Raw genomic sequence first — 72,089 nt, forward strand, 5'->3', positions numbered from 1 at the left:
CAACTAACAACCTTGCTGCATATTGCTCCCCCCTCTCTCTATCTCACAGACTTTTGAAGGACAATGGTTTGACTGTAATGACATGTTTTACAACATCAATTCTTACTTTTCACAATAACAACATGTAGGCAGGCAATAGCTGTGCTTGAAGGTGTTTAATGTTATTCACAAGTGCAATGGGTGATGAGTGGGGTCATGGTGGGTGAATCATCAGAATTGTTCCAGCTGTAGGTTGTTTGGGTCCAGTATTCAAGGGGGCATGGGAAAATGACGATATGACAGTGGACAGTCAACAGGGTGTGTCAGTGGCAGACAAGGGAGAATGTTCAGGAGACAGTCACTTACTGGCAGTGGTCTTGGCATCAGGTCCTGCAGGATGTCTGGATCGATGTTCTCGCTTAGGCGGGGGTTACTCAGCTACAGGGAGAGGGGTGCTGGTCGCCTGTGGGTTCTCTGGCAGGATCTCCATTCCACTAGCTGCCACAGATGTGGAGGGCTTTGTTGGGATGTGGCGAGTGGGAGGGGCCTGCTGGTGGTTGGAGGACGCATGCAGGATGGTGGTCAGTTCCTTTAGTACCCCTGCAATGGAGGCCATGGTGGTATTGAAGATCTGCCACTGCTGCATGGCTTCCTGGTGGTATTCCCTCTGCAGCTTCTGGTTCTCCTGCACGTTTGTGAGGATCTTGTGGTATGCTCCCAGGACTTGGGAGATGGCCTCCTGGGCAGTCGTTTGGTGTGGGTGCTCCATCCTTTGGACCACAGGTGCCCTCCCATTGCCCCTGCCCCCTGTTCCTCGGGCTCAGTGTGCCCACTCCCAGTTGCACCAGGACCTTCCTCATCTTGGGTGTGTGGCCTTTACTCTGGTCCCTGTGCTGTGGGGCACACTGCTGATTGACCTGTCCTTGGGACACAGATTTGGGGATGAAGTGTTGGCTGTGCTGTAGTTGCCACATAGATGGGGGACTCCGATGTGTCCAGGGTGGGGCTGGTGGTGGTGCACTTACCAGTTGTCCCAAATGGCCCAAGCAAGTTGTCAATATCCAGACATCCACTGGGGCCTTCATAGTGGGGAGGTCTGTCTGTCCCTGGTAGTGTCTGCCGAGTGGCAGTGGCAGAGGTACCTATGGATGCAAAGGGAGAGAGTTACATTGAGGAGATGTACGTGTTTGTACCATCATCTGCTGATGCATGGAATAGCTTGACTTACTTCCTAGTGATGGCAATGACAGCTGCAGCACAGCAGACATTGCTTGCGGGTGACATATTGTGGCATTCTTTCCATTTTCCATTAAGGGTTGAGGATTGTGGATAGCATAGCTGTCATTGCCATGTGTTGGAAAGCAGTCAAAGCAGGTGTTCGTCTGTGGAGTGGTACTGTGAACTTTTGATGTGTAGGGAGTGATGCATTGTGGGAGTTGTGGTTCTTGGCATTGTGATTGGTATCTGTGCATTAGGGAGGGGCTGTGTGAGAATAGTGGCAGTGGGGTGGTGTGGCATGCAGGGGAAGGATGAGGGGTGGTTGGGGTGGTGCAGAAGTGTGAGATGGGGAGAATTAGGGAGTGATGGGTGGTGGGTGTGCATGCTCGACCTGAGTGGTTGGTACTTGGGCAGTGTTGTTGACTTACCAGAGTCGATTCCTCTGGTGATTCCAGTCAGGCCCTCAGGATGCATGATGTCCAAGACCTTCTTCTCCCACGATGTGAACTCAGGATGAGGAGGCGGGGGGCCGACCGCCAGTCTTGTTGATGGCAATCTGGTGTCTGGATGCCATGGAACGCATCTTCCTCCGTAGGTGATTCCACCTCTTCCTGATGTTCTCCCTTGATCATGGGTAGTTGCCCACTGAGGTGATACTGTCAACGATCCTCCGCCATAACTCAATTTTTCTTGCTATGGAGGTTTGCTGGATCTGAACTCCAAACAGTTGCAGCTCCACCCTGAGGATTTCATCTACCATGACCCTCAACTCACTCATCATCTGTGAAACATGGGTGCTTCTGATGAAGCATGGTGGTTGCGTTTTAGGTGGGGGGGTGTGTAGGGTGATGTGTAGGGTGCCTGGTGATGTGGGACTGTTTGGTTGTGTGTGCTGGTGGTATCTGGTCTATGTGTGCTGTGCAGATGTGTGTATTGTGTTGCTGGTGCAGTTGTGTGGTGTGTGATGCGTGGGAAGTGTGTTGGTGCCTATGGTATCGACGTGCAATGTTCTCCGCTGGTGTGCTCCTCGCTGTCTCTCTTAGTAGTTGTGGTTGCAAAGGGTTGTGGAGGTGTGTGAGGGTGTGTTATATAGTGCAGTGAGAAGGTGTGTGTTGTGTGTGTCAGGTGTGGGGTATTCAGGCAGTCCAATGTAGTGTCAGGTTCTGTTGGAGGTTGTTTTTAGACTGCGGCGATTCGCACTGCCAATGGTTTTCTGCTGTGCAATGACTGCTGTGCAGATTTGTGGGTCGTAATATGGAGGGCGGGGTGTTTTCGGTATGGCGGTGCTGGTGGTGGGACCGTATCTCTCCCGCCCTCAGACGGCCTGGCGGGTTAGGGTTTGTGGCTGTATTTGGGCGGTCTTCCAATTGTGACTCGTAATACGGCGGTCACTGTACCGCCATCTCTGGCGGTCTTTTGGCAGCAGCCAGTGCGGTGGTCTTGCCAGAAGACCGCCAAACTTGTAATGAGGATCTTAGTACTAACATAAATATGAGCTGACATTAGGAATGGAGGTATTTTCATACGGATTGTTTTTATCAACAAGTTGACTTAATGATCACCTTCAAATATGTTGACATTTTTTCATATATTTACATGTACTGTGTTTTTGTTTTTCATCATTAGTTTCATCTGCAGTAATACTCATTTATATAATCTGCACTAGAACCTGACTTTAATATTCAATAAAACGTTTCAGACTTACAAATGGCCTGATTCACACAGATAAATGTAAATGTTTAATGTACTCATATGTACATCTACTGCTGCACGAAATTTTAACTTCACACTTTTTTGCTGTTCACCATTTCCAAGAGTTCAGAAAATGTGCATGCCTTTTCACCAAAGTGGAGCCTTCTACACCTGTATTTACAAGTGTATGGCTGCTACCCATAACTTTTCACATGTAAGCGGAGTCCTCTGCCACCTTGTCAGAGTTCCCTCTATTGGAAAGCATAGGGAAAAATATTAAAGCTTATTATTCATTTTAAAAAGGATTCAGAATAAATAAATAAAATATTAATGTAAAATTATTTGATTTGTATGTGAAACTTATAATTAATACAAATTACATGGTACAGCACATTAACTTAAATGTACATTAAATATTTAGGGGGTCATTCTGACCCTGGCGGTCAGTGTTAAAGCGGCGGCCAACCCGCCAACAGGCTGGCGGCCAAAAAAATTGAATTCTGACCCTGGCGGGAACCGCCAACACAGGCCGCCGCATTAACACTCCGACCGCCACGGCGGTACAAACAAACAGCGCGGCGGTCACCGCCAACAGGCAGGCGGCAGACAATGTACCGCCCACCCTATCACGACTCACCAATCCGCCACCTTTTCCGGGGCGGGAGCCCCGCCGATAAAAACACGGCGGAAACAGACATCTCCAATGGAAAAAGCTTACCTCGACACACTCCACGCGGAATCGGAACAGCATGGAACCCGAACTCCACATCCTCCCGGCCATTGCCTTCCTGCTCTTCTTCCAGGATCACGAACCTCGCTGCAGACGACAACGGTGAGTACTGCACCTACGACACAGGGGAGGGTGGGAGGAGGAAAGGTTACGGGCACACACATACGCCACACACCCACCCCCACCCTCACCTCCACCGAAATACCTACACACCTATGCAGATAAAAAAGTCAGAGTGACACCCCCAAACCCCCCCCCAAAAAGCAAAGACAAAAGGCAATGAATGTAAAAGTAGAACTATATTATTGCAACAATAAAGTATAGCGACCTTAGCAATATATGAAGAATCAATACACATCTAGAACTATATCCATACAAGTAGCAAAAGTCCGGCCCAGTCATTCAAAGTTCAAATGTCCGTGGGCCAATGTGCAGCAACACATGGGCAAAGCCCACACACGAGATCGAGTCCATTGGAGAGAACACTGCTGGGGCATCACAAAAATAGAAAACAGGCACCTCAGGGGGAAGGGAAGGGGGGGCACCTCAGCCACATGAGTCCACGACGCCAGATCCACGAAGGCCCTCCATGCCCACTGTGCCATCCTGGGGAGTGCAAAGCCACAGTCTCACAAGTCTCTACAGTGGGTAGATTGCCCACTGTGCCATCCTGGGGAGTGCAAAGCCACAGTCTCACAAGTCTCTACAGTGGGTGGATTGCCCACTGTGCCATCCTGGGGAGTGCAAAGCCACAGTCTCACAAGTCTCTACAGTGGGTGGATTGCCCACTGTTACATCCTGGGGAGTGCAAAGCCACAGTCTCACAAGTCTCTACAGTGGGTGGATTGCCCACTGTTACATCCTGGGGAGTGCAAAGCCACAGTCCATCAGGTGGATTACAGAGACCACTGGTCATGGAGGAGGCACGGTGGGCAGAGTGCGTCGTGAAGGCCTGCCCGACACAGAACCGGGATTGCCAATGGGCCAGCGGTGCTTGACAGGAAGGGCCCAGCGGAGCAGTGCTTGACAGGAAGGGGCCAGCGGAGCGGTGCTTGACAGGAAGGGCCCAGCGGAGCGGTGCTCGACAGGAAGGGCCCAGCGGAGCGGTGCTTGACAGGAAGGGCCCAGCGGAGCGGTGCTTGAGACGGCGGTGCCCAGCGGAGCAGTGCTTGACAGGAAGGGCCCAGCGGAGCGGTGCTTGAGACGGCGGTGCCCAGCGGAGCGGTGCTTGACAGGAAGGGCCCAGCGGAGCGGTGCTTGACAGGAAGGGCCCACCGGAGCAGTGCTTGAGACGGCGGGGCCCTGGTCACCGGTGCCTGTCTTGTGTTTCCAGTGAACCACACCTGGCCAATACTTGCTGCTCAGTCTGCATCGGACCTTTCCGTTGCAGGGCCCTCCTGTGATGGAGTCCTGGGGCCCTGGGTCTCCTCCGATACCCCCGGAATGGGGCTGGTGGGGCCCTCATGGCCAGGTCGGCTGCTCCCTGCCTTTTGCTCCTTGCTGCCCTTGCCCTCCTTGGCAGACTGTCCGTGGCCCTTGGCTCCCTTACCCGATGTGGCAGGTGACGGTGCAAGACTCCCCTCCTTGGGGGCAGGCGTATCAGGCCTATCGCGCCTGCCCTCCAGTTTTTTGCTCCTCTTCCCAGGGGGGGGGGCTGGCTGTGCCTTTGCTGCTGGACGATGTCCCAGCCCAAGGAAAGGGCGGACTCCAAAAACCAGGCACCACGTTCTTGGGAGTTGCTGGGCTGGTGGTGGCTGAGGTGTTTGTGGAACTCTTACGGGATGGAGGGGGTGGGTCAGGTGAGGAAAAGAGGTCAATGTTTGAGAGGAAAAATTTATTTGGAGCTATGGGAAGGGTAGCTGGAGTGGGTATGGGAGTGGAGGAAGAGGATGTGGTTGTAGGAGAGTCAAGTGTGCTGTCTTTGGGTGCAGGTGCTTGGGCAGGAGGCTGACGTGAGGTGGATGGCTGTTGTTTAGGTTCCTGCCTGCGTTTGTGTGTTTGGGAAGCGGGGGTGACAGACACACTGGGAGAGGACACAGGGGACGTGTACATGGCAGTGGGGGTGGTGACTGCACGTGTGCGGACTGGTCTGGAGGGTGTGCTGGTGATGGGTGCAATGGCTGATGGTGGTGTGCTTGCAGGTGTGTGTGGAGACGTCACAGGGAGGGAGGAGGGAGCCGAGGAGGTGGGGGACACAGAGGAGGTAGTGACTGTTGGCATGTCTGCATCTGGATGTTGCTTGGGTGAATGCTTGTGTGTCCTGTGGTGCTTATGTCTGGATGAGCTGCCCTTGGGTGTTGAGGTGTGTGCAGGCTGGTCTGTAGGTGTGGATGGGATAGGCAGAGGAACAGGGGAGTGGGACTGGGTGGAGGGAGTCAGAAGAGGGAGGCTGGAGACAGGGACAATTGCTGCCGTCAGTGCTGAGGCCAGAGCGTTGAACGATCGTTGATGGGCAGCCTGACCCGAATGAAGGCCCTCCAGGTATGCATTGCTTTGATGCACCTCCCTCTCCACACCCTGGATGGCATTCAAAAGGGTAGACTGCCCAACAATGATGGTCCTCAGGAGGTCAATGACCTCCTCACTGAGGGCAGCAGGGGTGACTGGGGCAGGGCCTGAGGTGCCTGGGGCGAAGGAGATGGCCGGATTCCTGGCCTTGCGGGCACGGGCCGAAGGCCGAAGGGCTGCTGGGAGGGCGGAGCTGGTGCGCTGGGTGGCGGCTGTACCTGTAGGATCGGTGGGCACGGATGTTGCCGCCACCGCAAGGGAGCTCCCTTCCGAGGACGTGTCGGTGTCGCTAACGTCTCCACGGGTCCCCGTGGTGGAGCCCCCCTCGCCCTCCGTCTCACTGGTCATGTCGGAGTCCGTTGCATGGCCCTCCGGGGCCATGTGAGATGCAGCTCCCTCTTGCGCCGATGCCACTTCTCCTCCGCCTGATGATGCTAATGCACACATTCACAGAAAAACAAAGAAAAGGGGGGGGGTGGAAAACATAAAGACAAGTTGAGTGCATGCATTGGGGACACCGTTGGCAGAGAGGACAGACACAGAAGCCCCCTGCACTACGCTGCGCACTTGGGGTACACTAATCATTCACTGGGACATGCCCTACAAGCCTATGGGCGACAACTGCCCACACAGTATACACTGGTCCATGAATCGCGTTACTAGGCACCCTTCAGAGGTGGGGGGCGGGTGCACAGGACCATACCTCACGGACGGGCCTATCCTACAGAAATCGCCTTGGCCTAGGGATACCCACAGCCCTCCTCCCCCACCCAGGCACCTCCACTGTGCGCAAAATAGCAGAATGTGCTGGTACTCACCCCCTTGGGTCTGCTGTGATGTCCTCAAGTGCCCATCTAAATCGGGGTAGGCCACAGCCAGGATCCGGGACATCAGGGGGGTCAAGGTACGACTGGCACCGCTCCTAGGTTGGGAGGCCATCCCCAGCAGAGCCTCCGCGGTCTTCCTGCTCCCGAGGCGGATGTCCTCCCACCTCTTGCGGCAGTGGGTGCCCCTTCTGTTGTGGACCCCCAGGGCCCGGACGTCCTTGGCGATGGCACGCCAAATGTCAATCTTCTGATGGGCGCTGACCTATGTGACATGTACAGGGGGGGAAGAGAAACATCATCACTTTTCTGCATTCTCGATGTGAGTGGCCCCCCCTCCCCAACCTTGCCATGTGGCACATGCTCTCATCTGTCGTGCCATGCATTCGTTATTCGCTGCCCTCCCCTCCATCGTACATCCTCCCGACTCAACCCAGGCATTGGGCACTATGCATTGCCCACCGTGTACTCACCTGTTGGTCTGGAGGCCCGTAGAGTAGCGCATACTGGGGGAGGACCCCGTCCACGAGCTTCTCCAGCTCCTCGGAACTGAAGGCGGGGGCCCTTTCCCCAGTCGCAGCAGCCATTGTCACTTCCAGACCGAGGTCACAGCAGCACTTGCAGTATAGGTCCTCTCCTGTGGATGCTCAGGTCTCGTGCGATTAAGCAGATAGAAAATGGCGGTTACGGCCGCGGCGGTGCATACCGCGGCGGTGCGACCGCGACCGCCGGCGCTCACCGCCATTGGCTCCTGAAACCCATAGGGTTCAATGTTGTCCAATGCGCCTTTGCACCGCGGCCTGCGACCGCCTACCGCCACAGTGTGCCACGCTTGCGCAATGACCTCACTTCACATTGTCACACTTCACAGGTCAGGCAGCCGCCATTTCAAGGGCCCACATGGCTTAATTCCTACTGCGTCACACATGGCTAGGCCTTGCACCGACAATCATACTAGCCATTCAATCCCGAGAGATTCGTGTACTGTGCATGCTGTGGGCACTTACCTGTGGGTTGCTTGACTCTGTGCTCCATGTTGTCCTTCCTAGGCATCGTCCGCTGGGACTTGCGAGGAGACGGAGGAATCTTCCCGTGTACAGACCGCTGGTGGACCTGTCAACAATGGAAGAAAGACACGTCATACTCACCTACAGACTCAACCGTGCCACTATACAGGAACTGTGTGCCCAGCTGGAGCCAGACCTGATGTCACCCATCCGCCAACCCACAGGGATTCCGCCTCTAGTGCAGGTGCTGTCAGTACTGCATTTTTTTGCCAGTGGATCATTTCAAACTACCGTGGCCATTTCATCTGGGATGTCTCAGCCTATGTTTTCAAAGGGTTTGTCCAGAGTGTTGTCTGCCCTGATGAAATACATGCGGAGCTACATCATTTTCCCTGAGGTGGGTGACTTGCCTACAGTGAAGGGTGATTTCTATGCCCTTGGACACATTCCCAATATCATTGGTGCCATTAATGGTACCCATGTGGCTTTGGTTCCCCCAAAAGACGATGAGCAGGTGTACAGGAACCGAAAAAATTATCATTCGATGAATGTCCAGGTGGTCTGTTTGGCTGACCAGTACATCTCCCATTTAAATGCCAAGTTCCCAGGGTCAGTGCATGACGCGTACATCATGCGAAATAGCAGCATCCCTTATGTGATGGAACAGCTACAGAGACACCGTGTGTGGCTAATTGGTGACTCTGGTTTCCCAAACCTGCCTTGGCTATTGACCCCAGTGAGTAATCCCCGGACCAGGGCAGAGGAACGGTACAATGAGGCCCATGGGCGTACCAGGAGGGTGATTGAGCGGACCTTCGGCCTCCTGAAGGCCAAGTTTAGGTGCCTGAATATGACTGGTGGATCCCTAATGTACTCACCAAGGAAGGTGTGTCATATCATCGTGGGCTGCTGCATGCTTCACAACCTGGCTTTGCGACGCCAGGTGCCTTTCCTGCAGGAGGATGGTCCAGATGGTGGTGTTGTGGCCGCTGTGGAGCCTGCGGAGAGTGAAGAGGAGGAAGACGAAGAGGACGACACAGACAACAGGGACAGAGTGATACTGCAGTATTTCCAGTGACACACAGGTAATAATCTACTCCTGCATTGTATTATATCTGTAACTGTAGTGGCTCTCTACTGTCTGACCTTTCACCCCAATGTATGGTAACTTAGTTGTGTATATCACTTCCTATTACAGTGCTCTGATCCCCACGGAGTGCCCTCTGTTTTTTTTCCCCATGGACTACCGCTGTGTGACACTGGTATGTTGTCATCACAATGTAACTAGAAATGTTTTGTTGGTTATATCGAATACATTTGGTTTAAATAAATAGGTAGCAGAATCCAGTTGGTTTTTGTGCAATAATTGTGTTTATTGAAATTTTCAAATAGGTGTATAGTTCAAAAAGGGTGCTGGGTGATGGTGGAGGCATGTCCATGGCAGAGTCCAGACTCTCGTTCGCACAGGTGCATTGTCCATATGCCTGTGGAAGGTGGAGCAGGGGCAGTTCAAGGTTGGACAGGGTGAACAAGTGGGACAGTGGGATGGCATCCGTGGGTTTCCGTGCATGGCGGGGGTCTTGACATCCTACTCTGTCTTCTTCCTAGATCTCAGGCCTTTCTTGCGGGGTGGTTCTTGTTCTGCAGGGGGTGGGGTCCGGGTGGGCCGTTGCTGTTGTGTCGGGCCTCCTGACCACTAGCGCCGGCGGAGGTGGTGGGCTGTTCTTCCTCCATGCTAGTGGCAGGGGCCCTTTGGGGGGGCCACATGGTCCCGCAATGTGGTGACAATCTGGTTGAGTGCCACCACGATTGTACCCATTGTGGAACTGATGCTGCGCAGTTCTTCCCGGAACCCCATGTACTGGCCCTCCTGCATGGCCTGGATCTCCTGGAACCTGGCCAGGACCGTCGCCATTGTCTCTTGGGAGTGGTGGTACGCTCCCATGATGGTGGTGAGGGCCTCTTGGACAGTGGGTTCCCTAGGCCGGTCCTCCCTCTGTCGCACAGCAGCCCTCCCAGTTCCTCTTTGTTCCTGGGCCTCTGTCCCCTGGACGGTGTGCCCACTACCAGTGCCCCCAGGTCCCTGTTGTTGTTGGGGTTGTGGGTTACCCTGGGTGCCCTGTACTGGTAGACACACCGCTGCTTGACCTGTCCTGGAGACAGAAGCATGGGTCCGCTGGGTTGGTGCTGTGCTGTTGTTTCCAGAGGGGGGTAGGTCTGCTGTGGCCTGTGGCTGACTGAGGGTAACCGACTGTCCAGAGGTCCCCGATGGTCCGGGCTGGGCATCAGGTTCTAGGTCGACAGAGCTGCTGTCATCACTGGGGGCCTGTTCTGGGGGTGGGATGGACAAATCTGGACCCTCCTGGCCGGTGTGTTGGCGTTCGGGCCCTGCAGGGGTAAAATAGTATGGTTATTGATTTTGTGTGTGCCATGGCGTGCGATTTGTGGGTGCCCTTGTCGCCCAGTGCTGGCAGTCCCATGTGGGAGGAGTTGTGAGGGTGGTTTGTGGGGGGGATGGGTATGTGCAGTGGTGATGCTTAGGTGATGGGTGTCCATGGTTTGTGTTGGCATTCAGGGGATGGGGTTGGGTTGGGTGGGTTGTGCTGGTGAGACATTAACAGGGAGTATGTGTTCTGGGGGGTTAGAGGTGAGGGTGGGGGTGTGGGTGTGGGTTGGCATGCTGGTGGTTGGGGGGGTGAAGTAGTTGAGATTAGACTTACCAGAGTCCATTCCTCTGCCTACTCCAGCGAGGCCCTCAGGATGCAGGATGTTCAAGACCTCTTGCTCCCATGCTGTGAATTCTGGTGGAGTGGGTGGCGGTCCGCCGCCAGTCTTCTGCACAGCGATGTTGTGTCTTGACACCATCGACCGCACCTTCCCCCGTAGGTCGTTCCAGCGCTTTCGGATGTCTTCCCGATTTCTGGGATGCTGTCCCACAGCGTTGACCCTGTCGACGATCCTTTTCCATAGCTCCGCCTTCCTGGCTATTGTGGTGTGCTGCACCTGTGTGCCGAAGAGCTGGGGCTCTACCCTAATTATTTCCTCCACCATGACCCTGAGTTCTTGGTCCGAGAACCTGGGGTGTCTTTGGGGTGCCATGGGGTGGTGTGGATGAGGTGTGGGGTGGTGTTTGTGGTGATGTGTGTGGTGGTGTGTGGTGTTTTGTGCGTAGATGTGGTGTGGGTGATGATGTTGGGTTCCTGTGTGTGTTGTGGTTTGCGTTCCCTGTGCTCTCTCTCTGTGTATTGCGCCTTGTCTCTGATTTTCGATTTGTGGGGGTTTGTGGGTGATGTGGGTGTGTGTTTTATATGGTGATGGGTGTGTGGTTGTGTTGTTTGTATGTGTATCAGGTGTGTGTATTTCGAATTGTCCAATGTGGCTGTGTTTTGTAAAGGTGTGTGTATTTTGAGCGCGGCGGTGTGTACGGCCAATGGAATACCGCGGTTGAAAGACCGCCGCGTTGATTCGTGGGTCGTAATGGCATGGGCGTGTTTGTGTTGGCGTGACGGTGGAGGTTTCGTCATCTCCAGTTTATCGCTGACCGCTGATGAGGCGGCCTTCAGGGGATGTCGGGTTTTTGGCGGTTTGGCAGTTGTGGGTCAGAATGACCGTGGCGGTTTACCGCGGCCGCGGCGGTATGTTGGCGGTCTTCTGACCGGCGGTAAGAGCCTTTTACTGCCGAGGTCAGAATGACCCCCTTAGTGTTTATATATATATATGACTTGCCTATATCTTTGGCACCGTTTGATGAAATTTGATTAATTTTTTTTAAAAAGTGTCAAGTTGGGTCTTGTGCATGGAATGTATTAGAATGATCCATCAAGCGGGGCTGAGAAAAAGGGGGGCGGTTAAAATAAAAGTGAGTATCCCATGTTAATTCCCATAGTCTCTTTAGACCCGTCTGCGGCCCGACAGAATTACGCAAAATTTGGCAAAAAGGTGGATTTAAGTCCGCTGATCACCGTTTTTTTATTTGGTGTAAAAAAATATATATATCTATATATATATATATATATATATATATATATATAAATAAAGAAATGTGTACATCTAGGGCCGTGGATCAATCAAGATCTCCTGCTGAGATTTGACTGGCTGTCAGCACTTCGAACTAGAAGTGTTGGCAGCGATTATGGGATTCAGCTTCAGTCGAATCCCCCCCAGAAAAGAGAAAAAGGGTAGTGTATTGTGGCATCCTTGGCTCACAATAGAATGTAGAATGTTTAATACGGAGAGTTCTGTCTGTGTTTATGGTTGGTGTATGAATGTTGTGGTGACAGTGGGGAGCTGGGAACATTGAAGGAGGTGGATAGAAATGGTGGATAGAGCCTGTTTAAGAGAACAAACACCTCAATTTGCATCCTGCAGCCCTGTGTCTTCTGTGCTTTACCATATTTTGGCGTCTAGGGTGGGATGAAAGAAGAAAAGTGGAAGATGAAATTGTATCTTATTGAAATGTCAGAAAAGAATTGTCTAAGAGTGATGGAATCTTGTTTAGGGGTACCAGGTTGGTTCAGCCAGAATCTGTGAGGAGCAAGCTTATAAATGTAGCATATGAAGTTCATCAAGGAATTTTCAGAATAAAATAACTATTGAGAGCAGATTATTGGTGGCCATGAATGGATAAAGAGGTAGAGAGAGTAGTGAGAGAGTGTGTGGAGTGTTTTCTGAATTATAATATATGTAAAATATGGGAGCAACCGATAATTGTGAGGAGTTTGCCCAGAAGAGTCTGGGAAGAGATTACAGTAGACATTTTAGGTCCACTTGAGAGCAAAAGACAAAAGAAATACATTATTATTCTGGTAGACCTTTATTCAAGGTGCCCAGAATTAATAATAGTGAACAAAGTCATGTCACAGAAAGTGATCGCATTTTTGCACAAATAATTGCTAGGGAAGTATTGCCAGAATCATTGTTAATGGACCGTGGTGTAAAATTTGATTCAAGAGAAATTGAGAAATTATTGAGCAGAAGAGGGATCAAACACAAAAAATCTGCATTGTACCACCTAGAAACAAATAGAACAGGTGAAGGGATGATTCATACCATCAAAGAAGCAATACAGTTAGCAAACAGTTCTGGGAAGGAGTGGAAATCTATCAGTGGTTGGAAGCATACAGAACTATGCCACATAGCACTATTGGGAAAACTCCATTGGGAAAACTCCATTTAAAAGGAGAAAAGCAATTTTGGTGTTGTCCCCGGTCTGGATCAATCAGAATCGTAGAATTGTAGAAAGAAAAGAATATAGCACATGGAAGGAAAGAGTAATGGCAAAGGTGATGGAGAGAAAACTATACAATGATAAAATGAAAACTGCAAAAACTGTGAAAGTTGAAGAAGGAGATGTGGTTACGGTAAATGCATCTGTTACACATTAGCAGTTTTCTAAGTTTAGTCGTCCTATAAGAGTAATCAAACTGTTTAACAATGCAGTAAAACTTGAGGATAGACACATTTGGAATCTCAACAGAGTGGTAAAGGTTGCTGAAGACTATGTGGAAACGGTAAAGAAGAAGTCAAAAGGAAACAATGGATAAAGTGAATAAAAAGAAGAATATTGTGCAACGTGACAGTATTAGTCAATGGGAAGCAAATGACAAAGACAAAGAAAACAAGAATAGGGTGCAACATGACAGTGTTAGAGGTAGTAATTTACAACCTAAATAATTTGATGACTACAGGGAGTGCAGAATTATTAGGCAAATGAGTATTTTGACCACATCATCCTCTTTATGCATGTTGTCTTACTCCAAGCTGTATAGGCTCGAAAGCCTACTACCAATTAAGCATATTAGGTGATGTGCATCTCTGTAATGAGAAGGTGTGTGGTCTAATGACATCAACACCCTATATCAGGTGTGCATAATTATTAGGCAACTTCCTTTCCTTTGGCAAAATGGGTCAAAAGAAGGACTTGACAGGCTCAGAAAAGTCAAAAATAGTGAGATATCTTGCAGAGGGATGCAGCACTCTTAAAATTGCAAAGCTTCTGAAGCGTGATCATCGAACAATCAAGCGTTTCATTCAAAATAGTCAACAGGGTCGCAAGAAGCGTGTGGAAAAACCAAGGCGCAAAATAACTGCCCATGAACTGAGAAAAGTCAAGCGTGCAGCTGCCACGATGCCACTTGCCACCAGTTTGGCCATATTTCAGAGCTGCAACATCACTGGAGTGCCCAAAAGCACAAGGTGTGCAATACTCAGAGACATGGCCCAGGTAAGAAAGGCTGAAAGACGACCACCACTGAACAAGACACACAAGCTGAAACGTCAAGACTGGGCCAAGAAATATCTCAAGACTGATTTTTCTAAGGTTTTATGGACTGATGAAATGAGAGTGAGTCTTGATGGGCCAGATGGATGGGCCCGTGGCTGGATTGGTAAAGGGCAGAGAGCTCCAGTCCGACTCAGACGCCAGCAAGGTGGAGGTGGAGTACTGGTTTGGGCTGGTATCATCAAAGATGAGCTTGGGGGGCCTTTTCGGGTTGAGGATGGAGTCAAGCTCAACTCCCAGTCCTACTGCCAGTTCCTGGAAGACACCTTCTTCAAGCAGTGGTACAGGAAGAAGTCTGCATCCTTCAAGAAAAACATGATTTTCATGCAGGACAATGCTCCATCACACGCGTCCAAGTACTCCACAGCGTGGCTGGCAAGAAAGGGTATAAAAGAAGGAAATCTAATGACATGGCCTCCTTGTTCACCTGATCTGAACCCCATTGAGAACCTGTGGTCCATCATCAAATGTGAGATTTACAAGGAGGGAAAACAGTACACCTCTCTGAACAGTGTCTGGGAGGCTGTGGTTGCTGCTGCACGCAATGTTGATGGTGAACAGATCAAAACACTGACAGAATCCATGGATGGCAGGCTTTTGAGTGTCCTTGCAAAGAAAGGTGGCTATATTGGTCACTGATTTGTTTTTGTTTTGTTTTTGAATGTCAGAAATGTATATTTGTGAATGTTGAGATGTTATATTGGTTTCACTGGTAATAATAAATAATTGAAATGGGTATATATTTTTTGTTGTTAAGTTGCCTAATAATTATGCACAGTAATAGTCACCTGCACACACAGATATCCCCCTAACATAGCTAAAACTAAAAACAAACTAAAAACTACTTCCAAAAATATTCAGCTTTGATATTAATGAGTTTTTTTGGGTTCATTGAGAACATGGTTGTTGTTCAATAATAAAATTAATCCTCAAAAATACAACTTGCCTAATAATTCTGCACTCCCTGTACATTGTGGGAATTTGATAGAATGGTACATGTGTCATGCATTTATAGTTATAGACTTCTGTGTGCATTTATCCATCTGTTGTTTATGTGATGTACATCCCCTGTAATTTTAGTTTGATTTTGGTTTGTTATTAAGGAAAGGAGATATGTGCCATCTTGGGCTGAGAGTTTAATATAGAATGTTTAAAATGGAGAGTTCTGTATGAGTTTATGATTGGTGCATAGAATGTTGGGATTACAGTTGGAGCTGTGACATTGAAGGAGGTGGATCGAAATGGTGGATAGAGCCTTTTTAAGAGAATAAATGCCGCAATTTGCATCCTGCAGCTGTGTGTCGTCTGTGCCTAACCATAGGTAGGTATACCCTAAGCCTCTAGCACTGGTAGAGGGTGCCCCTCTGGGACCTTCCTATGTCTTAAAAAATTTTTACTTTGAAATCACGTTGAAATCTGCATCTGGATCTGTGGATCTCGCTGTGATTTAAAAAAAAAGTGGTTTAACTGGTTTTGCCCCTGGGTGGGCCAGGTCTTCAGGGCATTTTGGGCACAAATAGGAGGGGGGTACATATAGGACACCTCTTCTGGGGCTTTCAGAAGCCCCAGGAACAATCACCTAGCCGGGGCTATGCTTATCAAGTGTGTGTGGGGACTGCGAAGCCCCCACAGGCCCTGGCAACAGTCATCTCCAGGGGTAATACATATCAAGTGTGTGAGGGGGCCGCAATGCACCCCACACCCGAGGACCAATATGCCATCTCCCCGGGGCATTACATATCAAGAGTGCAGGGGGCACGCACCCCTCCCACCCTGGGGACCGCCACCACCCGAGGGCAATACATATCAAGTGTGTGGGGGTGGCACAACCCCCTTGCACCATGGAGACTGCCACATTCCTGGGCAATACATATCAAAGGTGCGAGGATGCCTGTGCACCCTACCCACACCCTGGGGACCGCCACCTCCCCAGGGCAATACACATGAAGTGTGCAAGGGGGCTGAGTGAATCCCCTGTGTCCCGGGGGACACCACCTCCCTGGGGCACTAGAACTTAAGGAGGGGGGGCAATGCAGCCCCCTTCCAGGAGCTATTTCAGGCCCTGGGGACTGCCACCCCAAGGCTAGCTGCTGCTACCTCCCGTGGTGCCTACCTTTGGGAGGTAGCTGTTTGCGTTTGCTTCAATATACGTCCGGGCCTCAGGGGATGGGGTCCCTCAGGCTGAAATTGGCCTAGGGTAGTGCATGTGTCCCCCTTCCCTTTTGAAAAGATATATTTGGCCCTGGTAGGGTGGTGGTGGTCCCCAGGGTCCAGGAGGTCCTTGTGGCCCCCCTATAAATAGTTTTTTAATAGCCCCATGGAGGTGGTGGTCTCCGGGGCCCAGTGGGGTTCATGCACTCCCCCACATTGTTTTAAAATTTAGCTCCATGGAGGCGGTGGTCCCTGGGGTCTTGGGGGTAAATGCACCTCCCTCATGTATTTTTAAATGTTGTCCCACGGAGGTGGTGGTCCCAGGATCCGGGGAGTCGGTGTGCCCCCCCCTACGTTTTTTAGAATGAAGTCCCAGGGAGGTGGTGTTCCTGGGGCCTGGGTGGTCCATGCGGCCACCCATATATTTTTTTAGTGTTGTAAATGGGAGGTGGGGGTCCCTGGGACTGGGGGAGGATCTTTGTGCCCACCTAAGATTTTTTATGATGTGGTCCCCGGGGAGTGGTGGTCCCAGGGGCTCAGGGTTCTGTGCACCCCCATATATTTTCTTTATGTTGTTCCATTTATTATTATGTACCCTGGGAGATGGGTGTCCCAGGGGCCTGGGGTGCCCATGCAGCAAACCTAAATATATATATTTAATGTTGCTCCCTTTAAACTACAAACCCCTTCGGTCATGCATGATGTGGGGTTTGAAGCTTAAAGAGGGTTAACTGTATGGCCTGGCTACAGGCCAAGACCTGAAGCCAACCCAGTATCACAGCCGTTTGAGGTGTGAGGTTGAGTAGTTATAAGGGCATAGGCCGCAGGATTTGGCCCCAGAGGTTGGCTACAGGCCGGACGATGGTGGTTGGATTAACGTATAGTAATTAATATTACTTTACATTAAAAAACATAGGAAATAACTGAAAATGCAAAGGTTACAGGGATGTTATAGTTAGGAAATAGAATTTAGAACAAATATAGAAGTTCACCTAAAAATCCAAAGGTCACAGGAACGTTTTAGTTAAGCTTACATTTTAATTGTACAAACCATCGAAATTCACCTGTTATAGTTAGAGTTATTTCAAGTAACTATAATTTGTGCCCTAAGGTAACTATAACTCGTGCCCTATAAGATGATGACACCCAAACTTTTTGACTGATTTTTCTTGTGTTTTGTGGTGACTCTGGAAGTGCACGGAGACCTGCCAACCAGGCCTCAGTGCCAGTGCTATGACCCCTAAAAGTGTATGTTTAATTGACTTACCCCTTAGTTGGCATGTTAGCTCAGTTATGTCCCTAATGTATGGTACCAGGGGTACGCAGGGCCTGTACATTAAATGTTTCTTGTGGACTGAAGCACTAATTGTGCCACCACAAGTCTCACAAAGCAATGCACGACTCCCAGTCTAACTTTGGATACTGGTGGAGCAGTTTTAAACTGCTACTTCAACTTTGCCATTCAAACCAATGACAAAGCCCAAACCTTTCTTTTTAATATTTGTAAGTCACCCTTAAGGCAAGCCTAATGAGCCCTCAAAGCAGGATGCTTTATATAAAGAAAAGGGCATGTGTATCACTTGTCCTGACAGTAAAAACCCTGCATTTTTGTTTTTACTGTGTAAAAGCTAGAAGCCCCATTGGTGAGTATGGAGGAACCCAACTAAGCAGTACTAACTTACAAATGGACTACTACAATTGATGCTTCAAGGTAGCAAACGTATTGTTGTATTAACCCTGACTTCTTGCTCAAGGCAAATGTAATGTTACTATTTTACAAATGGCAACTTTAAAAAGTTTTCACTTTTTTGCCCAAGGTTGTCCAGTAGCTGTTTTTGGTTGCACACAGCTGCGGTCCCAGAGAAAGCTTGCTGCCCACTGGGGGAGAGGTGAGAATGACTCTCAGGAAGAGAAACAAAGGACCTACCAAGAGAAGAGGTGTGGCATCCTCCTGGCAGGATTGCCAGAGTGAGTGTGAGTGCAAAAAGGTGAGCATCAAAGAAGAAGCCACCTTTGAAGAGCAAGTGGTAGTCACACATAAAAGTGGCAGTTTTTTGTTTTAGCAGACAGGCTGTCATCTCAGACAGAGGGAAAAACTGTAGCCAAACAGGTTTTTGAGTAGAGTGTAGCCCCCCAGGGAGCCACACCACTAGTTTTAGCTAGGGAGCTCCAAACACTGAGAGAAGGGTCTCGCCATGTTGGAAGTTGGCATAATAGTGTAGCCTGGCATAGCTAAATTCACTGGAATTCCTCATCATGCAGACAAGGTGCTGGTAGCCCATTGGCTGGCTAGATGCTACCACCCCCTTAGTTCGTAGTCGACATAAAAGTGGAAACCCTGGCAACCAGATCTCAAGTCACATCTGTGCTGGAGAGAAGAACAACAAAGGACTGCCCTGATGCTTCCTCGACCCAGCAAAGAGAGGCTTTTCTGGGTCCAGCGAAGAGAGGCATACCAAAGTCTGGACTGCATCAGCTGAACCTGAATTACACTACATCACTGCACTGTGGGCCTCATTTACAAGCCCCTTAGGCTGTAGCTGCATCTTTTTCTTTTGATGCAGTGGTGACGCAATCTGTGATCTACACTGGCCCATATTTACAAACTGACACATTGGGCCCAATGTGTCAGTTTGTTAAGCCCTGCATCACATTTTACCTGTGCCAGGTATAATGTATGCAGGTTAGGTGTTCCCATGTAAAAAGCCACGTGGAACTGAGGCAGTGGAAAGCGTAAAGTCAAATGGCATAGAGTGGAGAGTCATAAAGTGGGATAATGTAGAGTGTAGTAGCAAAGAGTGTAGTGGTGTAGAATGGAGTGATGTACAGTGTAATTGGTTATAGTAGTCTGTCGTATAGTAGAGTTGCATACAGGGGAGTGGTGTACAGTGTAGTGGCGTACAGTAGAATAGTTTACTGTAGAGTGGTGTTAAGTGGAATGTCGTGGAGTGGCATAGAGTCAAGAAGCGCAGAGTGTAGTATCAGAGAATGGAGTTCTGTACAGTGGAATAGCATATAGTGGAGTAGCGTAGAGTGAGTGGCTTACAGTGGAGTGTCATAGACTGGTGTGGCATATAATGGAGTGGCATAGAGTGTAATAGTGTACACTGGAGTAGTGTAGGGTGGAATGGTGTAGAGCTGAGTAGAGTGGAGTGACATATAGTGAATTAGTATAGAGTGTAGTGGTACAGAGTGGATTGGCATAGAATGGAGTGGCATAGAGTGGAGTGGTGTAGAGTGGAGCGTGTTAACTTAAAAAGATATAGAGTGAAAGTGTGTAAACTGATGTAGATGTGATGTGGTAGAAAAATACATTATGATGTGAAAATTGTGATTTTTGTTAATATGTGTGAATAGTGAAAGCAGTTTTAAAGTTATACATTTTATTTTGTTCTGCAGTAAATTTGCAGTATATTGCTGTTCAGAGTGGATGAGTAGGCATTATGTGATTGGGTAATGGCTGTGTTTACCAAACGTAAAAGGCAGCCATGAACTTTTTAGCATAGTTTGGCTGTGTTCTGCGTTTCACTGCTTTTTGGGTGAAGGTATTTAATATAGGTAAGTAGTAGGTTTTATTCTTGTTTCCTACCTATTACAACTTTATTAAAATGGTAATAGGTAGAGAAATGTATTTATAATATTCTATATACTGTATATATATATATATATTGTTAAAGCAGTTCAGGGAGAACTGGGCATTTTTAAAAACATTTTCTAAATAATGCAGTAATCTGTAGGTATTACTGTGGTACTCTGTAGACATTTTTATGCAGACGTAAATATGTCAAAAATAGAAAACACAGTGTAGTGCACCGTACTTGTAAAATATAGTGTAGTACAGTGTACTTTACATTTGTTAACTTTTTTTTCTTTAAATTTAAGTAAAGCAATACTTCAGAGGCAGTACTGCAGAACTCCATTTATTTATTTTTAAACATAAAGAAATTTATAAATATGTTCCCTACCTATTACCAGTATGGGAAAAATATCAAACCTCGGGGCATATTTAAGAAAAGTAGAGCTGCACACAGTGCAGCACCACTTTTCTTGCACCATTTAGCGCCCCCCACCATGTGTGCACCGCTTTTAAAATACAGCGCACCATGGCACAGGGTACGGGGCAATAGCATACATTTTTTTTACGCTATTGATGTACCCTGCAAGAGTAGCGCCAAACTTTCGCCACTACTCCTGCAGAGTAGGGGACCATTGTATTCAATGGTATGCCCCCTTTTAACGCCTGCTCTGAGCGGGCGTTAAAACTGCTGAAGAAAATGAAGCAAGGAAATCTGTTGGATTTCCTTGTACCATTTGTTCGGCCCTCCCTAACGGGGGAACTCCCCCTTTGCATACATTATGCCTGCCGCAGGTATAATGTAGTGCATTGGGTTACAAAGTGGCGCAATGCATGCATTGAACCATTTTGTGAATAAGGTGCAGCGTTTTTGGCCTTCTAACACCACATTAGCATCAATAAATGACACTAATGTGGCGCTAGGGACTCTTAAATATGCTCCCTAATTCTTACCTCTATCTAAAGGAGTAACGCAGAATACAGCCAAAATTTACCTAAAAGCAACATGGCTGCCTTCAACTTTGGTAAAGGCAGTCATTATCCAATCACATAATGCCTTGTCATTCCTATGTACCCCTGTGCTTCTGCGAAATACCATGAAATTTCATAAAAGTACTGCATTAACAGATATCACTAAGTTGAAGTACCTATAACTTAAAAAATAATTTATGTACCTATAGAACTAAAAACATCATCTATTCACCATAAAGTGTAATCCTTGCAAATTTGATGGAAATCTGTTCAGCTGTTTTTGCCCTACGCGCAATACAAAAGCATATGGATAATGCATTCATAGAAAAGTGCATTTTGAGACCCCCGTCTGTGACTTTTGCACCCCCTTGACCAATGACTTCTAAACGTTCCATCATCTTCCAATGTAGAAAACATTATAGGTCTGAAACGTTTCATGGATATTCGTCAAATGGGGGCAAAGTTATTAGCACTTAAAATTACAAGGCATTCCTACAGTTATGTATCCTATCTATAACTACAGAGTGGCTACCACCACTCTGTTTTTCTACATATAAAGTCACTTAAAAAAACAAAGGTTACTGGAATGTTATACTTATGTTCAGAATTTACTCTTACAAAACCTTAGAAACTCACCAGTTATAGTTATAGTTTTCAAGTAAATATAACTCATGCCTAAGGTAACTATGACTCGCTCCCAGTCATGCACAGTTTTTTTACGAATAATTTTTTAGCAAATGTCACAGTTATATTATCAATGACATTATAAAAATGTAATGAGTGCTGTAATATCCGGGGTGATTAGCAGTGCATAGCGAGGGTGTGGGTTATAGTTGCCTTAGGGCACGAGCTTTAAGTTACTTGAAATAACTATAACTGATGAATTTCGAAGGTATTGTACAAGTGAATTCACAACCTAACTATAATGTCCCTGTAACTTTTGTTTTTTTAAGTGAGTTTGATTTTTAAAATTATGTTTCCCAACTATAACGTACCTGCAACCTCTGTTTTTTTGCAGTAAATTTCTATGTTTTTTTCAATATAAGGTCATTTTCATTACTATCCATTAATCCAACCACAGTTGTGCACAGCCTTTGATTGTGTGTAGCTGCGTCCAGTCCCTGAGGCCAATCCCAAAAATCACCCAGCCCTGACAGAGTGAGAGAGAGAGAGAAAGTGAAATATTGAGAGAGAGAGAGAGAGCGAGAGAGAGAGAGAGAGAGAGAGAGAGAGAGAGAGAGAGATTTGGGCTTCGATGAATGATAGACTGAGATATCCCCAGACAAGTTGAAAAGAAAAAAATGTTGTCAATTAAAAAGAGTGAGATCACCTTTCAGTATGTAACTTAAATATTTATAGTTAAAAAAAATAAAACAGGAAATGACCACAGACTAGAATTCCCAAACTTTAGTGTGTATGTCAGCGACATTAACCACTAGGCCAGATGTGGCTCCTTGTTGTGCAGTGCCTAGACTTAGTTATGACATTCAACCCTCAGATATTAAGGGGATAAAACTTCTATGTTGCATCACTAGGAATGTTTACCAGTGAAAACACTAGAAACTAAACAGCCACACTGTCAAGTGATACTAGGATTATTTGAACCTTCAGCTTGCTGAGTGATAGCACAGGACCCTGACCATTAAGCCAGAAATTACTCTGCTCTGCACTGCATCCAAATGTAACTATAACTTTCGTACTAAACAGCTAGCTAGTCTGACTCTTTGAAGTCATTGTATGGAGAAACTGTTGCAATAACAATCTCTCTCTCTCTCTCTCTCTCTCTTCCTCTCTCTCTCTCTCTCTCTCTCTCTCTCTCTCTCTTCCTTCCCAATATGTGACGGAAGAGAGAAAGAGACTGAAAGTGAGAGATTGAGAGAGAGGGAGAGAATTTAAGCAAAAGAGATTGACAGAGAGAACTTGAGAGAGAGGTTTTTAGGCTTTGATGAAAGATATATGTTGAATGAGATATTTTAGGACAAATTAAAAAGAAAAGAGTATTTGTTATTCAAAATGACTGAGATCACCTTTCAGTATGAACTTTTAACTTTTGAAGTTAAAAATAATTTAAGAAGGGAAAAGACCACAGCCTTGCCTGAAGTAGAACCCTCAATCTTCAGTGTAAGAGATTGTGACATCAACCATTATACCACATGAGACTCATTACAAAGCTGTTTCCAGACATACCTAGGACCTTCAACCCACACATGGGTTAGGAAAGAAATGTGAATGTTCCATCACAAGGAAGGTTTAACAGTCAAAACACTAGTTATTAAACAAACACACTGCCAAGCAATACTAGGACTTGAACTTTCAGCCTATTGAGTGACAGCACAAGACCTTGGCCATTAGGCCAGATTTGACAGTGTACTGCTCAGCATCCAAACATAACTATGAAATTCTTACCAAACATCTTGCTAGCCTGTCTCTTTGAAGTCATTGTATGGAGAGACCATTGCAATGACAATCTTTCTCTCTCTTCCTATTATGGGATGGAAGAGAAAAAGAAAGTGACAGGACGACAGGGGGAGCCTCAAGGCCCCATCAGTCCTAGCCAGCTCCCCAACTCCTGCAGGAGCCGGCACTGCTCCCACAAGAAGGGAGCTGCTTTAAATAGTAGCTCCCTTCTTGCAGGAGAAATGTTTTCATCTGTTTCCAGATAAAAACTCCACTTTCAGCCGGGGGAAGTTGTTTGACAGCTCCCACTGTCAGAAAACAAGCAACTATGTCCGTGGGGTGGGCATCCCTGGACGTAGCAGGAGCCGGCCCAGGGGGAGTGGTACCCCCCAGGGCCATCATTGGCTCCTTGATGGGGCCTCCAATGTTGGATTTGCCTCTGGGAGGTGGTGGTTTCCTGGGCCGGGGGTCTGGAACAGACCCCTCTTTTTGTTCTAATTTAGCCTCGGGAGGTGGTGGTCCCTGAGGCTGGTGGGGGGGCAGCTCTGTGGACACCCTGCATTACATTTAATTTGAGACCCAGAGAGCTGTTGGTCCCCAGGGCTGCAGAGTGCCCGGGCGCCCCCCCATTACAGTTAGTTTGAGCCATAGGGAGGTGACGGTCCCTGGGGCTGCAGGGTGGCCAGGCGCCACCCCCATTATATTTTATGATGGCCTCGGGGAGGTGGCTGTCCCTGGGGCTGTGGGGGGCTGCACAGCCACCGGCTTACAATTAAATTATAGTCCCAGGGATGCAGCAGACCCGCAGCTGTGGGGGCCACGTGGCCCCCACATTAAATTGTATATTTGTCCTGGGGAGGTGGCTGCTCCTGGGGCTGCAAGTGGCTATGAGGCCCACTTCATTCATTTTAACTAAGCCCCTGGGAGATGGCGGCCCCTGGGAACTCAAACTGTCCTAGAAGGAGGGGTGCCGATGCACCCGCCCCTTTACTTAAAAATGTCCCCAGGGCCTGACCCACCCTGGGGCTTCTTAAGAACAAGCAGAGGAGACCGCACTTGTTTTTTAAAATGTTTGCTGCAAATTTGTAAATCCACTGTGAATTCATGGCAAAAACATGAAAGAAAAATGCTCTTTGGCACCGCTAAAGTGTCATAGGCCCTCATTCTGACCTCGGCGGTAAAAGGCGCCTACCGCCGGTCAGAAATCCTCCATAATCCCGCCGCGGTCGCGGAAACCCGCCACGGTCATTCTGACCCGCAGAAGGCAAACCTCCGAAAATCCGACCGCCACAACAGACCGCCAGACCAGCGGTCCCATCCCATTACGACCCACGAATCCACGCGGCGGTCATTCAAACGCGGTATTCCATTGGCGGGACACACCGCCGCGGTCAGAATACCCACAAACGAACAAAACTCAGCCACATTGGACGATTTGAATCCCACACACCTGATACACATACACACACCACTCCCACACACACAATACAATATAAAACACACACCCACATCACCCACAAACCCCTACGCTAAAAAATTCGTCAAGAAGGCAAGAGCGAGACACCAGCATCCAAAAAATAACAGCCACAGCCACTCAACACCATCACCCACACACTATCCACACACAAAACAACACACACCACCACACTCAACTCACTTAAATACACATACTCCACCCCACACATCATACACACCACCCCATGGCACCCCAAAGACAACCCCGCTTCACAGACGAAGAACTCAGGGTCATGGTGGAGGAAATCGTTCGGGTAGAGCCCCAGCTGTTCGGCACACAGATACAATACACCAGCATTGCCCGGAGGACGGAGCTATGGCAGAGGATTGTCGACAGGGTGAACGCAGTGGGACAGCACCCCAGAAATCGGGAAGACATCAGGAAGCGATGGAACGACCTACGGGGGAAGGTGCGTTCCATGGTATCCAGGCACAACATCGCCGTGCAGAAGACTGGCGGAGGACCCCCACCTCAACCCCCACAATTCACATCATGGGAGGAGGAAGTCTTGAACATCCTGCATCCTGACGGCCTCGCAGGAGTCGGCGGAGGAATGGATACTGGTAAGTTGAAGCTTCAATACTGCTTCCCCCCCACCTGCATGCCAAATCAGACCCCAAACCTCACCCCCATCCTCGAACCCCACCCTCACCCCCACCCCCATCCTCACCCCCACCCTCACCCCCACCACCATCCTCACCCCCACCACCATCCTCACCCCCACCCCCAGCACACCTATTCCCCGCCAATGTCTCACCATCACAACCCACACATCCCAAAACCTAGGCCTGCATGCGTCCACTAAGCATGGACACCCATCACCAAAGCATGCCCAATGCATATACACATCCCCCCCACAAGCCACCCTCACCAAAGCCCCCACACACGAATGCCAGCACTTGGGGACACGAGAACCCACAGATACACCCATATGCCACACATTGAAACTATAACCATACCTCTATACCCCTGCAGGACCCGACCGTCAACACACCGCGGCGGAGGGGCCAGAATTCTCCACACCCCCCACCCAAGAGGCCGTCAGCGATGACAGCAGCTCTGTCGACCTGGACACCGATGACCAGCCCGGACCATCGGGGACCTCTGGACAGTCGGTTCCCCTCACACAGGCCCAGGCCACTACAGACCCAAACCCCTCTGGGAACACCAGCACAGCTCCCACCCAGCGGGCCCATGCCTCTGTCTCCAGGGCGCGTCAATCTGCGGTGTGTCTACCACTACAGGGCACCCAGGATAACCCACCACCCCAACAACAACAGGGACCTGGGGGCAGTGGTAGTGGGCACACCGGCCAGGGGGCAGAGGCCCAGGGAAACAGGGGAACTCGGAGGGCAGCTGTGCGACGGGGGGGGAGGAGAGGCCCAGGGAACCCACTCTCCACGAGGTCCTCACCACCATCATGGGAGCATACAACCGCTCCCAGGAGACGATGGCGACGGTACTGGCCCGGTTCCAGGAGATCCAGGTGCTGCAGGAGGAACACTATCGGGGGTACAGGGAGGACATCAGAGCCATCAACACCACCCTGGTTACCATGGTAGGGCTGCTGCAGGACCTCGTCAACAACAGGGCGGACACTGAACAACACCCAAGGGCCCCTGCCACTAGCCTGGACCAAGAACAGCCAACCACCTCCACCGGCGCTAGTGGACAGGAGGCCCCCGCACAGCAGCAGCCCACCAGACCCCCACCTCCTGCAGGAGAAGAACCACCCCGCAAGAGGGCCCTGAGATCTCGCAAGAAGACAGAGTAGGATGTCAAGACCCCCGCCAGCAATGGATACCACCTGATGTCATCCCACTGTCCCACATAGTCACCCTGTCCATCCTTGAACTGCCCATGCTCCATCTCTCCACAGGCCTCTGGACAATGCACCTGTGTGACTGTTACTCTGGACTCTGCCATGGACATTCCTTCACCATAGCCCCCACCCACTTGAAACCACCCATCCCATTTTGAGCACTTAAATAAACACCGATTTTGCACCAAAATATCTGGAGTCTGGCTGTGATTTCAATAGATTGTAATTGACATGACAGTGCAAATATGTCCTTGTACATGGTGAAGTCAACAAACAGCTGCCACAAAGCTGTAGTCCATGGGGAAACGAAGCACAGGACTCGTAGTGGGGACCCCAGATCTGAAATAGGGAGGGAAAAGCCAAAACTCAGTCATCATACACTGGGGCAAATAGACAGGCAGCAGAGATGCTGGAGAGTAGTTAACTTTTACTAAATTATCTTTGAAATGTTACCTGTGTCCTATTGGAAGTACTGTTCAATGATTCTGTCCCTGTTGTCTGTTTCAGCCCCGTCGTCTTCCTCCTCGTCACTCTCCTCAGGTTCCACCGCTGCCACAACACCACCGTCTCGACCATCCTCCTGCAGGAAAGGCACCTGGCGGCGCAAAGCCATGTTGTGAAGCATGCAGCAGGCCACGATGATGATACACACCTTCTTAGGTGAGTACATTAGGGATCCACCTGTCATATGCAGGCACCGAAACCTGGCCTTTAGGAGGCCAAAGGTGCGTTCGATCACCCTCCTAGTACGCCCATGGGCCTCATTGTACCGTTCCTCTGCCCTGGTCCGGGGATTCCTTACTGGGGTCAGTAGCCACGACAGGTTGGGGTACCCAGAGTCCCCCACTAGCCATACACGGTGTCTCTGTAGCTGTTCCATCACGTAAGGGATGCTGCTATTCCTCAGGATGTAGGCGTCATGCACTGACCCTGGGAATTTGGCATTTACATGCGAGATGTACTGGTCAGCCAAACACACCACCTGGATGTTCATTGAATGGTAATTTTTTCTATTCCTGTACACCTGCTCCCTGTCTCTTGGGGGAACCAAAGCCACATGGGTCCCATCAATGGCACCAATTACGTTGGGAATATGTCCAAGGGCGTAGAAATCACCCTTCACTGTAGCCAATTCGCCCACCTCAGGGAAAATGATGTAGTTCCTCACGGATTTCATCAGGGCAGACAACACTCTGGATAACACCTTCGAAAACATGGGCTGAGACATCCCAGAAGCAATTCCCACAGTTGCCTGAAATGACCCACTTGCCAAGAAATGTAGTACTGACAGGACCTGCACCAGAGGGGGAATCCCTGTGGGTTGGCGGATGGGGGACATCAGGTCGGGCTCCAGCTGGGCACACAGTTCATGGATAGTGGCACGGTTAAGACGGTAGGTCAGGATAATGTGGCGTTCTTCCATTGTCGACAGGTCCACCAGCGGTAGGTACACGGGAGGATTCATCCGTCTCCTCGCGCAACCCAGCGGACGGTGCCTAGGAAGGACAACATGGAGCACACAGTCAAGCAACCCACAGGTACGTACTCACAGCTAGCACAGTATACGATTCTCTATGCAGTGAATGGCGTGTCTGAGTGGCTATGCAAGGCCTAGCCTGTGTGACGCAGTTGAAATTGAGCCATGTGGGCCCTGGAAATGGCGGCTGCCTGACCTGTGAAGTGTGACAATGGGATGTGAGGTCAATGCGCTGGCGTGGCACACCGCGGCGGGCGGCGGGCGAAGACCGCGGCGCGAAGCCGCATTGGTTAACATTGAAGCCTATGGGTTTCAGGAGCCAATGGCGAAGGGCGCCGGCGGTGGCGGGACGCACCGCCGCGGTACGCACCGCCGCGGACGTGACCGCCATTTTCTATCTACTTATCCACTTGCGACTTGAACTTTCACAGGAGAGGACCTATACTGCAAGTGTTGCTGTGACCTCGGTCTGGAAGGGACAATGGCTGCTGCGCCTGGGGAAAGGGCCCCTGCCTTCACTGGAGAGGAGTTGGAGAAACTTGTGGATGGGGTCCTCCCCCAGTATGCGCTACTCTACGGTCCTCCAGACCAACAAGTGAGTTTAATTCAATCTGGATTTGGGGCCACTGGCTGGCTTGGGGGCCTGGCGGGGGGCCTGGCGGGGATGGGGGGCATGTTGGGCCTGGCGGGGGGCATGGCGGGGGGCCTGGCGGGGGGCCTGGCGGGGATGGGGGGTATGTTGGGCCTGGCGGGGGGCATGGCGGGGGGCCTGGCGGGGATGGGGGGCATGTTGGGCCTGGCGGGGGGCATGGCGGGGGGCCTGGCGGGGATGGGGGGCATGCTGGGCCTGGCGGGGGGCATGGCGGGGGGCCTGGCGGGGATGGGGGGCATGTTGGGCCTGGCGGGGGGCATGGCGGGGGGCCTGGCGGGGATGGGGGGCATGTTGGGCCTGGCGGGGATGGGGGGCATGTTGGGCATGGCGGGGGGCATGGCGGGGGGCCTGGCGGGGATGGGGGGCGTTGGGCCACTGGAAAGGAAAATGCTGAGAAACTTGAACGTGGTATTTCTCCCTCCCTGTACGTGTCACATAGGTCCGCGCCCATGAGAAGATCGGGATTTGGCGTGCCATCGCCAAGGAAGTCCGGGCCCTGGGGGTCCACCATCGACGGGGCACCCACTGCCGCAAGAGGTGGGAGGACATCCGCCGCGGGACCAAGAAGACCGCCGAGTCTCTGCTGGGGATGGCCTCCCAACGTAGGCGGGGTGCCTGCCGTCAACTGAGCCCCCTGATGTTCCGGATCCTGGCGGTGGCCTACCCTGAATTGGATGGGCGCGTGAGGGCAGCACAGCAGACACAAGGGGGTGAGTACAAGCATTATCTACTCTGTTGTCGCGCAGTGGAGGTGTCTGGGTGGGGGAGGAGGGCTGTGGGTCCCCCTAGGCCAGGGCGATATCTGTAGGCTGGGCACCCCCGTAAGCCCCTGTGTCCCCAGCCACCACCCTCAGTAGTTTGTCAGTACAGCCATCCCTGGGCCGTGTCATCCATGGGTGCAGTTGTCAACTCTAGGCGTGTAGGGCATGTTCCACGGAATGCGTAGCGTACCCCAAGTGCGCAACTTAGTGCAGGGGGCATCTGTGTCTGTCATGTCCGCTAACTGTACCGGAGATCCATGTACTCAATATCCCTTTATTTCTCTCTCCCCCCCCCTTTTTGTTTGTCTTTCTGTGCTTGTGTGCATCAGCATCATCAGGCGGAGGAGAAGTGGCATCGGGGCAGGAGGGAGCTGCATCTCACATGGCCCAGGAGGGCCATGCCACAGAGTCAGACTGGACCAGTGAGACGGAGGGCGAGGGGAGCTCCACGACGGGGACGACTGGAGCCTGCAGCGACACGGACACGTCCTCGGAAGGGGGCTCCCTTGCGGGGGTGGCACCATCCGTGCCCCCCGCCATTACAGGTACAGCCGCCACCCAGCGCACCATCTCCGCCCTCCCAGCAGCCCCTCAGCGTTCGCCCCGTGCCCGCTCTGCCAGGAAGCCGGGCATCTCCTTCGCCCCAGGCACCTCAGGCCCTGCCCCTGTTACCCCCGCTGCCCTCAGTGAGGAGGTCATTGACCTCCTCCGAACGCTCATTGTTGGGCAGACTACCCTTTTGAATGCCATCCAGGGGGTGGAGAGGGAGGTTCATCGCAGCAATGCGTACCTGGAGGGCATTCATTCGGGTCAGGCTGCCCATCAGCGATCGTTCCAGGCTCTGGCCTCAGCACTGACGGCAGCCATTGTCCCTGTCTCCTGCCTGCCTCTACTAACTCCCTCCTCCCAGTCTCCTGTTCCTCTGCCTGTCCCACCCACACCATCAGACCAGCCTGCACACACCTCAACACCCAAGAGAAGCTCATCCAAACATAAGCACCACAGATCACGCAGACATTCACACACGCAACATTCCGATGCAGACATGCCAACAGTCACTACCACCTCTGTGACCCCCACCTCCTCGTCTCCCTCCTCCCTCCCTGTGACGTCTACACTCACACCTCCATTCACCTCACCATCAGCCAGTGTTTCCATCACCAGCACACCCTCCACTCCAGTCCGCACACGTGCAGTCACCACCCCCACTGCCATTTACACGTCCCCTGTGTCCTCTCCCACTGTGTCTGTCACCCCCTCTTCCACACCACACAAACGCAGCCACCCACCCACCCAACAGCCATCCACCTCACGACAGCCTATCCCTCCTGCACCTGCACCCAAAGACAGCAAACGTGACTCACCTACAACCACATCCTCTCCCTCCACTCCCATTCCCACTGTACCTACCACTCTCCATTGTCCCAAGAAGCTCTTCCTCGCCACTACTAACTTCTTTCCTGACCCTGAGCCCCCCCCTCCTTCTCGTCGGGGTAAGAAGAGCACCTCAGCCACCACCAGCCCTGCAGCCCCCTTGACAAGGGTGCAGGGGTATTGGAGCCCGCCAGCCCGCATGTCTGGATCTTCGCCCAGCAGCAAGGGGACAGGCAGCCCACCCCCTGGGAAGAGGAGCAGAAGGCGGAAGGGTCGCCGCAGGAGCCCGCCTTCTACATCCCCCCCGGACACCACCCAGAGACAGTCACCAGCCACAGCTCCAAAGGGAGGAAAGGGCCACAGGCCCACGACTAAGGAGGGCAAGGGCAGCAAGTCAGAGAGGTCAGGCAGCAGGCCTGCTGCCCAGGAGGAGCCCACAACCCCCATAGCCGCTGCCCCGGGAGGAACCGGCACAGCTGCCCCGGGAGAGCCCACCACCCCCATAGCCGCTACCCAGGGAGGACCCAGCCCAGCTGGCCAGGAGGGCCCCACCACCCACAGCCCAGGTGGGCAGTGAAGGAGCACCATCCCCGCTGCCCAGGAGGGCACCACCAGGCAATTAGCAGTTGGCCATAGACCGTCCGCCGTCTCAAGAACCGCTGAACTGGGCCCCGCCGTCTCAAGAACCGCTGAACTGGGCCCTTCAGGGCAAGAACCGCTGAACTGGGCCCCGCCGTCTCAAGAACCGCTGAACTGGCCCCTTCAGGGCAAGAACCGCTGAACTGGGCCCGCCGTCTCAAGCACCGCTCCGCTGGGCCCGGCCGTCTCACGCACCGCTCCGCTGGGCCCCGCCGTCTCAAGAACCGCTGAACTGGGCCCTTCAGGGCAAGAACCGCTGAACTGGGCCCCGCCGTCTCAAGAACCGCTGAACTGGGCCCTTCAGGGCAAGAACCGCTGAACTGGGCCGTTCAGGGCAAGAACCGCTGAACTGGGCCCCGCCGTCTCAAGAACCGCTGAACTGGGCCCTTCAGGGCAAGAACCGCTGAACTGGGCCCCGCCGTCTCAAGAACCGCTGAACTGGGCACTTCAGGGCAAGAACCGCTGAACTGGGCCCTTCAGGGCAAGAACCGCTGAACTGGGCCCCGCCGTCTCAAGAACCGCTGAACTGGGCCCTTCAGGGCAAGAACCGCTGAACTGGGCCCTTCAGGGCAAGAACCGCTGAACTGGGCCCCGCCGTCTCAAGAACTGCTGAACTGGGCCCTTCAGGGCAAGAACCGCAGAACTGGGCCCTTCAGGGCAAGAACCGCTGAACTGGGCCCCGCCGTCTCAAGAACCGCTGAACTGGGCCCTTCAGGGCAAGGACCGCTGAACTGGGCCCCGCCGTCTCAGGAACCGCTGAACTGGGCCCTTCAAGGCAAGAACCGCTGGCCCTTTGGCAGACGTGGCAGGGCAGGATCTATCTCGGGCAGGGCTGCAGGATGTCCTCTGGCCAACTTGCCTCCTCCAGTGGCAGTGGGGTCTGTTATGGACTGTATGGACTGTGGCTTTGCTCTCCCCAGGATGGCCCAGTGGGCAGGCCACCCACTGTATGGACTGTATGGACTGTATGGACTGTGGCTTTGCTCTCCCCAGGATGGCCCAGTGGGCAGGCCACCCACTGTATGGACTGTATGGACTGTGGCTTTGCTCTCCCCAGGATGGCCCAGTGGGCAGGCCACCCACTGTATGGACTGTTTGGACTGTGGCTTTGCTCTCCCCAGGATGGCCCAGTGGGCAGGCCACCCACTGTATGGACTGTTTGGACTGTGGCTTTGCTCTCCCCAGGATGGCCCAGTGGGCAGGCCACCCACTGTATGGACTGTATGGACTGTGGCTTTGCTCTCCCCAGGATGGCCCAGTGGGCAGGCCACCCACTGTATGGACTGTTTGGACTGTGGCTTTGCTCTCCCCAGGATGGCCCAGTGGGCAGGCCACCCACTGTATGGACTGTATGGACTGTGGCTTTGCTCTCCCCAGGATGGCCCAGTGGGCAGGCCACCCACTGTATGGACTGTATGGACTGTGGCTTTGCTCTCCCCAGGATGGCCCAGTGGGCAGGCCACCCACTGTATGGACTGTTTGGACTGTGGCTTTGCTCTCCCCAGGATGGCCCAGTGGGCAGGCCACCCACTGTATGGACTGTATGGACTGTGGCTTTGCTCTCCCCAGGATGGCCCAGTGGGCAGGCCACCCACTGTATGGACTGTATGGACTGTGGCTTTGCTCTCCCCAGGATGGCCCAGTGGGCAGGCCACCCACTGTATGGACTGTATGGACTGTGGCTTTGCTCTCCCCAGGATGGCCCAGTGGGCAAGCCACCCACTGTATGGACTGTTTGGACTGTGGGTTTGCTCTCCCCAGGATGGGCCAGTGGTCATGGAGTCCCCTCGTGGATCTGGCGTCGTGTACTGAAGTGGCTGAGGTGCCCCCCCTTCCCTTCCCCCTGAGGTGCCTGTCCTATTTTCTTTCTGATGCCCCTGCAGTGTTCTCTCCGTGGAGTTCTTGTCGTGGGACTGGGCCTTGCCCCTTTGCACAGGACCCCTGTGATCCACGGACAGTGGTTGGACTACATTTAGTAGCTGTATATATTTTGTACATAGTTTATTTATTAATTGGGATTACTGGTGTACATATTTCAATATATCTGCCCGTTTATGATCTCTTCTTTTGGTCTTTGCATTATTTCGGAGGGGGGTGGTTTGTGGGTTGTGACAGTGATCTGTGGGAATGCATTGATGTGTGTGTTGTAGTGGGTGTGGGTGGGTGGGTGTGTGCCGGTAATCTTTTCCCTCCCCTGTGTCGTAGGTGCAGTACTCACCGATGTCTTCCGCGCCGCCGGGCGTGCTCCTGGTATATGAGCAGGAATAGGAGTGCGGGGATGACCTGCAACTCTGGCTCCATACTGCCGGAATCTCGCGTGGAGTGCGTAGAGGTGAGCGTTTTCCCGTTCGTAGTCTGTTTCCGCCGTGTTCTTATCGGCGGTGCTCCCGCCCCGGAAAAGGTGGCAGATTGGTGGGTCGTAATAGGGTGGGCGGTACATTGTCTGCCGCCGGGCTGTTGGCGGGAACCGCCGCGCTGTTTGTTTGTACCGCTGTGGCGGTCGGAGTGTTAAGTTGGCGGGCTGTGTTGGCGGTTCCCGCCAGGGTCAGAATTGCATATTTTAGACCGCCGGCCTGTTGGCGGCTTGGCCGCCGCTTTATCACCGACCGCCAGGGTCAGAATGAGGGCCATAGTGTCCCTACCATGGTCCATTTTCTTTTTTTTCATTTTTTTTTGTGAGATTTGACAAGATGGCTCCCAACACTTCCTGGTTGAAGTGCTGGCGGCCAATCAGTGCTCTGCCTTTCCCTGCACAAGCTTGTTATTTTTCGGGAACTCTTTCTACCTCTAGTTTTTATATTTAGCTTTCTTTTAATATTTTTTATATTTGGTGTAATTTCATTCAGAGATTCAGGCGGTAGTCTTGTCTAAAATCTATATGGGAATTATAATGGGAAAAGCATGTTTTTTGACCACCCACTTTTTCTCAGCGCCTCCTTGATGGATCTCTTCTACAAAATTCCCATAACAACAAGAATCACTGGAACACTTTTTTTGGAAAGTTTCATGAAGATTCATCAAACTGCGCAAAAGATATAGGCAAGTCAAAAAAGCGCTTTTTCAATGGAAGCATGGTCCTAACTATAACTACCACAAGTAGTTGAAATATATATATGTATATATTCACTTAACAAAACAAAGGTTACAGGGATGGTATAGTTAGGCTCACATTTTAAATGTACAAAACAATAGAATTTCACCAGTTATAGTTGGAGTTACCTTAATTAACTATGGGTCAGATGTATCAAGCTCCCGGTTTCCATTTCTTAAATAGCGAATTTTAAGAAATCGCTATTTTAGAAATGCAAAATGGGATGTATCAAAATTGTGAGTCGGTATTTGCGATTTCTTAAAATTCGCTAATGCAATTTGTGATTAGCAAATACCAAATCGTAAATCATTTGCGATTCGGTATCTGAAACTCGCAAATTGCGAAAACGGCAACCCGGAACAGCCTGATGACATCACAACCAGGAAGTGAGTCAGTCCATGCTGATTCCAGGAGCTACACCCAGAGGAGCAGGCAGGGAGACACAGCCCAACACCAGGGAGCCAGCCTTGTGAACCAGCAAGGACCAAATTGCAACATGGCCACTGATGGGAAGGTGAAGGACAGGAAGACAGGAAGCGCAACCTCAAATTCAGTGAGCAGGAATTGGAGGTTCTCACTGAGGAGGTTGTCAGGAACCATGACAAACTCTTTGGGAAGAACTCATTACAGGTCCCTGAGAGTGAGAAAAGGAATCTCTGGTTGGAAATCCAGACAAAAATCTGTGCAGTGGGTGTTGCGCAGTGCTGTGTGGAGGAAATTCGTAAGAGATGGTATGACCTGCGCTCCTGTGCCAAAGAAAGGGTAGCCACCAGGCTAAAGGAGGCAATGGGCACTGGTGGAGGACCATCCATTCAGACACCATCCACACCAATGGAAGACATGGTAGAGTCCACACCGCTTCCGGAAGCCGTCAGTGGTGTCACTGACATTGACACCTCAGGGACACCCAGCACCAGCAAACCTAAGGGCAGCAATGATGCGTATCCCCATGTGTGCTTGTACAAAGGCCCCCTAGAAACAGCTATTAGCTTGATGCAGCGTGATAAGTAGTCCATGCCAGATCTTACATACAACACAACAATGCCTTGTGGGAGTGATAGGCCACAATACTAAGGTCAATAAACCACATTAAAAACAACTTGGTGTTAAGCCACATAGAGAAACAACACACAAAAGTCACAGTGATACGATGGCAGAGTAGAAAATGTACTATTGTGCTACTTATTGTGAGATGTAAAGAAATGACATGCTGCACATTGTCGTTGCAGATGTCCTGGCCCTGCTGCAGCAGAAAGTGGAAATGTGGGGGATGTTGAAACACAGCCACAGTCCGACTCCAACACAAGGTGGTCTCTCAGTATTGCACCAACCAGACACAGGGCAAGGGTGTTACCTGTCCCAAAGTACAACCTGGACTTAGATGAGATGCCGGATGAACTCCCCACACCACCCCCAGAGGATAGATCCACAGGAAGACAGCAGTCCCTGCCCCAGCATCAGTCAACTCCCCTCAGCAGGTGTCATGATGCAGGCAGACAGTGCACAGAGGAAAGAGAGGGCCCATCAATCTTTGGTGGACTTGAAGCTTCCATGCTGAAAGTGCAGCGCCTGCAATGCAAACACATGAGGTCAATGCACAGACAGTTGATGTCATTCAATCAGAACATGGGCGCAATTAACAAGCATTTGGAGTCACTGCTTGAGGGACAGCAAACAGCAGCCGAAAAAACTAAGGACTTGACAAATGCCATTAGGGACCTCTGCACTGAGATTCAGAAGCAGCGTGTCAGCCACCGTAGGAGCCATCACCAATTTATGAGAAGGTTTGATGGGTTCTGCACATCAGTCAATTGGCTTGCTAGCTCAACTGCCATGATTTCACGACGTGCTGTGGGCATACAGGTGGAGATGGCACACTGCAATCGGGACGTTGCACAGGGCAAGGCATGGGTGCAAATAACCAATGTCCTGGATGCAATGCAGACAGCACACAGTGCTACAAACAGTGAACTGGGTGGTGGAGATAGTGAGGAGTTCTCTAGCATCAGCAGTCTTACAGCCCCTGTGATGGATCCTAGGCGTTGAAGTACCAGACACAGTACTGCCAATTAACCCACTACAAGAGGTGCCAGTGAGGCCACTGAGTACTCAAGTGGAGTGCATGGACATAGGAAGTAATGTTAAAGCCTACAGGGGACTACCGTAACATGTAGCTGTACAGTTATACTATGATGCAAATAGTGTGACACTGTTATTTTCACATGGTAGCCTATGCTTCATGGCTATGTCCTATTGACACATACGTTACCTGAAGTCAAGGAAATAAAGTTGCTAACTACAGAAAGACATAAAATTGCAGTGGTGTTGTCATTACTTACATTAGAAATGGTTGCGCGTGATGTCAGCACTTCTTTGCCTGCCCTCTGCTGCACTGGTCCTGTCTTTTGGATGATGGGGAGGTAAGGGATCACCATCTTCTTCTGAGTCCTGCTCCATTGGTTCAACAGGTATGCCCCTTCTCGTTGCTACGTTGTGCAACATTGCACATGCGCCCACTGTTTTACATTTCATCTCTGGGCTGTACTGTAGTGCCCCTCCACTCTTATGGATGCTTCAGAAGACCAAAAGTCAGCTCCACCACACTGCGGGTTGCCCTGTGTGCAGCATTGTACCTCCTCTCTGCAGGCATTGCAGGGATCAGGTAGGGCATCAGAATGTAGGTGCTCACTGCGTAGGCACTGTCTCCTGGAATGAACAGAGGGTAAAATGAGTACTGTTGGAATCTGACATCACTATTACTTCAATGCAACATAGTCATCTGTTACTTTACCCAGTAGGTATCCTTCGCCAAACTCCTCAGCTAGCAGTCTTGTATGAATCCTGCTGTGGCAAAAGAAGTAGGAGTCATGTGTGCTACCTGGGTATCTGGCCACAAGATTGGTGATGATGTTAGAGGCATTGCTAATCACCTGTATGTGAATATGTGATGGAACAACTAGGTCCTAAACAACTATAGCCTAAACCACTACTGCTAAAGAAATAATAAATCTCTACAACGAAGTACTGAACAACTACTGTCTAACGATTTTGCCTGAATAACAATTGCCTAAACAAACAAATTTTAAGGTATGTTTTTCTTTTTTTTGATGGTTTATTGGTTGTCTAGAATTTATATTCATTATATATATATATATATATATGTATATATATATATATATATATATATAAGAGTAAATAGAAAAGACCGCAGCATCTTTGCCTCCGCGCGGCAGATGGAGACGGGGTCGCGACCCCCAATACTTCAAAAAACAGACATCCACAGCGCTCGGGGACTAGAAATAATCTGCGCCCCGAACCTAAATAGACTAGTCTCTGTCACTCCAGAGAGATGAAATGAAACCATTTATTGAGCGATGTCCCAACGCGTTTCAGAAAATAAGATTTCCTTGTTCACGGGTAGCTGACCCGTTCCTCTAATCAACTTAAATACATACATAAACAACTTATATACATTCTAAACAACCTATATATCTTTATATATATATCTATATCATGTATATATATATATATATATATATATATATATATGCATATATGTTCTAAACAACTAATAAACCAATAAAAAAAAAGAAACTCACCTTAAAATTCAGTGTTCAGGCAATCGTTATTCAGGCAAAATCGTTGTTTAGACATTAGTTGTTTAGTACTTTGTTGGAGAGACTTTTTAGTTGTTTAGCAGTAGTGGTTCAGGCACGTAATGGTTCAGACCTCGTTGTTCAGGATGTTTCCCCCTATATGTTCATGGCATGATGGTTTTTACGGTTCCGATAAACACACTCGGTGGCCGATGGTGGACAGATAGCTGCATGTGTCCCTATGACATGAGGGAATTGTGAAATCTGATAAAAATTGATTTTCATTTGTTGTATTTCTTGTGGAGTGTTGGGGAATCTTATGTGCTCTTGTATTTTGTGAAGCATGACATTTAGAAATGCTTTCAAGAATTGTGAGAGAGCACTCTGTGAGACCCCTCCTGCTGCTGCTATGACCCCTTGAAAGCTCCCTGAGGCTAATAGGTGCAGGGAGCATAATACCTGCACATGGGTGGGTATGCTATTGGTCCTGTGTGTGTTGCGCTGCAGTAGGGGTTGTAGATCTGCTACCAGGTCAAGTATCATGGCTGAGCTTAACCTGTATGTTTCATAGATGGCCTCCTCTGTCTGGTCAAAAAGGGTAATGCGCACTCTGAAAATGCGCTCCTGTCTCCCCCTACATCTCCTTAAACCTGCCAAGATCCTCATCCTCCTTACTATCACGTAGAGTGCAGCCATTGTGGGAGAGCAGCTGAGGCACTCTGGGCCTCTTTACATAGGTTGCACCTGGTTGCCACCTGATTTCAATTTGTGGTAAATTGCATGTGCAAAAGGCCATTCTGCAAATTTTCGCAATTTGCGAATTTTTGATGCATCTCTTTGTGACATGGTTTTGGGTGTCGCAATCAGCATATCGCAAATTGCGCCATAATTTTGCAGATCGCTATCTGCAATTCGCTAAACTGTGTCGCAGTTTTGCGTCTCACAAATAGCGATTCAGTATTTCATGTCGCTATTTGCATTACGCTGATTGCAACACGAAAAACCATGTCATATTCGTAAAAATTCGCAATTTTAGCGATTCCGTATTTTCACACTGTGAATGCCTTTCATACATGGCAGGGACCAATCTTGCATTCGCAAATGGGCAATTTTTGCAATTCGTAACATTTGCGAATGCAAAAAACCTTGATACATCTGATCCTATGACTCTTGTCTTATGGTAAATATAACTCGTACCCCTGCCATGCACAGTTTTTTCGGCCAATATTTTGTCTGCAAATATTACATTGATGTTATTAATGATGTTATCGAAGATGTCAAGAGTCCCGTAATTTGTGGGTTTATTAGCAGTGCATGGCGAGGGTGTGAGTTACAGTTACCTTAGGGCACAAGTTATAGTTACTTGAGGTGACTCTAACGATAACTGATTAATTGCTATGGTTTGTACGTTTAAAATGTGAGTTTAACTATAACGTCCCTGTAACCTTTGGTTTTTTTAAGTGAATTTCTATGTTTTCTTCAATTCTATTATCTAACTATTACGTCTCTGTAACCTTTTAAGTGAATTTCTATTTTTTTCTATGTATAGTAATTTTCATTACTGCACGTTAATTCAACCGCCACCATGGACAGTCTTCGGCCGTGGACCGCTGCAGTTCGCCACAGGTCCTGGCCAGGCCAACCCCCTATAGGCACCCAACCTTGCACCATGCTGCCCTTCATCCATGTTCAGCGGAGGTTGCCTGCAAGACCTGGCCTGCAGCTGGACCCTGAGGCCAAACCCACCTTTTCACCCAACCCCATGCTGTGCACAGCCCTTTGACCATGCACAGCAGGAGTTGGACGTGGCCTCTCTGGGTGTGAGGGGGTGTATCTGGGGGTGAGAGTGGCTGTGAGAGTGCCTGTCTGGGTGTGAGGGTGTGTACATCAGTGTTTTAGTGAGTGCATCAGTACGTGCGCAGGTCAGTGAATGGGTGCATGAGGTTGTCAGTGGGTGTGTGAGAGTCTGAGTGGGTCTGTAAGTGGGTGCGTAACTATCTGTGTGGGTCTGTGAGTGGGTGCATGAGGGTCGAAATGGGGGTATGGGTGGGTGCACAAGGGTTTTAGTGGGTGTGTGAATGGGTGCGTGAGTGTCTGATTGGGTGTGTGAGTGGAAGAAAGATTGAAAGAGAGAGAGCGAAAGAGACAGAGAGTGAGAGGGTGGGAGATAGAGTATTCTAGGATTTGATATATGATATACCTAGAATGAGATATTTCTGGACAAATTAAAAAGAAAAATGCATTTGTGATTTAAAAAGAGTAAGATCACCTTTCTGTATGAGCCATAAACATTTAGGGTCTCCATATCGCTGCCATAGCGTAATGTTTTTTACTCTAAGGTGGCACTAAAGTGGCTTTTTACACACACCATATTTACAAAGTGGTGCAATGCATGCATTGCGCTACTTTGTAAACCCATGCGCCACATTTTGCCTGGGGGACATTCCCCCATAGACCGGGGGCGATAAAATGGTGCAAGGAAATTGAAGAGATTTCCTTGTGCCGTTTTTTGTGAAACTTTTCACGCCTGCTCAGAGCAGGCATTAAAAGGGGGCATGCCATTGAATACAATGGGCTCCTATATACTCTACAGAAGAAGCACCAACATTTTGGTGCTAATCCTGCAGAGTACATCAATAGGGTCAAAAATGTTGACTCTATTGCCACCTACCCTGTGCCATGGAGCACTGTATCTTAGATACGGAACACACATGGTGGCAGTAGGGGGGCGCTAAGGGGTGCAAGGAAAGTGATGCTGCACTGGATGCTGCACTACTTTCCTTAAATCAGACCATTATAGTTTAAAAGGAAAGTGGCACTTCACACTGAGCTATTCTTTTTTTCCACTTCCTTTTTTTAGCCCTTTATGAGATAAAATTTAAAATTAAAATTTATTTTATATAATGCCCTTACGGGCTATCTGGGACCGAGGGAGTGGCCTCACCGCGGTCACATTGCTTGAGAAACCAAGGAGGAGATTTAAGCAGCAGCTCTGTGGTTGCTGAAGCAAACCTTTCATCCCTGTTCCCTGCATGCATACCTGCCTGCATGCAGGGAACTGAGATGAAAGCTCACGCTTTCTGACAGCGGGACCTGCATGACAGGCAGAGTGTTTGCTGTGGCTTGGCTGCAGCTTCAAAAAAAGCCACAACAAACAGCAATCTCCAAGGGGTGAGCACCCCGGGACATAGCAGGAGCCGGCCCTGGGAGTTGGCAGTGGCTCCTTGAGTGATGGTCCCCGGGAGGCGGGGGCTGCGTGGCCCTCCTGCACATATTTAATTGCCCCATGGAGGTGGTGATCCCCGGGGCATTGGGAGAGGCCATCGAGCCTCCCTGACATAATAAAAGCATTTTGCCTTGGGGTGATGGGCCCTGGGTCGCGATAGGGGGCAGCGCAGCCCCCTACACATATTTGATTAATTGCCCCGGGGAGGTGGTGGTCCAAGGGGCTGTAGAAAAGGCCAACTGGCCTCCCCACATAATTCAAATAAAGCCCCAGGGAGGTGGCGGTCCCCGGGGCTATGGGTGGGGGCTGGGCACCCCCTTTAGAAATGAACATCGCTCCCAGGACTTGGCCACCTGAGGCTTGAAAAAAAGCACATGAGCCAGTGCTTCATTTTTAAAAATTGTTTAGCCGGATTTGCAGATTCTCCACAAATCTCAGTGAAAAATGCTTTTTAGTGCTGGGATGGGGGGGATCCCTCTGGGACCCCACCACCAGAGCTAAGGAGCCTAGCCCCTTTTCTTTATTTTTAACTTATTTTCTGGGACTCGGCTGCAGCAGAGTCTCAACATGACTGACAACACTTCCTTGTCGAAGTGTTGTCAGCCAATCAGATCTCAGCACGGAATAAGGAGGGTTGCTAATCCTTTCCGTTCGTAGATATACAAATTTGAATTTTCCTTAATTTCTCTAAAACTGCTGAATGGATTTACACCAAATAACAGAAATGTTTTTTCTGGACCAAGAGCTACCTTTCTGCCAAATTTGGTGTAATCCAGTCCAGTAGTTTGGCATTGCTGTTCAATTTTTCCTATGGGAATTAACATTGGAAATGCTCTAAATTTCACCCGCCCTTTATCGCAGCCCCTGCTTCACAGATCACCCCAAAACTTTCCAGACAGCAGCTCATGTGACTGTTTTTTTTCTGGAAATTTTCTTGAAGGTTCGTCAAGCGGCACCAAAGATACAGGCAAGCAAAAAATCTCTTTATATGTATATATATATATATATATATATATATATATATATATATATATATATATATATATATATATATATATTACTTACTGGCTGTATGGTCGCCAGTAGGTAGTTATAGATAGGACCATGTTTCCATAGAAAAAGTGTTTTTTGACCTGTCTGTATCTTTGGCGCAGTTTGATGGATCTTCAAAAAAAATTTCCCAAAAAAGTGTGCGGGAGGTTCTTGTTGCACATGGGAAGTTTTGGGGTGATTTTAGGCAAGATTACAGCCCGAACTGCTTTACTCAATTAAACCAAGAAGGTAACTCTTTGTCCGGAAAAGAGTGTTTTTAATTATTCAGTGTAAGTTCGTACAGTAATTTTTGAAATGTTAAAGTAAAATTAAATATAGATATCTGGAAGCACGAACAATTTGTGAATCTACTTGCAGTATATTCACAAATCCTCGAGCCACAGAAACGCTCTCATTGGTTGGCTACAACCTGATCCAAAAGTTGTGGCCACCATTTTCTCTGGAACTGAAATGTGGTGGAAAAATAATTGAAAGGTGGCATTAGGGTCCAAGGTGAGGTACTCTGACCCCATCAATTATTTAGTTATAGTGACAGGTTATGAGTTTTTAAATCAAGAAGATGTTTTTATTTTCACAAAGTGGTTATCTGTGAACCCCTGTCTAGGGTTGCAACGAATTCACGAATCTCAGAAAAAAGCAAAAAAAAAATGGCACAGTCACTCACCCAGCAACACCATAAAATAAAATGAAATTATAACTCGTGCCCTAGATAACTATGAATCACACCCTCTTCATGCACTGCTACTTAACCAACATACCACATCAGTAATAACATCTTCCACAAGATCATTTATGATCTAACTGCAAAATTTGGAATGAAATTGTTGATGAGAAAACTGTGCAAGGCAGGGTGCGAATTACAGTTTTTGAGATAACTATAACTATTGATTTCTATGGTTTGTGCATGTGAAATCTGAATCTAATTAAAATGTCCCTCTAATCTTTGTGTTTTAGTGAATTTCTAAGGTTTTCTTAAATTCTATTTCCTAACTATATCTTCCCAGTAAACATTTGTTTTTTTCAGTGAATTTCTAGTTTTTTTATTGTTAAGTTGTGGAATATCTAGTTTTTTTTAACGTTAAGTTGTGGTCCTCGGGTCTAAAAATGGCCTAGGATGCAGGTCACGTGCCCCCCCATACAGTTAGTGACATCAGCCTGCCCCATGGATTTGGTGGTCCCCAGGGCCGAAAAGGACCCTTAAACAGGGTCCAGGCTGCCTCCTTCCCTTTCATTGATAGGCCTTGCCACAGGGAGGTGCCAGGCCCAGGGCCGTAAATGGCCTTAGGAGGGTGTCAGGAAGCCCACTTACACCTTAATGAAAATTGGCCAGCCTTGGGAGGTGGGACGCATGTGCCCCATCTCCATTATTATTATTTTAGTATACTCCTGGGACCTGGCCTACCCGGGGACCAAGGTTTAAACAAACACTGGAGACCGTGCATATTTTGTTTAAAAAAATGTCCTAGAATTCACAGATCCTCTGTGGTTTCCCAGGAAATGTATTAAAAAATGCATTTTGGTCCTGGTGGTATCCCTGGGGGACACCACCACCAGGCCTAGGGTGTCAGGGTATTTCTTTCCTGCCCCTTCTCTTTTTGTAACTTTTTTTTGGAACTCAGCTGAGTCTGAGTCCCAAAATGGATGCCAACACTTCCTGGTTGAAGTGTTGGTAACCAATCATATCTCAGCATGAGATCTTTTACATCCGCAGATGGTCTACATCCCTTTGGTTTTACAAATACTACTGAATGGGTTTACACCAAATCACAAAAGGGGCTTTTTCTGGACCAAGAGCTAGCTTTCTGAGAAATTTGGTGTAATTCCGTCCAGTGGTTTGGGCTGTAGTGGGAAAATTGCATGTTGAAAATGTTTTATGGGAATTAGGTCCTAACTATAAATACCTACTGGTGACTGCCAGCAGGCAATATATATATTTATTGGCAAGAAAAAAAGAAGGAAATTGGGTATCAGGACTGATGCCCGGCTTTACAATCTCAGGTCGCTGGTAACCCCCAATGTAATAATGTGCAAATATGAGTAAATGTCCACAATCTGAGGAATCCACTTCTCCAGATAGTCACTCCAAAAAGTCTTCAAACTGTTCAGAAGAAATCAACCACAGCCTCAGCCAACATGTGTTTTGTGACATCGTTGCATCTTCAGGGCATGTGATTCTAAGCCAACTAATGGTACCCAGCCATTCAATTTTAATTGTTTCTTATGATTTTTAAAAAAAACATATCTCTTCACCTAGTTTCTGAAGAAAAGATCTGCTCAGATGATTATTACCCATGATAAGGGAATCAGCAGTTCTGAAACAAATCACAGCCCACATCACTATTATTTCAAACAACTATAACAAGTGCCCTAAGGCAACTGTAACTCACACCTTTGCCATGCACAGTGAATTACCCAACATATTACATAACTCATTACATCTTCTTCGACATAATTAATATTATCTCTGTAACATATGCAGTAAAATTATTGCTGAGAAACCTGTGCATGACGAGGGCGCGAGTTATAGTAACCTTAGCACACGAATTATAGTTACTTGAATTAGCTCTAACAGCTGAATTTCAATGGTTTTGGGATTGATAAATCTAAACCTAGCTATAACGTCCTTGTAACCTTTGGTTTTTAGTGAATTTCTAAGGTTTTTAATTCTATTTCCCAGCTATAACATCTCTGTAACCTTAGTTTTTTTCAGTGAATATATATATATATATATATATATATATATATATATATATATATATATATATATATATATATATATATATATAAATATAAATACAAATTATTGCTTTTTAATGCTGTACTGAGCAGATCTCATCAGTGCCACTGTGTCATTAGTCTGGGAGGTGACTACATGAAGGAGCAGATTTAACGCGCGATTCCTCAATCGCACAATGGCTGGCACTGGGACCGGAGGACCGCGTCATAATGAGGAGCTGAGTGATGGAATACAACACTAAAGCCTTCTACCGTATTTGAGGACAAGTGCAGAACACTGAACGTTCATAGGGACTCTTTGTGGTAAGGGGGCTTACTAGTACCTAGCACGCATATCGGAGGGTGCATGGGGTGGTTCTCTGTACCTGCCTGCGAGCTGGTTTTGTCCTAGACAGCAAGTAAAAGTAGTAAACAAACAAATGCTGTAGTGCCATCCACCTGGTGTGGCGAGACCAGGTGTCGGAACCAGTGAATGTTGTTGTGGATAGAGAGGACGAGGCTGTCCATACCAGCATTGAACAATTTATAATACTTGAAAGAGGCAAGTGAATAACACAGAGTACAGAGCAATTATTGGTATCAACACATTGGGAGAAGTTAATGAGTGTGTGCACTTACAGGATTATTGAGAATTGTTTCATGGTAGAAACATACTGAAAATTGAAATTTGTGATTTGATTGGATCTACGCAGAGCACTTAAGTGCACTGCATGAGTTAAATATGGGAGATAGGCAAGTGAAATGGAAGTTGGCTGCAGGAGTCCACTAAGGTGGTGAGATACAGGATGCTAGGAATAAGACACCAAAGCACCTTGTTATGGATTTGGAGAGAGCAAGATACATGGAGTTAAAACAGTGGCGGCAGATGACATCCCTCACTAAATATCTGGAGTGCAAGAGAATACCCATGCACCTATGAATCATGCTTTTACCCACATATGAGGATATGGATGATCATTTAGTGAAAGAATGGTGTGAAAATATAGAAGAATGTTCTGTAAGGTTGAGGACACTGACTAAAACATGCAAAGAGGAAGATGGAGCAGCAGCCCGCAAGAATAGAATTGATTATGAAGGAATTGGAAATACATAAAGATGAAAAGAGAGTAAAGGAATTGCTGGTCAAAATGGAGAAGAATCTACAAGAATATGACAATGAGATAATGAAGAGAAAAGCAAGAAAATTTACTAAAGATCAGTTGGATTATCAGTTTGGTCGCATTTACCCTTTCGCTAACAGGTATGACAGTTTAAATGCTAAAGAAAAGATGGTAACAGGGTCAGCAACAGTGAGTTTAGCTCTGACCTGGAATCAAGTGCTAATGAGTCCTCCATGGAGAAAGGGGATTTTCGGAGAGAACTTCGCCTTCTGCGCATGACAATGTGCCAAAGAGGGGGAAGCAGAGCACAACAAACTCTAAAGAAATATGGTGCAGGACAAGGAGGCCTAAAAGGAAAAGGTCGAGGCAAGAACGGGGGCTGGAGATAAGAACTTTGTGCAATGATGAGCTCCCAGGGAAAAGGCCATTGGTGGTTTACATCTCATCAACTAACCTCACCTACAACCAAGAGAGAATACTTAATTTAGGTTAACACTCCACCCAATGTCTGGCCATAACATCACGGATATGAGGATTGAACTGTATAAATATGAGAGGAAACTAAAATTACATAAATATTACAAAATGAAACCTACGAAGGCATTTATCGGAATGAATGTTGAACCCAAATTCTCAAGGTTTATGATAACAGATGTACCGAGTTTAATAGAAATTTGTGATCTATATGATGAAATCTCACTGAACACAGATGATTGTATAACACCTGTATTGAATGAGGGATCCTGGCACGTGATATGAGTGTCCTGGAACTGGCAGAGGGTGGATGTGAGAAACAGCAACCACAAAATAAAACCCCAGACATGACTGCCTTTAAATGAGATGGGGTTCATAACAAATATCCCAGTAAAGAGTGGATGCAAACTGAAGACCAAATTTGTACACAATTACTGCTGGGTAACAGAATTGATCTGATCCATGAATTAGTAGTGGAAGATCTGAAAGAGTAGAGAAAGGGATGGCGAAATAATAGAAAGATGAGTAATCAAGGGACTGGAAGGATATTGGGGACCTCAGAAGAATTTCTTCTTTAATTATCAAACCCTCTGACAAGGAAGGAAACATTGTACTGATGGATAAGAGTACCTATCTAACAGAGGCAAAGAAACAATTTAATAATACAGCATATTACATGTGTCTCTCAGAAAAATCTCATGCAAGGGATTGATAGGAAATATCACTCTAGATTGAAATCCTGGTATGAATGTAATCTATTGGAACGGAATTAATACTAGTGCTTGAGAGTGAAACACTTGAATTTGGCAACAATGTATTTCCTCCCAAAAATTCACGAGAATGGAATGACACCAGCTGGTAGGTCCATAGTGAGCTCAATTGAGTCTCTCCTAAAAAATATCTCAAGATATCTAGACCTGTTCTTATAACAATATGTAACCAGTTTGCCGTAATATTTAAAGGACTCCACTGATTTCTTAAGAAAGCTGGATGGGATACATTGGAAGTAAGAATACATCATGGTTACACTTGATGTGGTGTCACTATACACCTCAATTGATCATGAGCATGGAATCTCAGCATGTGAGTACTTCCTGAGAGAGAGACCTATAGAGCATCTGGATCGTCCAAGAATGATGATTGAATTGCTAAAAAGTTGCCTTAACCATAACGTGTTTATCTTTAACAAGAAATACTACTTACAACAACAGGGCACATCAGTAGGTACCTTCTTCGTCCCGACCTATGTGAACTTGTTCATGGGTTGGAGGGAGGAGGAGGTAGCAGAGGTTGAAGACAATAATCAACTTGTGAGGAATGTGGTGTTATGAACACACTTCATTGATGATCTTTTTGTTCTGTTGGACGGCGGTGAAGCACAATTGTGGCATTTCTTTGATAAATTGAATTTGAATTATCTTAATATCTGCTTTACCAACATGTTCAGTAAATCACACTGTGACTTTTTGAATGTCAAGTTGGATATACTGGATAATAAATTGATTAAAAAAATACAGAGGAAATCATAGGCCACAAATTCAATTTTTCACGCCAGTAGAGGCCATCTTGCGATCTTAAAATGAAGTATCCCTTATAGCCAAATGTTAAGGGCCAGGAGGATATGTTCAACTGATGGAGAAACAAAGAAGTCATGAATATGGTGAGAAGATTCTCTGAACGTGGGTATCCCCTGAGCGTTTTGGAGGGCGCAAGAGAGTGAGCTAGTACAATCCAGAGGGATTAATGACTATACCAGCAGAATAATGAGGTGGCCCAAAATGATGGGGTTAAGAGGATTTTCCTGGAATATAACACAGCTCAATTGAGTGTAAAGTAAATTGTACAAAAAAACTGGCATGTCTTAAGTAAAGATGAACATTTAAGGGATATTGTCAGAAGAGGACTATGGGTTACATCTAAAAGGACTAAATCCTTGGGTGATATCTTGACGTGCTGCTACTTTGGCCCCGGTGGAGTGGAGAACTGGTTACAGAACTGTTCTAGAGAGTTTGTCAAATGCAATACATGTAAGGCCTGTCAATATGGTGTAAACCAGAAGGTGTACCAAACAATTGAAGGCCGCAGTATCACAATACATCCCATAGGGACCAGGGTCAAGACTGATTTGCATATGGCTGGGTTCAAACATGGGTGACTTGGCTAGCAAAATAAGGATGGATTAAACCCAGATCTGTGACTGGGGTGAGTGTTTCAAAAGTTTCAACACTCCGTCCATAATTTTATTTTGTTTCATGATGTTGTGTCACAATACAGGACAGAATAACTTGCAATATAGATTATGCAGTAACTGTTTTAAAGTGTGGATGCAACAAGCTATATCTAGGTAGTACCATCAATAAACTGAGATTAAGGATCCTACAGCACAGCCGGGCCATTAAGAATGGTGATAGGAGCTACCCTATGGCCTGTCACTATGAACAATCTCATGAACGGTCATTGGAAAGTTTTAAGTACTTCAGGATTAAGCATTGAAAAGCCCACCCATGAGGAGGAGACAAAGAGAGAGCTGAGGAGGAAAGAATCATGGTTGACCATGATATTGGGCACAGAGACCCCGTAGGGGGCACTATACTGATGCTGAGCTGCATGTTCATTTGTAGGTTGGGAAATGAATAATGAGATATTTGATTTCAAACTAATGGGTAGCTCCCGAAATGAATGACAATAATAGAGTATCAATGTTTTAAGCCTTCTCTCACAATGTTGTCAGGGTTTCAGTCATGACTGATCATGACTGGCTGTATTGTGAAGAATGTTATGTAAGCACCTGTCACTTTAGGGACCATGGGCCAGAAGTATCAAACGATTTTGCATTCGCAAATGGTGCAAATCGCAGAAATCGGCAAAAACGTGATCTGCGATGCCTGAAAGGCATTCGCAGGCCAAAAACATTTGCCATTTTTAGCGAAGCGACATGGTTTTGCGTGTCGCATTTTGCGTCTCGCAATTTGCGACATGAAAAACTGAATTGCTATTAGCATTTCGCAAATTGCGATTCGGAATAGCGACTCGCAAATACAGAATCGGTATTTCACGTCGGAAATTGCGAGATGCTAAATGCGACACGCAAAACCATGTCGCAATTAGATGCATCAAAAAATCGCAAATTGTGAATTTTCGCAGAATGGCCTTTTGCACATGCAATTTACCACGGATTGAAACCAGGTGGTAACCAGGTGCAACCTATATAAAGAGGCCCAGAATGCCTCAGACTCTTTTCCACAATGGCTGCACTCTACGTCATGGCGAGGAGAATGAGTATCTTGGCAGGTTTGAGGAGAGGGAGGAGGAGACAGGAGAGCATTTTCCGAGTGCGCATTACCCTTTTTGACCAGACCGAGGAGGAAATATTTGAGAAGTACAGGTTGAACTCAGCCATGATACTTGACCTGATAGCTGAGCTACAACCCATACTGCAGCACACAACACACAGGACCAATAGCATACCCACCTATGTGCAGGTATTATGCTCCCTGCACCTACTTGCCTCAGGGAGCTATCAAGGGGTCATAGCAGCAGCTGGAGGGGTATCACAGAGTGCCCTCTCTAGATTTTTCAATGCATTTCTGATCGCCATGCTGAGTAGGACATCCCAGTACATCAGATTCCCCCACACCCCACAGGAAATACAGCAGACAAAAATAGACTTCTACGAGATAGCACAGTTCCCCCACGTCCTAGGTGCCATAGATGGGACACATGTTGCAATCTGTCCACCATCGGCCACAGAGTATGTGTACTGCAACGGTAAATACCAACATTCCATGAATATACAGGTGATATGCAATGCCTCCTATATCATAACTGATCTCGTGGCCAGGTACCCAAGGAGCACACATGATTCGTACATCTTTCGCTACAGCGGGATTCACACAAGACTGCTAGCTGGGGAATTTGGTGAAGGATATCTACTAGGTATTTTCCCTCTTTACAATGGTGCATTTATGGCAGTGTGACATCAGATGGCTCAGCTACTCATTATACCCTCTGTTCCTTCCAGGAGACAGTGCCTACACAGTGCCCACCTACATGATGACGCCCTACCAAAATCCAGCAACACCAGCAGAGCGGAGATACAATTCAGCACACAGGGCAACCCGCAATGTGGTGGAGCGCACATTTGGCCTGCTGTAGAGTCGCTTCCGGTGCATCCACAAAAGTGGAGGGGCACTACAGTACAGCCCGGACACGATCTGTAGAATAGTGGCCACATGTGCAATCTTGCACAATATAGTTACCACCAGGGGCATACCTGTGGAAATATCAGAGCCAGACTCAGATGATGATGATGATCCCATACCACCCCTACAGCCAGCAGTCAGGACCAGTGCAGCAGCGGGCAGGCAAAGGCGTGCTGACATCACGCACAACCATTTCAGATGTAAGGCATGACAACACAACCTCACTGACATGTGTTCTGGTTGACTTCAGGTAACATACGTGTCACTAGGACAAAGCAATACACATGTGTCATAAATGAGTAATTTACAGTGTCACACTATTGTCTTCATAGTTAACTGTAATTCAACATGTGCAGTTAGTCCCCTGTGGCCATCAAAGTCACTTTTTGTGGCCACGCATTCCACTCGAGTGCGCAGTGGCCTGGCCGGCACCTCTTGTATCAGCCTCAGAGGCAGTGCTGTGCCTGGCACTGCGACGCCTAGGATCCATCATGGGCATTGCAAGGCTGCTGAGGCTAGATGACTCCTCAGTATCCCCAACTCCAAGTTCACTGGGTGTAGCACTGCGATTTGCCAGCATAGTATCCAGAACGTTGGTAATCTGGACCGGTCCCTGGGCAACATCCCGACTGCTATGTGCTACCTCCACCTGTGCGGCCACAGCATGCCGTGATATGAGGGCAGTAGATGTGGCTAGGCAATTGACTGATCTACAAAAGCCACTGAACATCCCCATGAATCGCCTTTCATGCCTGCGGTGGCTGACTCGCTCATGCCTGATCTCAGTACAGAGTTCCTTTACTGCATTGGTCAGTTCCCTGGTGTTCTCCGCAGCTGTAAGCTGTCCCTCATGCAGCTTGCAAATGTTTGTATTAAGACACCCCAACTGCTTCTGCAGCCCCCCCCCCATGTTGGCAGTGTGTGCCTGCATCTGCCTGTGCATTGCCCTCATGTTTTAGTTTTGCAGGCGCTGAACTTTAAGGATTGATGATTCCAGGCCACCGAAGAATGATGGGTCCTCACCTAGTTCCGTGTGCTGTGTGCCTGCATCGTGAGGCCTCCTGCGGGGAGTTGAGTGATGCTGGGGCAGGGACTGCTGCCTTACGGTGGATCTGGCTTCTGGGGATGGAGTGTGGCCTTCATCCCGCATGTCATCCGAGTCCAGGCTCAATTCGGGGAGAGGTACCACCCTTGCCCTGCGTCTGATTGGTGCAAAACTCAATGACTCGCTGGTGTTGGAGTCGGATGGAGGCTGAGTTTCTGCATCTCCCACAATGGCACAATCTGCTGCTGCTGGGCCTGGGCCATCTACAACGATAATGTGCAGCATGTCATTTATGTATTTATCACCAAATGTTGCACAATGGTAATAAATGTACACTCACATCGTATCACTATGTAGTGTATGTTGTGTTCTTCTGGGTGTCGCTCTACTTAATTGCATTTTATGTGCTAATTTCAGCTCTGGGTTGTGGACTACCACTCCCATAAGGCATTGTTGTGCCGCATCTAAGATGTGGAATGGAGTACTTATCACAATGGTTTGCACTACTTACTGTTTCCTAAGAGGCATTTGTACATACACATATGGGGTTACATTTCATTGTTGGACTTACCTTTACTGGTGCTGGGTGTGCCGGACGTGTCTATGTCAGTGACCCCACTGACAGCTTCTGGGAGCAGTGTCGACTCCACCAGGTCTTCCATGGGGGTAGAGGGTGTCTGGGTGGATGGTCCGCCTCCTGTGCTCCTTGCCTCCTGTAGCCTGCTGGCCACCCTCTCCTTGGCACGGGAATGCAGGTCGTACCACCTCTTTCTTATCTCCTCCACTGAGCGCTGTGCAACCCCCCTCTGTGCAGATTTTGGTCTGGATGTCAGCCCAGAGTTTGCGCTTCTCACTCTCTGGGACCTGGAGTGAGCTCTTCCCAAATAGCCGGTCATGGTTTCTCACCACCTCCTCAGTGAGCACCTCCATTTGTTGCTCACTGAACTTCAGTTTTCTCTTCCTCTCTCCCTTCTCCTTTCCATTAGGAGCATTGGCCATGTTGATGTAAAGTCCTGGCTTGCTCACAGACTTGCTCCCTGGGGCTGGGCTGTGTCTCTCTCACTGCTCCTTTGGGTGTGGCTCCTGGAAACAGCTTGGGCTGACTCACTTCTCTCTTGTCATCAGGCTGTGCCAAGTGTCAGTTTTCACAATTTGTGATTTTCAAATACCAAATCGCAAATATTTTTGCGATTCAGTATTTGGGCCTCGCAATTTGCATTAGGGATTTTTAAGAAATCGCTATTTCCCAATCACAATTTGGTCACATTGCATTTTGCGACTCAGAAATAGCGATTTCTTAAAAATCGCTATTTGCGATTTGATATGCTTTTTTTCATGCATCTGGCCTCATGTGTCTTTATGGCTGGCACTTTAAATATGCATACATCTCCATATGGAGAGATCCATGCATTATTGAAATATTTTTCTCACGTTATAAATCCAGGGAATATGCGCTAGACACTTTTTATCTTCAGTGGTCCTAAGATCTCCAAGCACTTTAAGCGTTATATACCCCTAAAGTAGATGACTGTTGCCCTATTGAAAGCACTTGCCTGTGGAATTTTATAGAAAGGCACTATCCACTCCCACATCTTTGGAGTACTCTAGTTTTTCTAGCATTCTAAGCTTTACATATCTTTGGAAAAAAAAGATCATTGTCCCATTGAAAGTATTTATCTGTGGAATCTTGGAGAAATGCATTAGTCACTTTAGCATCCCCAGATGACCTGAGTATCTTAAATATCTACTCTCATACACCCATAGGACATGAACTTGTGCTGCCCACCCCACTTGTATTTGATCCTCTTGGAAAATATAGAAGCCACTTTAATCACTTTATCAGGTTGAGCACTTTTAGCACTTTACATGTTTATGCCCTTAGCAGTATATGTACCTTTGAACCTTGGAATTTTATATTGCACTAGCCACTTTTAATACCTGTATGATTGGAAATCTATGAGTATGAATCGAGGATTGCAATATTTGATTGACAGATGGAATATGTGAGTGAGATACATGTATGTACTCCATGCTTCGCATCAGCAAGGATTACTCTTTCGTTTCCAACTATTATGAACCATTACAGTACATGTGCATGCTGTGAAGATCTTGGTTAAAAGCTGTGGAACTGAGGTCAAGTCATGGTAGAATGTGTACAGCATAAGTTGTCTCATATCATTCAGTATGATCTGAAATAGATGTTGTGATGGTCTGTGATTCATGTCATGAAATTGAGGATAATATAATTGGAATTGTGAAGTTAATAATGTAAGGTATATTATGCTGATGATTGTATACTGGAGTACTCATACCATGGAGCGGAATGCTCGTATTTCAAGTAACATCATTGGAACTGATGAACAAGGAATTAAAATGGGGAAAGAAATTTGAAGTAAATGAAAGTAGTTCGTTACTCTAGTGTGTGGGGGCTCTTGATGCGGTATAATTTGCATAGCACAAGTCACTTTAAATTCAGTAGCATGATCTAAAATAAATGTTGTGGGGCGGTGTTGAAATTGTTGATGGAGTACAGCTTATGATGTGAAATGGAGGTAGTACAAATATAATGGTGATAAAAATAATGTGGGTATACAGTGCATCATGCCGATGATCGCACAATGGGGAACTTACATTGTGGGGTAAAATGCTTGTGCTTCGAATAATAACATTGGAATTGATGGACAGTGCAAGAAAATGGAGAATGAAATGTGTCATAGATGTATTGTGTTCACTACTCTAGTGTGTGGGGGACACTGATATGATAGAAGGACTACGATATGTGTTATAATGGTGTCTGCCATGTTGAGAGAAAAGGCACAGTGGAAGGCGTTCACACACACACACACACGCACACACATATGAGCATAACTGTTAGAAATGGGGTCTTTGGTTGGCAGTCAGGTTACCCACTGTCCAAGCAAGGACCCTCACTCTAGTCAGGGTAAGTCACACACAATCCAAATTATCCTGTGCCCACCCTCTGGTAGCTTGGCACGGAGCAGTCAGGCTTAACTTAGAAGGCAATGTGTAAAGTATTTGTGCAATGAATCATGCAATACCACAATATAGCACCACAAAAATACACCACACAGTGTATACAATATTTATCTGGATATTTGCAGGTCAAAAGGATCAAAGATGCAATAAGTAAATGTAGAGATATCACTGAAAAGTGATATAAAGTGTCTTAAGTCTTTTTAAAGCAAACAAAGTCTCTTTTAAGCACAAAGTACCTGGTTCGGTTGAAAAAACTCCGCAATGGGTAGCAGAGGAGGAGAAGCGTGGAAACAAAGGGGGTGTGCGTCGATCTCACGGGCCGCACACAGTGATGCGTCGTTTGGTTTCCACACAGGGACGCCTGTGCGTCGATTTACGGCGCTCGGTCGTGTATCCTCTTCGGGTAGCGGGGTTTTCAGATGCCAGAGGGTCTGTGTGTGGAATCCTGGGCTTGTAGAGCGAAGGCACAAGCGCTGTGTCATTCCGGTGGGTGTAGTGGGGAAGTCAGGCTGCGTATTCCCAGGTCGGCTGTGCGTCGATCCGGTGGGCCATGTGTCGAAGTGTCAGTTGCTACGCAGGCGTTGCGTCAATCTTCTCCTTGTGAAGTCGCGCTGCGTCGTTCCAGTTCGGCGTGCAGTGAATTTCTCACTGCGGGGCAGGCTGTGCGTCGGTTTTAGCAAGCTGTGCATTGAATTTTCGACGAACAAGGAGTCCAGTTGCAAGAGAGAAGTATTTTTGGTCGTGAGACTTCAGGGAACAGGAGGCAAGCTCTATCCAAGCCCTTGGAGAGCACTTCTTCACCACAGTCAGGGAGCAGCAAGGCAGCAGGGCAACAGCAAGGCAGCAGTCCTTCACAGAAAGCAGTCAGGTGAGTCCTTTGGGCAGCCAGGCAGTTCTTCATGGCAGGATGCAGGTTCTGGTTACAAGTTTCTTCTCCAGGAAGTGTCTGAGTTGGAAGGGGCAGAGGCCCTGTTTATATACCCAAATGTGCCTTTGAAGAGGGGGAGACTTCAAAGAGTGGCTTAGAAGTGCACCAGGTCCCCTTTCATTTCAATCCCGTCTGCCAGTGTCCCAGTAGGGGGTGTGGCAGTCCTTTGTGTGAGAGCAGGCCATCCACCCTCCCAGTCCAGGAAGTCCCATTCAAAATGCAGATGTATGCAAGTGAGGCTGAGTGCCCTGTGTTTGGGGTGTGTCTGAGTGAATGCACAAGGAGCTGGCAACCAAGCCCAGCCAGACGTGGATTGGAAGGCACAGAAAGATTTAAGTGCAAAGAAATGCTCACTTTCTAAAAGTGGCATTTCTAAAATAGTAATATCAAATCCAACTTTACCAGTCAGCAGGATTTTATATCACCATTCTGGCCATACTAAATATGACCTTCCTACTACTTCCTACTTCAGATCTGCAGCTACCACTCAAACAATGCATGAGGGCAGCCCGTATGTTAGCCTATGAAGGGAGCAGGCCTCACAACAGTGTAAAAACGAATTTGGGAGTTTTACATTGCCAGGACATGTAAACTACATGGTACATGTCCTGCCTTTTGCCTACACAGCACCCTGCCCTATGGGTTACATAGAGGTAACTAAGGAGGGGGAGCCCTGTAACTCCACTGTATTTTGGCTAGAGATACTGGAATAAACTAGAGTATACAGGTGAGATAGATCTATGAAATGATATCGATCCAAAGCGAGGAAATAAATTACTCACTTGAAGACATTTGTTGTCTCTTTTATTTTTGATGCTTTTAGTCTGTTCTTTGAAGGCTTTTCCCCATCAACAATCTCACCATTTCTAGTGAATTCTGGCAAGAAATTGTAGGAAAGACTTTTTTTAAAAATAGTGGTCCATGTTGGTGTCATGGAACCGTTCTACACAGATTATCACAAAGTGTTTTACAAGAATATGAACAAATAAATAAATTGTAGATGGGTATTTTGTCACAAGTTGCTATATGAGATAGATTCTCCTCCTGGTTCTGAATTCCCCTTGTTCTACATATTGGCCTCTGCCTTGTGTTTAGTATTGTGGTCTCCCTCTCGTACCCCCTCCTCTGCGGCCACCTCTGTTGAAAAAAGGTTGGGCCGTTTGGTACTGTGGTGTAGGATAGGCTTCAGCGCTTTGTTCATGTTCTGAGTCTGAGGATGTGTCTGAAAAGGTGATGAATCTTTTAAATGACCTTGTTTGAAACTGTAGGTTGAGGTTGCTTGGATTATTAAATTTGTAGAATTCTTCCTTTAAAAAGTAAAGTGTGCAGAGTCTAAAAACCAGCAAAACAGTGTCCAAAAAGTGGAGGGAGGGAGGCAGGCAAAAAGTTAGGTGTGTCCACCCTAAGGCTGTCTGGTCTACCTGTCTGGTCTACCAATAACTGTACATCTCACCTATGTATGGACACTAGCAAATGAATAATGGAAGGATGGATCATGCATTGTAGTGCATTGGATAGCATAATTTGTATAGCATAATTGTGTAGGGCTTACTACCACTTACATGTGCAGCTGAAGTGATTACACACATAAACAGCATGTTACACTGTGTGTACATGTTTGGATGTCCATTGTTTTTACCTTTAGCCTATGTGTTTTCATGTCATGATGGATGACCATGATAATTGTGTTCTGTGACACAGCGCTTGTCAGTGTGATGGATGAGGAAGTGTGAGAGATAGAAATGTATTTTCATAGTTTGTAATATGCTATCAGCTCTCATGTCACATTATTATGTTGGCAATATTTATTTTATGTTTTCAATCTGATTGCGAATGCTGACCGTGTCAGGAGGTCAACAACTCTGAGTCTTATGGATCTGGAAGAAGTAACATGTAGAGAAAGTTTGAGGGGAATCAGAAATCTGCCCTGATAGACTGTGTTACAGCCCCCCCTACATAACTGCTATTATGAGACAGCAAGAAAAGAGATTTGCAAGAAGCACTTCATCATAATCCTCCTTTGCATTATTAACATTAAAGGATATGGGTGCCCAGAGTATCTAACAATTTTGGTACTGTAGTAGAACTAAGGCCCAGATCTACAAGAATTTCTTGCGCCCGCCCCACCGCCAACCAACGTCACCTTGGGTGCACTGTATTTACAATACAGTGCATCAAGGCGCATGTTTGGCCAATAGTGTCAACATTGTTGATGCTTTTGTGGCTCTTTGCTGCACTAGCAAAAATGTTGCTAATAGTGAAGCAAAGTGCAAGTAGGCTCATTGATTTCAATGTGTGCGCCCTTTTAACGCCTGTTTTGTACAGATGTTAAATCTGACACCAAAAATGGGACAATGAAATCTTGTGGATTTCATTGCGCCATTTTTGCGGGCCTCCTAATGCCAGAACACCCCCCTTGCATACATTATGCCTGATGCAGGCATTATGTGGCGCAAGGGGTTGAAAAGTGACCCAACATTGCGCCACTTTCTAAATATGGTGCAGCGATTTTTACCTTGTTGAGCCACATTAGCCTACAAAAATTACGCTAATGTGGCGCACGGAGGTGCTAGGGCCTTGTAAATCTGGCCCTAAGTTAGAGTGCTCCAAATTGAGTGTTTAGTTAAGTAGTCCTGTGTAGCCTGTGTTTTGGCCCTCCAGTCAACAGCACAGTTCCACAGGTCATTTCACAAATTATTTGCCTGTCCTGTCGATGATGAGAGATCCAGAAGTGATTGGTATATAATGTCATATAAAGACATGGATTGCATCAGATTGAGTCAGAAAAAACTAGTTACTGTCAAATTTAGGAGGAAGGGAAGAAATTAATGACAATTATTTACTGCTATTATTTACAAATGTGAGTGTTTGAGGAATCTATAGGTAAAGTCCCCATCTCTTCAATTAGGTGAGTCATCATGGTCTGAAATGCATCAGGTACTTCTAATACTGAGAAGTCAGCCGTATCTAATGGTTGGGATGGTGTAGTTATAACATCCCTTCTGCATATCAAGGTCATTGCGAGGCTATGTTTGACGAAGGTCCTACACAAAAGGAAGGTACCTGTATCTGTCTACTTGAACTGGTGCACTGGTTAGAACTGCTGCATAGATCTGGACCATAGTTATACTATTAAGAGGTCTTGTCATTCAACTCTCTTTTGAAGTTTAAATGGTTAATGAATTCACTTATTGTAAGACTGTGTGTGGGGCTAACCTGGAGTACACTGTGCTATTTTGTATGTATTGCTTAAATTTACTTTTTAGGTACAGTGCTCTTTTTTCTTGAGAGGTTATGTGGATGATGCAAAGTGCCTTGAATATTCATTGTATAGCTGCATGGTAGCCAGTGGCGTTTTTGCAAGACTGGCATCATGCATTCTATAGGGTAAAGGTGAAGGATTTGTCTTTTTTTGCAAATGATGAAATAAGAGGCTTCAGGGTATAAGCTATTGGCATAGCAAGTGTGAAGATGGCTTGTAGTATTTTTGATATCTAAAGTGCAAGAACGTGTGTTACAGTGTTTTCACTGTGTTCAAGGTGAACCTTCTGATGTTATAGGTATATGACATCAGGGATAGAGTCCAAGATTACCCATAGGTTTCACACATCTCTTGACTTAGCTGGTTGGACATCAAGTTTGTTGGGCCATATGATTGTGTTCTGGTGTTTGTGCCATTACCCACAGGCCATGATCTCTACCTTTGTGGTTTTGAGCTTTAGTGATTACTCATTCATGCATCTATGCTGCAGAGGCAACAGTCAACTGCCAATCTTTGAGTGGTAATCCATGAATACAATAATTTATGTGTAATCTAGATAGTTGTAACACGTAATATTAAACAATCATATTAGGTCTAATAAGAGGATAAGGTAGGTCAAACAGGAGAAGAGAGATGATAGTACCCTTAGGAGGGAGGGCAGAAATGAAAGGGTGCAAGAATAGTAAGCTCTGTCAGTCTTTAGGCAGAAAGCAGTCAATTTTAGCATTTTTACATGTATAGTCCATCCACCAAAATCTAAATCCTATTATTTTCTATGGGATAGATTTTGCGGACAGTATATCCGTCACCATTCTGACAGAGTAACCTCTCCGCCAATATCTAAATCAGGCCCTTAATTTCTTTTCATGTCTTTCTATGATCAAGGGTCTTGAAGTGTATTAGGCAATTATCATCTCTGGCTAGTTTGTGAAGCATGTTAGCAGTGATTAATACCTTTACAAAAGTATTGTCTCTCACTGACTTAATTATCATATGCTGTGTGTTAGTAGTGACTGATACCTTCGCATTAGTATTGATTCTCACTGGCTCAATCATCTTTCAAAGCACTTCTTAGTAAGGGAGTCTTTGTTGTGCCATGAACCACCTTGCCACAGCTGGATTGTTCGCTCGCACAACATGCAACCTTCTGTGCTGAAAAATGCACTCATACAAGCCACTGAGCTTTCCTGATGGTAGTGACAGGAATTTGGAACTTCACACCACACGCTGTCTTCATTGTTCACACACACACACATGAAAGGCACTTAGCCTTTACAGTGGTGATGCCAGGATGTGGGACAGAGGTTGCCTCACATGTCGAGACCAACAGATGGTGTTGGCACCTGGATGCTTCTTCCCAGCTGAGAAGAACAGGAGCGGAGGACCGTCTGCTATGGAACAAAATTTGCCAACCAAGGGTGTGGCAGGAGGGCATGCCTTTTATGTGCTTTGCTTTAAAGATGGCAGCCGGCTCCCGAACATTCAAGAACTCGCTGGGCCTTCTGTAGGAAAGTACCCTCTTTTTGGCATGTTACCAACAATTTCTGCCTGACGTCAGTGTGTTGGACTGTGTCACTGGACTCCTGCAAATAAGGACCCAAGTGCGTATGCTCTCTCTGCTCTACATTTTGTTACTGCATACTGGTAACCCAGTATTTCATCCCAAATTGGCAGACTGGTCACCCTTTATAAGTTCCTAGTATATGGTACTTAGGTACCAAGGGCATTTAGGTTCCAGGGAGTCCCTATGGGCTGCAGCATTACTTTTGACACCCAAGGCAAAGGCTTCAACAGGACTGCAATTGCAGCCTGTGTAAAATGGTGCATGCACCCTTTCACTGCCATTTACACTGGCCCAGGCCACTTATAAGTCACCTCTATGTCAGGCCTTCCAACCCTGAAGGCTATGTGCAAAGTACCTGTGTGTGAAGGCACCCCTGCACTAGCAGAGGTGCTCCCACGTTGTCCAGGACCATTTTCCGGGACTTCATGAGTGCAGGGATGCCATTTTACAGGTGCACTGGACATTGGTCAATACCTATGTCCAGCTTCACAATGGTAACTCCGAATATGTCCATGTAAGGTGTGTAACACCTCTGAATATACCCCAATGCTGATTCCAGCATTGGTTGTATAATTCCATGCACTCTGTGGGCTCAACAGTGGACCCCCAGTTCTGACATACCAGCCTTCTGAGGTTTTCCAGGCAGCCCCAGCTGGTGCCACCTCACAGACAGGTTTCTGCCCTCCTGTTGCTCAAGCAGCTCGAGCCCAGGAAGGCATGACAAAGCATTTCCTCTGGGAGAGGGGTGTTACACCCTCTCCCTTTGGAAATAGGTGTTACAGGCATGGTAGGGGTAGCCTCCCAGAGCCTTTGGAAAGGCTTTGAAGGGCACAGATTCCTGCATAATCCAGTCTACACCAGTTCAGGGACCCCAGTCCCTGCTCTGGTGCAAAACTGGACAAAGGAAAGGGGGGTGACCACTCTCTTGTCCATCACCACCCCAGGGGTGGTGCCCAGAGGTCCTCCACAGTGTCCCTGGATTTTGTCATCTTTGTTTCCAAGGTGGTGGGGCACTCTGGGAGCATCTGAGTGGCCAGTGCCAGCAGGTGAGGTCAGAGCCCTTCCCTGAAATGTTCTTACCTGTGTAAATGACCAATCCCCCTTTCAGTGCTATTTAGGGTCTCTACTCTGGGTGTTTCATCAAATTCAGTTTGCACGACTCCAGCAAGAATCCTCTGCAACCCTAACTGAACCTTTTACCAACGAAACTGCATCTGGACCCTCCAAAAACTCTAAAAACTGCAATAAAGAAGCAAAGGTGACTTCTGCAACATTGTATCTTCAGCTCCTGCCAGCAACTGCAACTGTTTCCAGGTAGCGAATCCTCTGAGGACTGCCTGTCTTCAGCCTGCACCAGAAGAACAAAGGAATCTCCCTTGAAGTGAAGGAGTCACCTCCCTACTTCAGCAGGCACCCCTCTGGAGCAATGACCAGTGGCTTGGGTCCCCTCTCCTGAAGACGTTCGTGGATCCAGCATCACGTTTGGTGGACTGAAGTGGTCCTGACGGTCCTGACGTCCTACTGTCCAACTTTGAGAGAGGTAAGAGCTTGCCTACCCATGCAAGACAGTACCCCCATGCAGCGCGTGTTTTGCAGTTGCCCAAGGCCCTTTGTGTACTGCTGCTTGGTCCTACTTTTGCACCTTCATTGTCCCCATGCTGTGGGACCCCCGTGCATGCTGCCTGGTCCTCTGAGGGCTCTCTGAGTTGCTAAGAGCCCCCTGTGTCTTCCTTCTTGGGTAGAGGTCACCAGGTCCCTCCTGGTCCCGGGCAGCGATATTTTCCGCTAACCGTGAGCTTTGCATGTGCCAAGGCTTGTTGGGGGAATCCAGCGACACAAACCAGGCTGCAATTATCCATTCGGCGTGGGGCATCATCTGCACCAACCAGCAACCCGCATCCATCTTCTTGGGTGCAGTATTGACTGTTGTTCTTCACCAGTGGTTCCTCTTTTGCACCTTCATCCGAGTTAGCATGGGATCCTGTTCTCCCTGAACTCTTCAGTGCTTCTGGGACTTGGTCCCCTTCTTCCACAGGTCTTCATTTCCAGGAATCCATTGGTGGTGTCATGCAGTATCTGCTGGTTCTTGCAAAATCTTCTATCACCTGTTCTTGTGTGTTCTAGGAAAGTTACTGTGATTTACTCCTGCTTTCCTGGACTCTGGGGTAGGGTCTATTACTTACCTTTGGTGTTTGCTTATACTGCAAGCGCTCCTCTACACACTACACTTGCCTAGGTGGGAAACCAACTTACGTATTCCACTATTTTAGTATATGGTTTGACTACAGTGGTATTGCATGAGCTTTGCATGTCTCCTATTTAGGACTTGGTTGCTCATCCACACTACCCCTGGAGAGCCTGGCTTCTAGACAATGATTGCATTTCACTAATAAGGGATAACTGGACCTGATATAAGGTGTAAGTACCTTTGGTACCCACTACAAACCAGGCCAGCCTCCTACACCTTATGGGACTTGTCAGCAGCATAATTATCAACTGAGCCTGGCCACAGAGACCAGGAGGTGCCCATAACAAACAAGCATACCTCACTCATACACTTAGGAGGGTTTAACATTGCTGAGTGTCACTAGTGTCAGTATGAGGTAACAGGTGGCACCCAGTGAATGAGTGCGCTTCTTGGTGTGTTCCTAACCTTGTTAGGCAGTGTCTTTGGGGACAACCACGACAATGATATACCTAGCAAAGAGAAGAATCCCCAAGCGGGAGTGGGTCAGGCAAAGAGCTGGAGTGACCTGAGCATTGGCCGATTGAAACACATACATTCTATAAGGGTAAGGTAATGTATTAGGTGCCACTACACAGATTAGACCTTAGCTTCTGTCCTGTTGAGGTTGCGCAAGAGTTGTTTCATTGCCGTTACCTGCCATAGGTGAGCAAACCACTGAGCTGCAGAAGGAGGAGTTGACTTCTTCCATGCCAGGGCGACTAGTTGTTTGGCGGCCTGAAGCATCTAGCTAATAAATGTCCATTCAGCAAGGCTAGTGGTCAAATTCCAAGGATAACTGTGATGCAGGAAGTGGGAAAGCGATACCCCACAGTGACACTGAAATGGCTTGAAACCTCTTTCCGAAAGGTGGTGATTAGGCCGCAGGACCACCAGACATGACAAAAATTACCTCTTTCCAGTTTGCATTGCCAGTAGAGACAGGACATTCCAGGGTAGATAGTGGAGAGGTGGGCCGGGATGTGGTACCACTGGAAAATAAGCTTATATCCTGTTTTTGTGAGGGAGATACTGCAATCTGTTTTGTATATGTCTCATCACAGTGTTTCCTATTGTTTAGGTGATACACCTTCCATGGTATTAGATTGCCATGTCGTCTGTGCGAAGGAGTGTAGAGTGCTGAAATGTGCACTGTGTGTTAGAGATGATCCCTGTGAGCAATCGTAAGCTCTTACTACCTTCTCAAAGGAAGTGTATGGTTGAACAACCTCTGGATAGACTGAGGGATGAAGCACCCAGTGATGCAGCTGAAAATATTGTAGCCTAGCTGTCTCAGGAAGATTATAGTCTTTACACTGCTCTAAAGGTTTTATGGAGCTCCCTGTGAAGAGATCACGTAATGTCCTGAAGTTGCCATCAGTCCAGCCCTGAAAGGAGTGAGGGGCTAGTGCCGGTATAAAGTCAGGATTGTGTGCATTAGGTGTATTGGCGGAGGGAAAGGTAGTCAGTCCTTTCCTGGTGTCCAGTTTGTCCCATATATCCAACACCATTTTGGTAGGGGTGGCAATATATGCACTGCGTGGTCTATTGCACTTAGGCAGCCAGGCCAGATCCGACATATCCGAGTGGTTGACAGACTACTGCCCTGTTTATATGGAGCCAGTGCTTCTCACTTTCTCTCACTACCCACTTGGAGATATAGCACAGATGAGCGGCCTAGTAGTATTCAAGAAATTTGGGGCATGCAAAGACTCCTTTGACCTTGGGTTGCATCATGAGGGCACAATAGATCCTAGGCCAATTCCCGTTCAAATAAATGCACAGCTCTCAGGTTGCAAGGGCATAGTGTCATCCTGTGAAATTGGAGTTGGTAGGGCCTAGACATTGACCCGCCCCAATTATGTCAAGGGGTTTTCATCTCCAAAGGATCCCCAGGGTGGAGCAGCAGAGGGACGGCCAGTTCGTACATGTTGAGGTAGTGAGTGTGATTGTCAGATTAAGGCCAGGTATTTAATGTATCTGAGGACCATTGGAATGGCATCATACTCTGGAGATCTGAAGAGATCATGGGCCAGATGTAGGAAACACTTTGCGAGTCGCAAACGGCAAAATCTGCCGTTTGCGACTCGCAAATGCGTGTTTCCTATGCAGAAATGCATTTTGCGAGTCGTTACCGACTCGCAAAATGCATTTCCGAATCGCAAATAGGAAGGGGTGTTCCCTTCCTATTTGCGAGTCGCAGTGGTATGCAACTCCATTTGCGACCGCGTACGCGGTCGCAAATGGAGTCGCAGTTACCATCCACTTCAAGTGGATGGTAACCCACTCGCAAATTGGAAGGGGTCCCCATGGGACCCCTTCCAGTTTGAGACTGGACCCCAAAATAGTTTTTCAGGGCAGGGAGTGGTCCAAGGGACCACTCCCTGCCCTGAAAAAAACGAAACAAAAGGTTTCGGATTTTTTTGAAATGCAGCTCGTTTTCCCTTAGGGAAAACGGGCTACATTTAAAAAAAAAAAAAACTGCTTTATTTAAAAGCAGGTCGCTAACATGGAGGCCTGCTGACTACAGCAGGCCTCCATGTTAGCGAGTGCCTATACTCGCAATGGGGCCGCAATTTGCGACCCACCTCATGAATATTCATGAGGTGGGTCATTGCGACCCCATTGCGAGTCGCAGTCGGTGTCTGAGACACCGTACTGCATAGCAATTTGCGAGTTGCAAATTGCGAGTCGGAAGGACTCGCAATTTGCAACTCGCAAATTGCTTGCTTCCTACATCTGGCCCCATGTTTGGGGACAGTGAGGTTAAGGTCTCTGCATTTTAACTAGAGGTGAGCATAACTCATCTAATTCTTAGTAGCAGAATCAAGCTGAACCCAACAAATCTGAGAAATTAAATGACAAGAAGAATAATTCTGCATTTAGTGCTATTTTCTTAGCTCAGAAATGTCCCCTCATGTCCTAAATGGATGAGAGGTTGCATTTTGCGCTACGAAATAGGGCTACATGAAAAAGAACATAATAGTGCATTTGAGCAGTTTCTCACGTTCGATAAATATGCAGGATATTCCTTCAGCTTACTTCCTGCATTTACTGCTAGTTTCTTAGTGCAAAATGCATTCCAGTGTCCAAAGTGTGCCAAGTGCGCACTGCAGCCAGTTATGGGACACACAGCGCAAGCACAGATAGTCTGCCAGACGTTGGTCAGCGGCGTGGAGCTGCTGCAAGTTGCGGGGCTGCACCAGCTCTGGATCCAGGCCTCCCTCCTTTCACTGTCATCAGCAGGCCGAGAGCAGGGGGCAGAGGGAGGCAGAGAGCCAGGCCACAGGCAATGGGGACTGGACCCAGCATTTAGCCAGGTAAGACCCTTCTTTCACTTTCTCTTCGATGTGCACACTGGGCCTGGCACTGGGCATGGACAATATTTGCATAAAGTGGGATGTGTGTGCTTGGAAAAAAAGAAACTTGCAGTCAGAGCTGCACTTAAAAGAACCTGTCTCCCCAGAGCCCCTAGGAAAGGAAGTTGTGTTAGTGGGTACGGTGCTGAGGCCAGCATGGAGAGCTGGAGACCAGGGGAGCATCAGCTGCTGAGTGTAGTATGTCAGCCCTTGCCAGAAAGAGATGTGTGTAGCCTGAGAGAGTGCCTTAGAGCCCAGTGGCAAGCACGGGTAGGCACTTTGTGAAAATACCAGGCTGCAGGTGGTGAGCTGGTTTGCTGCTGCTAGTTCTGGGCCATAATGAAAAGGTGGTCTGAGGACCTGCAAGTTGATTACTCCAGCCCTAAGCTGGAAAAACATTCACATAAAGGACTGCCTCATACCCTACTGGGACCCTGGCAGACAGGATGGAACTGAAAGGGGACCTTGTGCACTTCTAAGCCACTCTTTTAAGTCTCCCCACTTCATAGGCACATTTGGGTATTTAAGTTGGGTCTCTGACCCTACCAACTCAGACACATCTGGGGTAGACACTCTACCTCACAGACACTTCCTGGAGAAGAAACCCTGAACCAGAGGCTGCAACCTGCCAAGAAGAACTGCCTGGCTGCTCAAAGGACTCACCTGGACTGCTGCCTTGCTGTTGCCCTGCTGCCTTGCTGCTCTCTGGCTGTGCTGAGAAGTGCTCTCCAAGGGCTTGGATAGAGCTTGCCTCCTGATCCCTGAAGTCTCAGGACCAAAAAGACTTCATTCCTGCAAAAAAACTCCTTGTGTGGCGAAAATCGATGCACAGCCTGCAAGAAACGACACAGCCTGCATTGCGTTGAGAAAATCACTGCACGCCGAACCGGAATGACGCAGCCAGACTTTGCAAGGAGAAGATTGATGCAGCGCCAGCATTGCGACTGGAAATTCGACGCACGGTCCACTAGATCGACACAAAGACAAGCCGGAATGATGCAGCCCGACTTCCTGAGAGGAATCGACACAGCGCCTGCTGTGCAGCGGAAATTGTCACGCATCGCCCACCGGATCGATGCAGCCTCTTGAACTTTGTTCTGCACGCCCAGGAATTTGATGCATCGTCCCTGGGGCATCCGGAAACCCTGCAACCCGAAGAGGATCCCAGTCTTCACGCTGGAAATCAACACAATGTCTGCCCTGCGTGAAAACTCATTGACGCATCGTCTGTGTGTACAAGAAAAATCTACGCATACCTCGCTGTTTTCCAAGCATCTCCTCCTCTGCGGGCCCTTGCGGAGAACGCAAACCAGGTACTTTGTGCTTGCAAGAGACATTTGTTGATTTTTAAAGACTAAAGACACATTTGTATCACTTTTCCAGTGATATCTCAAAGTATACTTTTTGCATCTTGATCGTTTTGACCTGCATCTTATCGGATAAATATTATATATTCTTCTCAACACTGTGTGGTGCATTTTTGTGGTGGGATACTGTATTATTGAATGATTTATTGCACAAATACTTTACCCATTGCCTGTTAAATTAAGCCTGACTGCTCAGTGCCAAGCTACCAGAGGGTGGGCACAGGATAATTTGGATTGTGTTTGACTTACCCTGACTAGAGTGAGGGTCCTTGCTTGGACAGGGGGCAACCTGACTGTCAACCAAAGACCCCATTTCTAACAGATGGGAACAAAGTGAGTACAACCAGAAGTTAAATAAAGAAAATATGTTATAGGTGCAGTAGTACTAGACACTTGGCATCATCTGGAAATTACCCTGCAACAAAAGCCCAGTGTTTCAAATGCAATGAGGTTGGACATTTTTCACAAGCATGTAATTAGAACAACCCCATTCACAGAAATAGTGTAAATATTGTACATAATAACGGTATTGAGAAAGACAGTAAGGCCCTCATTGCGAGTTTGGCGGGCGGTGGAGATCACCTGCCAAACTCATACTGCCATCTGACTGCAAGTGTGACCAGAACACCGCCAGCCCTATCACAAGGTTCTTGCTGTGCTGGCAGGGAGAAACAGCATTTCCGCCCACCAGCCCAGCAGAAAACAGGGACTTAACATTGTGAGCCGGCAGCAATGTGGCGATGCGGTGGGTGCAGCAGCACCCGCTGCGCTTTCCACTACCCGTAATTCGGGCAGTGGAAAGCGTGACAGGGCTGTCCCTGAGGGCCCCTGCACTGCCCATGTCAAGGAGGCTCAACACCCCCATTCCGCCAGCCTTTCTATGGCGGTCCAACAGCCATGAAAAAGCTGGCAGATTGGGGAGCCATAATCTCCAGGGTGGCGCAGCATGCAGCGCCACCTTGGCGGATTACAAACGCTGAGCCCGTCTGGCTGTCGACTGTCTTAAGATCACCATACTCGTAATGAGGGCCTAATTCATCAGACGATGATATTAAAGTGTTCATGTTACAGAATATGGCTGAACAACGACAAGACAAAACAGAGGAGATGTCAGGAAGGGATCAATACAGTCCTCTAAAATGTATAGTCTCAATGAATGGGCTGATTCATGTTCACTGTATACATTAATTGACCAAGATACATGGCTTAAAATTGGGAGGAAAGAATTATCTACAACTGATATAGACCTAGTGGGTATGGTGGTAGTAAGCTACAAATGATAGGATGTTTCTAAACGAAAGTAATGTTCAAACAAAGGAAAACCACTTATTGGTTGTATGTAGTAGAAAATGGGAATGCTGGGTTGGAAGGGCCAAAGAGCATTGAACATAGTACTAAATCCAAATGCTGAGGAGCTGATAACTAATCTAGAAAAGAACACACAAAACTTTAAAGATGAGTTTACAAGATTGTTTGAAAAAGAATTAGGATGTTTAAAGAAATGTGTCCACAAAATTGTGTTGAGGGAGGGAGCTATAGCAAAAACCCATAAAGTGAGAATTGTCCTAGAGCACTGAAAGAAGCATTGAAGGAGGATTTAACAAAACTACTGGAATTGAGCAAATTGAATCGTCTGATTGGTTAAGTCCAGAGGTGATACCCCGCAAACCTAATGGGAAAATCAGGATGTGTGTAGACTTAAGAGAGCTAAATGACAATATATGGATAGATCGACATCTAATGCCAAACATAAATGAGTTGCTAAACGGTGTCAATTTAACAAGCGCTTACCATCAAATAGGGTTGCATACTGAATCAAAACATTTAACTTCATTTGTAACTCCTGAAGGGACATTTAGGTTTGTATGCATGTCATTCAGTCTCGCATCTGCATCAACAGTATTTTAAAGGGTTATGCAAAATTTACTAGGAGATTTGGAAAACGTATGTTTTTTTAAAAACAATGTTCTCGTATTAATTAAGATCTTTCTTGGGATTGGTGAAATATTACTCTAAATTTGTAAGGAATTTTGCAGACAACGTACAGCCCTTACAAATATTAATAAAAAAGGGACAAAAATACGAGTGAATGAGTGAGTGCCAACAAACATTTGAAAAAAAATAACAAAAAGTATTATAGATGCAGTAGAGTTAAAACCAATTGATGTTAATGACTGTACCATAGTATCCACAGATGCCAGTATACATGGGTTAGGGGCAGTTCTGATGCAACTTACAAAAGGGAAAGAGAGAGTAATGGCATTTGCCTCACGGAGTGGAGATAAGTAATTCTACAATAGAAAGGAAAGCGCTTGTTTGTTGGTGAGGGGTGCAGCATTTTAGAAATTACGTATGGGGAAGAAAATTTTAATTAAGAACAGATCATAAACCTCTATTTGGCATGTTTACAACAAAGAGTTGTGGAAAAGGGTCTCCAACAATTGCAAAATCGATTTACAGTTTACAAGCTTATACATATACAATGAAATACATGCCAGGAATATCGAAGGGTAATGCAGACTGTTCATCAAGGCTACCAATGCAAGTGAGTGATGGGGACGAAGATGAACAGTGGATTATTGCAAGTATTGCCAATATGAGAACTACAGCTATTTCTGACAGCGAATGGAGAGAAGAAATAAAGAAAGATGAAGAAATGGAAATAATAACAAAAAAGTTGGCTGAAGGATGGTCAGATGTGGTGAGGAGATGGAAATCATAATGAAATACAAAAATGTTTGGTCTGAAATATCTGAACAAGATGGTATGGTAAGGAGAAGAGTCAAACTAATTTACCACAAGAATTGAGGTGAAGGATATTGGACATTCTACATCAAGGACATGGTGGAATGTCAGGAATGAAAAGAAAGGTGAGAGAAGATTTTTGTGGCCAGGACTAGAGCATGATGTAGAGAAATTTGTAAGAAGTTGTGTGAATTGTGCATGCAGTGATAAAACACATATTGTGAGAGAAAACCCTGTTGTACCAATTCCATATCCTAGCAGGCTTTGGAAAAATGTAGAAATGGATTTGTGTGGGCCATTTGATTTGGTGAGTAGTGGAGGAAATTATTCTGTGGTAATGATAGATTATTATTCCAAATAGCCTGATGTCAATATAATGAGTGACATTAGATCTTGCATGAATATAGAGTTTTGTGAAGAAGCATGGAGAAGAGAAGGTTATCCTGAGGATTTAGTGACAGAGAATGGTCCTCAGTTTGTGTCAGAAGAATTCGAGGATTACTTGTCATGTTGTGGGGGTCAAGCATGTGAAAACAGCTGTAGGACATCCATGTGAGAATGGTTTAGTGTAACCAATTAATAGAGTTCTGAGTGAAAAAATACAGCTGTCAGTGTATAATAGTCTGGATTGGAAAAAGGATATAAAGAAATTGTTATGGAGTTATTGCATTACTCCACATTTTACAACTTCGGAAACACCTTTTGCATTTCTGAAAGGTAGAAAGTCTTGTACAAAAGCTGTGATGGGGCGGATGGGAAGAATGGGATAGAAAAAAGTAAATAAGAAGGAACTATGGCCCTCATTACAACCCTGGCGGTTGGTAATAAAGCGGCAGTAATACCGCCAACAGGCCGGTGGTAAAAAAAATGGAATCACGACCATGGCGGAAAACGACAGCACAGACAGCCACTTTAACACTCCGACCGCCACGACGGTAGCAACAAACACCGCAGCAGTAACCGCCAACAGACAGGAGGGAGTCAATGTACCGCCCACTGTATTATGACACACCAATCCGCCAGCTTTTCCGAGGCGGTACCAATGCCATCAAAAGCACGGCAGAAACAGTACTTGGAACGGAAACCACTCACCTCTCGACACCCAACGAGGAACCAGGACGCCATGGAGCCCGAGTTACAGGGGTTACCAATGTTGGTTTACCTCCTCTTCTACCAGGAACATCAAAGACGGCGGCGACGACTACGGTGAGTACTGCACCTAGCACACAGGGGAGGGGGAGGAAAAAGAGAGTGACACACACACGCAACTTGCAACACCCCCACCCCCAACAACACACACATGAACACATGCAGCAACATTACATTGACCACCCGTAACCCCCTGGAAGAACGAAAGGACAAAGTGAAAGGATTGTAACGAGTGTAATCATTGAAAATCCAGATAGGCCAACATAAATTTAAAAGATCAGTATATACAAATATTCACAGTAAGTACACAAGTCCGGATACTGTTCCATTACATGTCCGTGGACCAGTGGTCCCAAAAAGCATGGGCCAAGCCCACACGACACCTCCCTCAAAATGGA

Source organism: Pleurodeles waltl, chromosome 9 (genome assembly GCF_031143425.1).
Source record: "Pleurodeles waltl isolate 20211129_DDA chromosome 9, aPleWal1.hap1.20221129, whole genome shotgun sequence".
Lineage (NCBI taxonomy): Eukaryota > Metazoa > Chordata > Amphibia > Caudata > Salamandridae > Pleurodeles > Pleurodeles waltl.